Raw genomic sequence first — 72,089 nt, 5'->3', positions numbered from 1 at the left:
TCACCTGACCAAGGAGCAGTCCTCCAAAACCTTGTGATTTCAAATAAACCCTGTTGAACTATAACCTAGCACCATGTGACTTCCAACCTTGTCCACCCCAGTCCACCTCCACATCATATAAAGACTGGAGTTTAGAAGATTGAGGGAGAAATCTTATCGAAAGCTATAAAAGTATAACAGGATTAGGCAGGGTAAATTAAACAAGATGGTTTGAATGACTGGAGAATCCAGGATATGGAATAAGCCATTTAGTAGTGAGTTGAGGAGAAGCGAGTGGTGAGCCTATGGAAATCTCTGATGGAAAGTGGTTGAGGCCAGAACATTGAATATTTTCAGGGAGTTAGATATAGTTCTGATGGCTAAACAATATAGGGAGAAAGTGGTACAGGGTACTAAATTGAATGATTGGTCGTGACCATAGTGAATCGTTCAAAGGGCTGATTGGCCTACTCCCATTCCTATTTTGTATGTTTCTATGTTTCAATGTCGAGTCAATAGCAGAGGCGAGACAGCAAGCACTGTCAATCCAGCAATGTCAACAGTTTAATGGATGTCTGGGCACTCAAACAAGAGTGCTTAATGAGGTTTGGCTGACCCAGCCTGTACCCTTAAAAGGTCCTGGTGTAAATCACAATGCCTAGGAATGGAGACAATACCTGCCCACAATTTGTAAGTATCTTTCAAGTCATTCCAAAATTCCAGTCCATTTTGTTTATAGATAAATAGACTAATAGGGGCAAAACATTACCTTCTCCCTTTTTCAGTGGTGAAGGCAATATCATGAGATTATGTTAAAGAGATCGATATATTTTACACATATATATTATATATATATATAAAGTACAGCCATTGCGTGAATTGCCAGAGTCTTATCATGAAAACTGGAAGAATATAACACTTTTTCACTATTTTATTTGTAAGAATGGAAGTTTGCTTACAATTGGTCACTATTTAAAGAAAAGGCCATACTGATATGGTTAGAGATAATTTCCATAGTGTTAATTTGTACTATGTACACACTTCCAATTACCATCTCCATGGTAGCAATAAAACTCAATTCATAGTGCATAATGCATGGAATTGGGCATTTCATGTCAATATGTACCAATATTCTTCCCATTCCATTCACATTAAATTGTCCTATTTTTAAAAAAATCTATAGAGGTGTAAATGATTAATTGTTTTCCTGCTTCTATTGAATGTTTATTTCCTAGAAAAATGACCAACTTGCTGGCTATATTATTCGTTTCTCTGGTAACACAAATATTTGCAATATGTTATTCAACACTGAATTATGTCAGCAAGAGAGATGCAACCATTCTCTCTGGCCATTTCATTTGATGACTTTATTAGGTGTGGAATTTCATAATTGCCTTTGAAAAGGAAAAGTGTCAAGCATTTTTGTTCACCATTGCTGAAACTGTAAGCTCAACTTAGGCTCAATTTAAGATTGATCTGCTGTTGTTATTGTAGGATTACTGCTCTTAAAGTTATTAGAACATTAACATTAGAGCACAAGAAATTGTGGTATGAGTAAGTCAATATTATCACACAAGTCTATTCACCATTCAATAAGGTCATTGCTGAGTTTCAGGTGTGTGGCCACGCCCAAAGTTCAGGCAAAATAGATGGGTGTCCACTGGGAGAGGTAGGCTGGCAGTGCAGGAGACCCCTGTGGTTATTCATCTCTCAAGCAAATATACCATTTTGAGGTATTGTTGGGGGAGGTGGCCTATCAGGGGGTGACCACAGCAGTACTGCAACAGTGGCACTACAGCTGGCTCTGTTGTACAACGTGGAGGATAAAAGCACTAGTAATTGGGACTTTACAGTCAGGGGCACAGATAGACATTTCAGTAGCTGCAAATGAGACTACAGGATGCTGTGTTGCCTCCCTGGTTGCAGGATCAAGGATATTGCTGAACAGCACAGGACATTCTGAAAGGAGAAGGTGAATAGCTAGTGGCCATGGTTCCTAATGTACTAATAACATAGACAGGAAGGATGATGAAGTCCTGCAAACGGAATTTACAGAGTTAGGCAGAAAGTTATAAAGCTTTTCCATATGACTATTAAGTCTATTCCAAATGACTGGTGATACGGGATTTTCTAGAAACAAAGTTAACCTGTTGTGTAATTGCTGGGGAGAACTTCATATCTTTTTTGAAGGACATAATATTTGCAATTCTCCAATCTATCAGCACTACCTGTAAATCCAGAGAAGATTAGATAATTGCTCGTGTCAGTACAATTTTCACTCTAACTTCATTCAATATCCTTGCAACTTATTCAGTTCTCGTGCCTTATCAATTTTAAGCATTAACAGCTTATATCCAATAACTCCTCCTTATCAATTTTAAACCCTTCTCAAGTTTTCTCATTTGTCACCGAGGCCTGAGCAGCAACTACTTTGAAGGTAAAGACAGATCAAAGTATTTATTGAACACAGCTCCCTCCAACTATAAATTTCCTTTTTGGTCCCTAATTAACCCTACTCTTTTTACAAGCCCTCTTACTATTGACCTGCATTGAGAAGTCTTTGGCAATGGCTTTTATGTTAACTGCCATTCTTTTTTTTTGCAGAATCTGTCTCCTCTTCCCACATTTGTTTTTTCACCTCCCTACATATTCAGCTCGCATTGTAACTCTACTACTAGCACTTGTCAAAATAATGCATTTTCTTCTTTAACTTAATTTCATCACTCTGATTTATTTGTCCTACCTTTCCCTTTTGAGTGAATATATCTTGTATGTACCCAAGCCATCCCTCTTTAAAGTAACATTTTCAAGATTCACCTTAGTTTTTCTCACTGTCGTTGGTACTAATTTATTCAGCCCAGATCTGTTCTTGTCTCACTGAAGTCTGCTTTCTGCTGGTTGATTATTCATCATCCTAAACCTTTTGATACCATTATCACTGTTCCCTAAATGTTTCCGCACTGTCATTTTATCTATTTGGCCCCACTCATTCCCAAGCACAAGGCAGAGTTGTGCTTCCTTTTCTGTTGGACTGAACACTAATGCTGTTGAAAATCTCCTAAACACAACCGAGGAATGCTTATTTTTCCTTACACTACCACTATCCCAGTCAAGCATTCGTAGAGAGAAAATAGAGTTAATGGTTCGGATCCGGTGACCCTTCTTCAGAATTGACAATGATGATGATAGAAGTTATGATGCTATCTGTAATTCCCTTGCAGTTTTGTTCTCTAAACACTTCCTATTAGATGGTGGTCCAAATATTATCTTGAGTAAAGCAATTTCACTCTTCTTATTCCTTCACTCTAGCCAAATTGATTCTGTCCTTGAACTCTCAAATATTGCAATGTTCTGCTTCACTAAAAGTTCCAAACCTTCTCCTTTTTCTCTTCTAAACATCATGTAACCAGGAACATTTACCATCTATATTACCCATTCCTTCAGCCAGATCCCATTACCCCTACAAAATTGTAATCTCACAAGGCAATCTGTGCCTGTAAATCCTCAATCTTATTAATTACAAGCTAGACATTCACATGCATGCAGTCGTAGTTGTGAGTATGTCCACCAAGCTGGGAAGTGGATTTAGAGATGTTTCGTCCCCTGTCTAGGTGACATCTTTAGTGCTTTGTGAAGCACTGATATACTGTCTCTTCTGGAATTTATTTGGTTTCATTCCTGCTGCTTCCAGTTGCTGATTACGGTTGTTCATTGTAGTGACCGGTATATTGGGTCTAGGTCTATGCTCTTGTTGATGGAATCTGTGGATGAGTGCCATGCTTCTAGAAATTCTCTGGCTTCCCTCTGCTTGGCTTGTTCTAGATCATTGTGTTGTCCCAGTCAAATTTGTGATGCTTGTCATCTGAGTGTGTGGCTACTAGGGACAGCTGGTCATGACGTTTAGTGGCTTGTTGATGTTCGTAGAGGCGGATTGCTAGTTGTCTGCCTGTTTGTCCTATATAGTGTTGCATGCAGTCTTTGCATGGAATCAAGGAAATTATGTTAGACTTGCACACCATGGGTATTGGGTCTTTTGTCCTGGTGAGTTGTTGTTTGAGCGTGCCTGTCAGTTTATGGGCTCATGGATTCCAGTAGTCTGAGAAGTCTGGGTGTTAGTTCTGAGACATTTTTATACAAGGTAGCGTGCCTATTGAGTTAGCTCATAACATGTCCTCATCGCATTGTTTGTTAGGCATTTGTGGATAAAGTTGCGGGGATATCCATTCTTGGCGAATACTCTGTAGAGGTGCTCTTCTTCCCTTCACAGGTCAGCAGTGCTGTAGTGTGTTGTAGCCCTTTCGAACAGGGTCTGAACGTAGATTCTCTTGTGTGTGTTCGGGTGGTTGCTGCTATAGTTCAGGACCTGGTCGGTGTGTATGGCTTTCCTGTACACTTTTGCGGTGCATTCACCATTCTGTATTCTTTCTACCATCACATCCAGGAATGGAGTTGATTGTTGGATTCCTCCTCTCTCGTAAATCTGATCCCTGTGAGTATGGTGTTGATAATCCAGTGTGTGTTCTCAATTTCTGTTCTCTTAATAATAATAAAAGTGTCGTCCACATATCTGATCTAGTGTTTGGGTTGGATTTGTGGGAGGGCTGTTTGTTCCAGTCTTTGCATCACTGCTTGTACTATAAGCCTAGAGATGGGTGAGCCCATAATTATTCCATTGATCTGTTTATATATTTGGTTGTTGAATGTGAAGTGTGTCGTCAAGCACATGTCTTGGAGTTTGAGTATGCAGTCCTTATTGATAGGCTCCCCGTCGTGATGTCTGTTCTGCTTGTCCAGGACGTCGGCTATTGTCTCTCTGGCTAAAGTTTTGTCAATTGAAGTGAACAGTGCTGTTACATCAAATGAAAGCATTGCTTCGTCCTTGTCTATGTTTATGTTCTTGATGTTGCCTAGACCCATCATGTCCAAGCCAAACATAATTTATAAGATTCCATGTAAAGACTGCACATAAGGACAACCTTAATGCACTCTACACTCATGTGAGGAACAAGAGTATGGCCTGAGTGAGGGTAGGGCCAATCAGGGATAGTGGAGGGTACTTGTGCCTGGATTTGGAGGAGGCAGGGGAGGTCCTAAATGAATACTTTGCTTCAGTATTCACTACTCAGAGGGACCTTGACATTTGTGAGGACAACGTGAAACAGGCTGTTATGCTCGAACAGGTTGATGTTAAGAAGGAGGATGTGCTGAAAATATTGAATAGATAAATCCCCTGGGCCGAATGAGATATACCCAAAGGTTACTACAAGTAGTGAGGAAAGAGATTGCTGAGCCTTTGCGACCTCACTGCCCACTGGAGTAGTGTCAGATGATTGCAGGGTGGAAAATTTTATTCCCTTGTTCAACAAAGGAAATAGGGATAATCCTGGGAATTACACACCAGCCAGTCTTACGTCTGTGGTGGGCAAAGTATTGGAGAAGATTCTGAGAGACAGGATTTATGATTACTTGGAAAACCTTGGCTGATTAGCGATAGTCAGCATGGCTTTATGAGGGGCAGGTCATGCCTCACAAGCCTTGTTGAATTCTTTGAGGGTGTGACAAAACACATTGATGAAGGTAGGGCAGTGGATGTGATCGACATGGATTTTAGCAAGCTGTTTGATAAGGTTCCCCATGGTAGGCTCATTCAGAAAGTAAATAGGCATGGGATACCGGCAAATTTGACTGTCTGGAGACAGAATTAGTTGACCCATAAAGGACAGAGGGTGGTAGTAGATGGAAAATATTCAGCCTGGAGCTCAGTGACCAGTGGTGTTCTACAGGGATCTGATTGAGGACCTCTGCTCTTTGTGATTTTTATAAATGACTAGGATGAGGAAGTGAATAGAATAGGTGGGTCAGTAAATTTGCCGGTGAATAGTGTAGAGGGCTGTTGTAGGTTGCAACGGGACATCAACAGGATGCAGAACAGGGCTGAGAAATGGCAGATGGAGTTCAACCTGAACCTCAACCTCAAACAGATCTTTGTTTGTAGCAAACTGCCGGGCTTTCAGGACAACTCCATACAACCCTGTCATGGTAGGCACTGCAAGACATGTCAGAATGTGGACATGGATACCACCATTACGCGTGGGACACCTCCCATCATGTGGCAGGTACTCATGCGACTCAGCCAACGTTGTCTATCTCATACGCTGCAGGCAAGGATGACCAGAGGCATGGTACATTTCTGAAACCGAGCAGAGGCTACGACAACGGATGAATGGGCACTGCACAACGATCAACAGACAGGAGTGTTCCCTCCCAGTTGGAGAACACTTCAGTGGTCCAAGACATTTGACCTTGCACCTTCGGGTGACCATCCTCCAAGGTGGACTTCGGAACCGGCAGCAGCGAAAAGTGGCCGAGCAGAGGCTGATAGCCAAGTTTGGTACCCATAGGGAGGGCCTCAACCGGGACCTTGGGTTCATGTCACACTACAGGTGACCACCATTGCACTATATACACACACACAGACACTCCTACACACACTCACACACTTAATACACACAGAGACACACACACACACACACGTTTGTGGGGTGAATTTGTACTTGCAGAGTTACATTGTACTTTGCTCAAAAACTTTATGGCACAGACAACAGCACACAGACTAACACCTTCAACGCATTATCTGGGCTGATACCAATTGTTAAAGTTAACCTGAGAATGTAACTTTTTAAAAAGGTTTTGTGATTTACATATGACAGAAGTGAAACTAACATGGTCATTCTAACAGATGAGAGAATTAGCAAACAATCAAGGTACTTTTCAATGTATAATTTCAGTTACATCACACTGTAAACTTTTGCTATAAATTCTGTGTCTTACAATTGTGTACTCCACAACCACCTGATGAAGGAGCAACGCTCCGAAAACTAGTGTTTCCAATTAAACCTTTTGGACTATAACCTGGTGTTGTGTGATTTTTAACCTGAAAAAGTGTGAAGTGATTCATTTTGGAAGCTCAAATTTGAATGAAGAATATAGGGTTAAAGGCAGGATTCTTGGTAGTATGGAGGAACAGGGGGATCTTGGAGTCTATGTCCATAGATTCCTCAAAGTTGCCACCCAAGTTGATAGAGTTGTTAATAGGGTATATGGTGTGTTGGCTTTCATTAGCAGGGGGATTAAGTTCAAGAGCCGTGAGGTTATGCTGCAGCTCTATAATATGCCGGTAAGACCACACTTGGAATATTGTGTTCAGTTCTAGTTGCCTTATTATAGGAAGGATGTGGAAGCTTTAGGGAGGGTGCAGAGGAGATTTACCAGGATGCTGCCTGGACTGGAAGATATGTCTAATGAAGAAAGGTTGAGGGAGCTAAGGCTTTCCTCGTGGGAGCAAAGAAGGGTGAGAGGCAACTTGATGGTGTACAAGATGATAAGAGTCAAGGATGTGGCGCTGGAAAAGCACAACATGTCAGGCAGCATCCAAGAAGCAGGAGAATCAACGTTTCAGGATTCTCTGGCTTCTTGGATGCTGCCTGACCTGCTGTGCTTTTCCAGCATTACACTCTCGACTATGATCTCCAGCATCTGCAGTCCTCACTTTCTCCTCCAAGATGATGAGAGGCATAGATAGAATAAATAATCAGAGACTTTTTCCCAGAGCAGAAATGACTATCACAAGGGGGCATAATTTTAAGGTGATTGGAGAAAGGTTTAGGGGAGATGTCAGAGGTCGTTTCTTTACACAGAGTGTGGTTGGTGTGTGGAATGCACTGCCAATGGGGGTCGTAGAGTCAAATACATTAGGGACATTTAAGAGACTCTGAGATAGGCACATGGATGATAGTAAAATGAAGGGTATGTTGGTTAGTTTGATCTTAGAGAAGGATAAAAGGTTGACACAACATTGAGGGCCGAAGGATGTGTAGTGTGCTGTACTGTTCAATGTTCTAACACCATATAGGACAAACAGGCACATAACTAGCAATCTGCATCTACGAACACTAACTAGCCACTAAACATCTCGACCAGCTGTCCCTAGTAGCCACACATTCAGATGACAAGGACCACAAATTCAACTGGCACAACACAACAATCATAGGACAAGCCAAACAGAGGACAGCAAGAGAATTACTAGAAGCATGGCACTCATCCACGGACTCCATCAACAAGCACATAGGCCTAGACCCAATATATTGGCTACTGCAACGAACAACCGGAACCAGCAACCGGAAACAGCAGGAACATAACCAAATAAATTCCAGAAGACACGGTACAACACCACTTCACAGGAGACTCCAAAGCACTGAAGATGTCGCCTAGACAGGGGACGAAATGTCAGTAAATCAACGTGCAAACCTGGCGAATATACCCACAACTTCGACAACCGGCACTCGAGCTACAAATCTTTATGCAAATCTTGAATACATGCAATGTATCCATAATTTAGACTTCATAACTTTCTCCCCTAGTCCAACTCAACTAATATTCTCTATTTTAGCACTATCTCCTCTCCCAGGATTTTGTACACCCTGGTATTACTTTCTAATATTTCTCCTGATTCCCATACCCAACTGAGTTAGTTTAAAACCTCTCCCATAAGCATGAGAAAAATGCCTTGCAAGGAATTGAGTCCCAGTTCAGATGCAACCCATCTGGCTTTAAAGGTACCATCTTCCTCAGACCCAGTCCCAATGACTCAGAAATCTAAAGCCCTTCCCTCCAGCAGCATTTCTCCCGTGGCTTTGGGTTTTGTAGTCACCATCCTTGTTGCTCATCACATGACTTGTTCTGTGCGGGCATTCCTTACCCCCAGTTCAAAGGTACCGATAAATAAAACATTCATTTTTGGAGTGAATAATTGAGGCTGACTCTACCGTGAGTATAATATTGTTGTGATTGAGAAATCACAAATTATACACTGATTATACGTAAAACACAATTCTGGAGGCTAGATTAAAGGGGTCATTTTACACACTGGAACAACTGTTATATCATAATCTGTGGGAGTGATTTATTGCTGTGGTTTCCAATTTGTTCGAAAATTGCAAAGGCAAAAACAACCAGTTATGCTCATTGCTTCAGTTGCAGAATTCTCACCACTTAAATCAGCAGCGTTGGTTTCCATTCCAGACACTGAAATAAGCTGAAATACTAATGGGTATTGTATTTGTCAGAAATACTGCTCTTCAGATGAGAAGTCAAATTAATTTCCTACCTACCCTTTCAGCAAGCTATATGAAGGAAAGATGTGGTAATGGATCATGACAGTGTTGGAGCACAAGTCCTATTGGGAGGTGGGCACAATAGTTGAGGGAGTATTGGTAGTAAAGATGGTGGCACTTACTGTGGCAGGGCATAAAATGTCACTGATCTTCTTCCAACATGGCTGGGTGTTCCTCCAAGTGGCTGAGGCTACGCTAACCCAGTGACAAACTCAGACCAGTTGACAGGGTCTGATGTCATGGCCTCACTACTGGCCCTGTGGGAAGTGGGCAGCCCCCACCACCCCGCTGCACCACCCTGTCCACCAGGACATCCAGGTTCCTATCTGCAAAGTGGGGTGACAATTTTCCATTCTCTGCTAAGTCCAGGGCAAATGTCAAAAATTTTGCAGGGTGGTTCTGGACTGCCAATGCTTACCCTGGCAAATAAAAGCTTTTTAAATATGGCGCCAGCACCAAGGATGCTTGTCTTTACCAGATATCCCAATAGTGATGAGTACTTCCTGCTAAGTTGAGTGGGAAATCCAGCTGGGATTGGATAAAAAGGATGCCATGGGGCACAGTAGGTAATTAATGAAGGGGGTATGGGATGATACTGCAAATTCTTGTTGGGATTTGAGGAGAGAAACCCTCCTTGAAATTCAGTGAAAATGACAATTAGCCAAACTGTGGCAAGATTTAGCCTGATCACACTACATATACAGCAGATTAATTCGTCACATTATGATGTCTGCTAATTATTATAATTATTAATAAGTCAGGTGTCTTTTAGAAAAGAAACTTAACTTTTTTTCCTGTAATTAACTATAACTTTCCAATCTACAGCTCTCATTGTACAAGACTAGTTAAATCAGAGGTGGGTTCCCTCATTTTTGAGGTCTGCCATCCCCTTAATTTCCAGATGATCCCTGTATTTACTTACCTACCATATAGATTGACAGCAAGGTGACAAACAGGGCAAAGCAACAATGCATAAAGGGCTTTTGCTAATATTAACATGTAGTGGACCACTTTTGCCTAATAACTTGAAGAGTGTTGTTATTCTAGGAGATGAATGTATAGTGCCCTGAAAACATTGTATGTTGAACTCAGTGGGAGAAAATGTCAGTGCTTTCCAGATGAACTGTTAGAGATATTGCATCAAAAGGTGCAGCAAAAGCAAAGACTCCTTCTTGGAGTTGAAAACTACCTGTTAAAATATTCTGTTAAATCACAGATCCAAATTATAGAAGTGAGGTTTTCAAAATGAGTTGATACGACCAGCCACAGTGATTGGGTCCAAAGATATGTGGTAATATAATTATATCCACCTTTAAGTACACTAATATTGTGCAATAGAAGTTGAACAAGTTAAATGTTTAGCTGCCACTCCCTCAGTAAGATAACGTACAAAGCCTAGTGATAGACGTGTTCATTGCACCATAAAAAAAACGCAGAGAACATCAAAACCTCTGTATAGCAGTTGGAAGTTCATCATGTAAAATGCTTTGTAATATCTTAATACTGGAAGGAATATGAATTCCACACAGAATAGCCAAGGCAACATATGATATGGAGATAAAACAAATGAGTGAACAAATCATGAACAAGTGATCACAACTTGAGGTGATAGTTTTAAATATGAATTAATAGTGAGTGTTAACAACAGTGTATTTTTATATGTGATACTAACATCATGATATATATCAGGTAGAGATGTATTGGATTATGACGAGCATGGACAGGATGAATAGAAAACCACTGCCCCCCTGAGTTGAGGGGTTAATAACAAAGTCACATAATTTTAAAGTGGAATGTAGGAGGTTTAGAGGGCATTTGAGGAAAAGTGTGTTCACTCAGAGGGTGATGGGGTCTGGAATGCACTGTCTGGTAGCGTAGTTGAGGCAGGACACCTCAATGTTTAAAAAGTACTTGGATGGACACTTGACATGTCATAATATCTAAAGTTATGTGTCTATTGTGAAAAAGTGGGACTAGTGCAGGTCATATATATTTTTGACAGTACAGACTTGAGGGTTGAAGAGTCTCTTCTGTACTGTATGTTTCAATGTTCAGCAAGTATTCACGAACAATATCCTAACTACAAGTATTCATTTTCTCAATCTTGATTGAAAAGCCATTCTTGACAAATGCATCACACCCACATGGGCCTAGAAATTAAATGGTGCCTATATTTGGAAGTGGTTGGAGCGGAAAACATTTGGCTATGTTACCTTAATAGGATGCAGGCAGTATTAACATTTGTATTGCCTAGTATCAAATACTCCCCAACTGTAATTAATGTTTCCTACACTACCTAATCGTTGTGTCCCCATTGGAAGGCAAAAATTGGGCACCCACAGCATCACTTAAATGTAGCTTGCATTTCTGAAAATTGACCTGGTCAAACTACAGCCAGATGGAGTTTTCAAACCATCTTACAGCAATATCAGAAAAACTACACAAGGCGCAATGGTGAACACAAAGAGTTGAGTGCACACACAGCTTTTAGTGATGCTAATTAGCTGCGAAAGTAAAATGCAGATCCTGGAGAGCTTAAGGATATACTTCAAGACCAATGGAAGTATTTGCAAATAACTTAAATTAGAGGACACATGCCAGATTTTCTTGGCCAGTACGTCCGCCATTTTACAGGAGGCAAGTATATGTGGTGTAGGGAAAGTAACACTTTGTGCATGCACATCCAAGTTTACTTGTAAGACTGCTGTAGTTTTGATTGCTTTATGTTTTGCAAGTGCATACACTGAAACTTCAAATTTTTATTTCATGTTATAATTTTTTGAAGTAAGTGACAGTCATTCACTGTTTCATTTTTCAGAAAAATGCCCTGACCAATAAGAGTCAACCTGCTGATTTAAAAATTTAAACAAAGCCGGGCGGTTAACTCTCATTGAGCAGTAAATCTGCACTCTCTGTGGCAACTCTCCTTTCATGAAAAAGCTTTGTGTCTTTCTTCAAAAATCCTCCACCCATAGATTAATAAACTAAGGATTAAACCATTTTTGGTTTGCTGCAAATTAATTATGAAAGTTGTTATACAAGGCAATGGTCCTGAAAGGGTTAATCTTGAAAACTGCATATGGCTGCACCCAGTCTGATAATGTCATGCCTCTTAGATGGAGCATGAGTTGCCTATGACTGTATGATTCTATATTATTTGTAGCTGCTGATAGTTTTAGAAGTTAAGCCTAGCCAACATAATTTGTACTTGTTGTTTTAATGCAAACTATATCTTGTTGTTATGACTCACTAGTGAATATCCTCTATCATTGATAACCAAACAGGTCCTTGAACACAGTGTAGAAAGGATTCCCATGTAGAAGACTGTAGTAACTAACTGTCTGCCTCTTCCACAGTACGTCCGTGCATGGGTGTCCATTAAAAAGGTGCATATTGTGATAGTGTAAACTTTAGATCTTTATAACTGTTCATGGATTGAAAGAATCAGCAATAACTCTGTCTGGAATAAACTGTTAAGGGACAAGGACAAACTGTTACATAGCAATTGAGAGCAATTAACCCTGCCTGTGAGAAGGAGGAGTCAAAGCCACATAAACAAAACTGTTTTAACAACTGCTTGATAAATAGCTGCCTTATGCCACAGAACAAATGACTGCCCTGAAGAATAATTTAAAGGAGTTAACTGCAGGAAAGCAGCATCTTCAAACAGACAGTCAATGCCAAACATAGCAGGGAATAGGGAAATTACTTCTGATAAGGCGGCAAGCTGCAGACTTGATGGTTCCAGAGGAGTAGTCAATATTGCGGATGAATGAATCTAAAGGATCATCAATAATGTTACACCATAAACTTGAAAGAGAGAATACTGTATAAGAATTTAACTGCAAAATTCCTCAGCAGCAGAACTTCAAAAAACAACACCACACAATGATCAAATCCTGGATACATCCAGAGACAGGCACTGTGGTTGGAAACATAGCTAAATTCCACCATTAGTGGTTAATAGTCAAGCTGGGTTGTGAAGCTTAAATTGTTTACTTGAAGGGTCATATTGTGATTGCCAGAATAAAGTTTAAATAATTGTTTCAATTGTGAAATGTCTTAATAAGTAGTCAAATTAAAGGTAGCTTGTGGTAATTTACCCACAACAATACATTGTCCACTGGCACAATAGAGGCCTTAAGAAACAGAGGATACCAAAGGGCTAGGGTGAATCATCATGATATTTTGATTTAATTTTAATAAGATTCTATTCTCGTTTTGCAATTTTTTATTGACCATTTTGTTTTTGTTACAGTGCCCCACTAAGATTTGTCTAACTTAACATTCTGTTTTAAAAGAGTACAAAGGAGGATGGCAGCACTCGATCCCAACCATTAACTGGTACATATTGACTCCATAGCACATACAAACTAGTGATCACTGTAAAAGTAACAGAATACATTTATTGTCAGGGTCTAACCTGCCTTCAAAATGTAGCCTTATGAGAGGTCAATCTCATAATACATAGTGTCAAGTTAATAGGCACAATACTAATGTAATTATATAAAAATAAGCCAGAGGTTGATTCACAATTGTACATTACACTACAGGTCCTTTGGGGGTTGCATTCTTCTCTTCTGCTGCTACTAGCCTTGGACTAACAATACAATATAACTGCAGTCTTATTTAATAACAAACAGTTCTGACCTGTTAAAAACAAGTCAGTGATGTTTTGGCTACAAAAAAAAAATTCCTTTGTCAAATTTCCTGAATAAAGTTTCATTATTCATGTATATATCATGAAACATTATACATCATACTCTTCTATCTTTTTTGGAAATAAAGCTTAAATACTTCATATTACAATAATTACAGTGAGAAGTCAATTATATTGTTCAACTCATTATTTTGTGTCATAAAACCATCTCTGCTCATGAATGTTTAAAGATATGTATTGTGCACTCTATTATCTTTCAACCTTTCTAATGAATGGGAGGATTTAAATCACCATAAACCTTTTAGTTACAAGAACTACACGAGTATGTAAACCAGTTTGTAACATTTATCGTTCAAGGATTTTTGGAAACCACGCTTCTCCCATGACAGTTAATAAGTAAATCTTAACTTTTCACAGTTGGGTTGAAAAACATTTAGTCATATCAAAAAATTACAATAGCGGCATATCTCATTTCAACAGTAATGGAGTGAAATGATGCATAACCATCTCTTTGAAACCACTCAGAATCTATGCCAATGCACATGCATAGCAGTGACATAACTATTTGTCATAAATCCAATAGTTCCGTGTGTTATTCAAATAATTAAAAGACTAAAAGTTTAGCATTTGTTTAGCTTGACATCAATACAATAATTACCCTAAATACAACAATTTGTCTGAACATAGCTCCTGTTATTGTTATATAAATAAAATTGCTTCACCAGCACTTTTTCAAGCATATAATTTCATATTTTTAAAAAGAATTACTTTTTCTTGGAATGGAAGAATATAGAGGTTACAGTACAAGATATGGTCATATGTTTGTGCCAGCTCAATGCAAGAGCAATCCAAAACTAATCTCACAATTTGCCCTCTTCACACAGTCTTTTTCTGCTCCAAATACTTAACAGTTGTCCCTGGAGAAGTACAATGGTGTTTCTGCTTTAGCCATTTTTAGTGGGAACACAGTTTACGCCAACAGGATAAAAATAACTAATCTCTTTGTGATGATTTTGAACCGATGGCTCTTTGTTATTGAAATCTCGACAAGGGGTGAGAAGTTTTCCACTCTCAAATCAAAACACTTCATATTTTTTAAAAGTTCTATTTAATCTTTTTTCCTTCTCTGCTAAAGCATACTATTCCTAGCACTATCATTTTAATAAATCTATACCTCTGTGATTATGCTGTCTTTTTAATAATGAAGAACTCAAAACTATGGTTGAACAGATGTTTATGTAAAGTTATATTTTCACTGTATGCTCTATTTCCAAAAGCCAGTCTGCTTTTTGTTGATTTTTTTTAACAGCTTCAGAAAATATCATCTACAGACTTCAATATTTTTCTATGGAAAGGTACACTCTCAAGATTTTACTCTTTGAAAAATGAACTCTCGTACATATTAAATTGCATCTCTAACTCCTTATCCATACCTTTGTCTCTATTTTATAAACCCTCTACTTTTCTGTTAACAGCAAACTTCAAGATTCTGTTTGCTATCTTGTCATAACTCAGGACGTCTGACTGGTAAGGAACATTATTTATTGTTGAATGCAAAACAGAGCCAATACTCGCGGCATACATAGGCTTGACCCAGCCCTGGACAGACAGTTCTAAGATCCATCTCTGGGTCTGCTTCATAGTGGGCACAGTTACACATGGCACTGCCTGTTACCAGGCAATTTATACTCAACATGCTCAGTGGGGAGATAATTCAGTGATTTCCCCCTGGGCCTTGTAGGGGTTATCACATCCAATTCCCTCTCAGTCTGATGGTACCCCCTTGTTCCTGTGATGATTGGATCTCCTACCATGGTCTTATTCTTGTTGCTTTCCAGGTGTCATCAAAGGACGCATAATATGTAGGCAAACATATGTTCTGTGAAAACCAAAGAGTAACTGGAGGGGGCTCATCCTGGGTGGCATTCCCTTCAAACAATAACCTTTATGAAGGTGGTCAACTTTTTTTTGAGATCCTCTCCCCAGTTTTGACCATGTATGAAAATGGTCCCTTTTTTAAAAGAAGGATAACCCCCCGGATCCTTGAAACCTGTCACCAAAGTTCCATATACGGACCATAACTCCCCCATGTAATTCTTTAGACCTAGGCAAAAGTTTGACTCCAGTGTGTTTCTTGGATGACTTTTTATGACTTTCCCAATACTTCGGGATACTTCCCAATGATTTCCTAAAGGTTGCTGGTATCGATTTTAAAAATCTGTTGCTAATCCTGGCAGATATTCTGCAGCCAATCTCTTCCCAAAAGGTTGGGAAATAGACTTTGTACCACCATTATGGGGAGTCAGACTATCTATTGACCATGCATAACTGGAGTTACAGTTGTCCCAATAATATGTAGAATCTCCGCAGTGCCTCTGGCCACTCTAGCCTTGGTGTCTCACATACAGAAAGGCAAGATGCCCCATCAGAGTATCCTGAAGATTTTCTCCCCAACAATAGATATAGGTGCCTGTGTTTACTTGGAGAAAGTGAGGACTGCAGATGCTGGAGATCAGAGCTGAAAATGTGTTGCTGGAAAAGCGCAGCAGGTCAGGCAGCATCCAAGGAGCAGAAGAATCGACGTTTTGGGCATGAGGAGAGTGTGCCAAGCAGGCTAATATAAAAGGTAGGGAGGAGGGACTTGGGGGAGGGGCATTGAAAATGCAATAGGTGGAAGGAGGTTAAGGTGAGGGTGATAGGCCGGAGTGGGGGTGGGGATGGAGAGGTTAGGAAGAAGATTGCAGGTTAGGAAGGTGGTGCTGAGTTTGAGGGTTGGGACTGAGACAAGGTGGGGGAGGGGAAATGAGGAAACTGGAGAAATCTGAGTTCATCCCTTGTGGTTGGAGGGTTCCTAGGAGGAAGATGAGGTGCTCTTCCTCCAGCCGTCGTGTTGCTATGGTCTGGCGATGGAGGAGTCCAAGGACCTGCATGTCCTTGGTGGAGTGGGAGGGGGAGTTGAAGTGTTGAGTCCCAGAACAGAACCCCACTGGTCCTCACCTACCACCCCACCAACCTCCATATACATCATATCATCCCTCGTCATTTCCGCCACCTCCAAACGGACCCCACCATCAGGGATATATTTCCCTCCCCTCCCCTATCAGCGTTCCAAAAAGACCACTCACTCCGTGACTCCCTTGTCAGGTCCACACCCCCCACCAACCCAACCTCCACTCCCAGCACCTTCCCCAGCAACCGCAAAAAATGCAAAACTTGCGCCCACACATCCCCCCTTACTTCCCTCCAAGGCCCTAAGGGATCCTTCCACATCCGCCACAAATTCACCTGCACCTCCACACACATCATTTACTGCATCCGCTGCACCAGATGTAGCCTCCTCTATATTGGGGAGACAGGCCGCCTATTTGCGTTTCAGAGAATACCTCTGGGACACCCAGACCAACCAACCCAACCACCCCGTGGCTCAACACTTCAACTCCCCCTCCCACTCCACCAAGGACATGCAGGTCCTTGGACTTCTCCATCGCCAGACCATAGCAACACGACGGCTGGAGGAAGAGCACCTCATCTTCCTCCTAGGAACGCTTTAACCACAAGGGATGAACTCAGATTTCTCCAGTTTCCTCATTTCCCCTCCCCCCACCTTGTCTCAGTCCCAACCTTCAAACTCAGCACCACCTTCCTAACCTGCAATCTTCTTCCTGACTTCTCCGCCCCCACCCCCACTCCGGCCTATCACCCTCACCTTAACCTCCTTCCACTTATCGCATTTCCAATGCCCCTCCCCCCTACCTTTTATCTTAGCCTGCTTGGCACACTCTCCTCATTCCTGAAGAAGGGCTCATGCCCGAAACGTCAATTCTCCTGTGTCTGTGTTTACTGCCATGTCCACTCCAAGGGGTGGCCATTTACCTGGAGTTTTATCCTAATTGGGGCCACTTTGGGAGCAATATTGTAATTAGCAGTATCAATTCCTCATCCTCTTATTTGAAAATTATTTATTCACCTGTTCTGAGGTGACTTCAGCCTTTGTTTCGGCCAGTTTGTTTTTTTGCCAGTTTTTGGTAGACTTTTTAAGGTTGGAACTATGGCTACAAGTGTGGCATGGACATTCTTGCTTGTCACTGTATTGTAGAGAAACTTCCTATCCACTTCTGAAACTCTACGATCTCTAACTCCAATTGCCCTTCCTTGGAAGGAGCCATGAGTATTGTCAGTTGAGGCCTTGGCTCTGCAGTATAAGGATAGCCCATGGCTGGGGACAGTACTGTCTATAGACCCCTGAAGCTCCTGAGCTCTTTTTCCCACACTTCGTGAGAAAGAACGAATTCTATGACTTTCTTGATATCCAGAGCTGGTTCAGTCAGTAGCTTCCTTTGGGTCACAACATTATTAAATCCACAACCTAAGCAATCTCTTAACATTTCCCAAAGTGCTGACTCATATTCACAGTGTTCCACCAATGTCCACATTCTTGTCAAGAATTCAGCAACTGATTCTCAAAGAAGTCTATTAGCCATGTTAAACTTGTAATGTTGAAATATGATAGATGGTTTGTGCTCATAGTGGTCTGCTACCATATCTATCATTTTGTTAAAAGAGTTTGATTCTGGGGCTGCCAGCTAAGTTAATTTTTTTATGATGCTGAAAATCAGGGCCTGACAAGCAGTCAGGATAATAACTATAAATAATCCCCTTTTATCTATTTCATTTGAAAAAGAAATCTCATTCTTTTGGCTTACTGAGGTCAATCCTCCACACCCACATGATAAGGTTCCATTGCCCAAATATCAGTATTTCAGAGTTTTCACCGTCACTGGGTTTGTTAATAAGTAAGACTGTTTGAAATGTTTCCTTACTCTTATCACCAATGTAATAATTCAGGAAGCCCGAATGGAAAGGAATGTTATAATTGTTAAACACCAAAATAGAGCCATTACTCATTGCATACACAGGCTAGTCCCAGCCCAGGACCCAGTTCTCCCATCTCTGGATCTGCTTTTCTTTAAATACATATATTTGCTTATCAACCTGTTCAGAGATGTTATGACACAATTCAGGAGCAGTTGGGATATGAATCCCGGTCTCCTGTTTCAGAGGTAGGGATACCAATACTGTGTCATGGGAACCCCTTCTGGGTCTTTTTTTAAAATAATTGGTTCAGCCTTGATCCTGGGCCTCCTAACTTGGAAATAAAGGCATTATTACTGCATCTCAAGAGCCTTCTGGAGTTTGCTTTATTTGGTTTTAGAAGTGCTAACACACACAACTGTGTGACTTTCCCACTTTCAAAATCACTGCCGTTTTTTGTAAATTACTAACGACTGCCAGTATTCATACATGTAGTTAATTGAATATTTACAAGCAAAATCCGTTATAAAAAATGAACCTGGAAGAAGTTGAATCTATAACCACCTAATCTGTTATCAAACACATTATCCCATTCCTCATGGGCGTGGTTGGGATTATCACATATACCAAAATCGAAATTATTTTACATATACTAGGAGCAGAAGTGAGTCCAGCATTGATGCTTGACGGCCACCATTTGTGGCCTTCACTAATTGTGCACTGCCTTGTGTTTTAAATAATTTTAGCATGCAGAATACCTGAGCAGGAGGTCAATATCTTAAGTGACTGCTTCTTTTTATTTGGCCCAGAAGAAACAAAAAAAAATGCAAAAATAGCAAAAGCCAAGAATTAAAAGGGGAGGGCTAATTTAAGACAATCACACTCACGAGAGAAACTGTACAGCAAAAACTATTAGAACTGAAGGCTGTAATACTTGCTGGACCTAATGACTTGCATCCTAGGGACTTAAAAGAAATGGCTACAGAGATGTAGATACATTGGCTGTGACCTTCCAAGATTGTTTAGATTCTGGAAAGATCCCATGGTTTGGAAAATCAACATGTACCACCTCTATAAGAAAAAGAGGAAGACAGAAAGCAGAACACAATGAGTCAGTTAGCCTAACATTTCATAGGGAAAACGCTAGAATCTGTTATTAAGAAACTAAATAGCAGAGCTGGAGGATTTGAGCTAAAGGGGGAGGCATGATAGGCTGGGCTACTTTCTCTGAAGCGTCAGAGGCTAGGGGAATGATCTTATAGAGGTTTATAAAATCATGCGGGGCATGGATAGGAATGAATAGCCAAGGTGTTTTCGCCAGGGTAGGGGAGTCCAAAACTAGAGGGCATAAGTTTAAGATGAGAGGTTAAAAATATTAAAGGGAGCTATGGGCAACTTTTTCATGCAGAGAGTGGTGCATGTATGGAATGAGCTGCCAGAGGAAGTGGTGAAAGCTGGTACCATTACAATATTCAAAAGGCATCTGGAGATTTATATGAATAGGCTGAGATGCATATGGGCCAAATGCTGGCAAATGAGACTAGATTTATTTAAGATATCTGGTAGGCATAAATGAGTTCTATGACTATGATTTTGTAAAGGGAAATCATGTTTAACTAATTTAACACAGGACTTTGAGGAAGTAATTAGTAGGGTGGATAAAAGAGAACCTGGAGATATTGTGCATTTTGATTTCCAAAATGCTTTCAATCAGATTCTGCATCAACGATTACAAAATAAGAGCTCATAATATTGGCATTAGCATATTAGCAAAGAAAGTAGATTAATTAGCTAACAGGATGCGGACAGTAGGGATAAATGGGCCATTTTCAGGTAAGCTAGTGTTGTGACACAGGGATCAGCTGGAGCCTGAACTATTTATTTAACGACTTGGATAAAGGTACCAAATGTATCGCGATTAAGCTTGCTGATGACAAATATAGGTAGGAAACTAAATTGTCCAGGGAATATATAGAATCAGAAAACGATTTAGATAAATGAGAAGGCAAATACTTGAAAGATGGAGTACAGACATGGAAAAATATGAACTTGTTCACTTTGCAAGGAAGAATAGAAGAATATTACTTAAATGGAATAAGACTATAGAACTTGAAGGTACAGAGGTATCTGAATTTTCTGGTACATGAATCACAAAAAGATTGTACAGCAAATGATTTGGAATCAAGTGTAAATGTATATTGCTACAACTGTACAGGGCCTTGGTGAGACCACTTCTGGAGTAATATGTACAGTTTAGTCTTCTCATTTAATAAAGGATATAACTGCATTCGAAGCTGGTCAGAAGAGCTTCACTTGACTGATTCCTGGCATGGAGAAAGTGAGGTCTGCAGACGCTGGAGATCAAAGCTGAAACTTTATTGCTGGAGCAGCACAGCAGGTCAGGCAGCATCTAGGGAACAGAAGATTCGACGTTTCGGCACATGCCCTTCTTCATGCTGATTCCTGGCATGAAAGTATAAGTTTATGAGGAAAGGTGAGCAGGATATACCCATCAGAGTTTGGAAGACTTGGGGGTGAGAAGTTGGGGGGGGGGGGGGGGCGGTTATCTTACTGAAACATATAAAATCCTGAGGGGATATGACAAGGTTGGATGCTGAATGGATGTTTCCCCTTTGAGGGGAGTTTAGAATTAGAAGATATAATTTAAAAATCAGCCCATGATTGTTTTCCTCAGTGGCTCATTAATCTGAAAAAGTTTCTTCACAGAAAGCTGTGGAAGCTGTGTAATTGAATACAAACAAGAGTTAGATAAAAAAAATTTTTATCAGCAGGAGAGTCAGAGTTATGGGGCATACAGGAATGTAGAGTTCAGGCAACAATCAGATCAGCACAATCTTATTCATTGAAAAGATGGTCAAGGTGCCAAATGGCACCTGTTGCTCCTGATTTTTTTGACCAATAACAGATATTTTTAATTTCACCAATAAACTGCAATTTAAAAAAATCAAAAGGAAATTCTTAACAGATCGAACTGGTTCGAGATCTTATGATACATTTTGCCTCTCCAGTGCCCACTAGTTATTGTAGGTACCCAGCATTTAGATGGCATCATATGCTCCCTACCAGAGACATTGATCATGAATGGCAAGCTTAAAATAAAGGGTTTAAGTCTGACATTGTGATGTGCTAAAGAGACACAGCATACATCATCACAGGAAGCACAACAAGACCAAGAATATTGTAGTTTGCAACCAGGTTTAACTGGTGTTAAGTGGTCAAGGCTGGAGACTAAATATCTCTTCTAAAAGTTGTCTCCTGGAGTAAACAAAATAGAAAAGGATTAGAAAAACATAATAGAGAGAAAGAATCAAATCTCAGAAATTTGGAATTAGAATACATTTGAGGGAGGTAAGAAACAGCAAAGGGGCAGTAAACATTGGTGATAGTTGATGGATTAAGCATAACTAGCATAGCTCACTATACAGCATGAAGGCATCATGACTTCTCCCAAGATACTAGGAATTGACCTCTCTGTCCCTTAATGGTCATAAGCTAGATGATGGTGAAGGACTAAAACTTTTTTCATTTATCAAATTTGTTACTTCTTTAATAACCCTTGTAAACTTGTCACTTGTGATGGTACATGATAGCTGGAAACTTTTGATTGGATCCTATTGGCTCTACTCGTGAACCTTGTTCCTCTGCAGCTTCTCTTCCATTCTCTTTTAACTTACAAGGAAGCTCCAACTCATTCTTTTAATTTCCTTCTCATTCATATACCATCATTATCTCCATCCTCCTCAAAAAAATGACCTCCCAACACTCTGTTTGTCCTCGCCAACCACCATCCAAGCTGTAAAAATTTTCCTCACCAATATCTTTGAATATGATGTCACAGCAAATTGTTTATCTCTCCTGAAATTCCATGCTCAATTTCATATGGGTTGACTCTATCAGCCGTTCAGCTTCATTGAAATAGTCATAGAGTGTACAGCATGGAAACAGACCCTTCAATCCAACTTGTCTATTCCAACCAGATATCTTAAATTAATCTAGTCCCATTTGCCGGCATTTGGCCTATATCTCTCTAAACCCTTTCTATTCATGTACTCATCCAGATGCTTTTTAAATGTTGTAATTGCACCAGCCTCCACCACTTCCTCTGGCAGTTCATTCCATATACTTACCACCATCTGTGTGAAACAATTGCCTCTTAGGCCCCTTTTAAATCTGTATCTTGTCACCTTAAACCTATGTACTCTAGTTTTAAACTTATCTACCCAGGAAAAACACCTGAGCTATTCACCCTCCATGTCCCTCATGACTTTATAAACTTCTGCCCTTCAGCCTCTGATGCTCCAAGGAAAATAGCCTCAGCCTCTTCCCTATAGCTCAACCCCTCCAATCCTGACATCTTTGTAAATCTTTCCTGAACCTTTTCAAACTTCAAAACATCTTTCCTACAGCAACAAGACCAGTATTGTTCTATATGTCTCTCTTCCTAATCATCTAAATGTGTTGTTGTCTCTCAGTATCCTAAGGATTTTTGCCCCCTTTTCCAACCATCTGTTGCCATTTGGCAACATGATTGACAGAAACAGGATTAGTGAAATATCAAAGTTCCTGTCTTCAGTCAAATTCTGGATTGGCAATATTATCTCTGTCACTGACCACAGTCCATTCAGTGTCATTATTAATCTCGCTCAACTCCAAGCTAAGCGTCATCTAATTTTCTCCAATCCAAATACCATGTGCTTTAAGCTCTAATTATTAAGCAGTACTTCTCTCCACTTTGGAACACAAAACACAGGTAATTTTCCTATAGTGTGTGTTTATTAAACACAATTTGTTTGTAACGCTATTTGTGATTTGGTGACTTTTTTTTAAAACTAAATCGAACTCGCTTCTCTGTTACGTGATTTTCATCCCGCCCTAGGTGTCGTGGTGCGTGGCATCACGTGATCAGTCGGCTTGTGTGCTTTCTCAAGCAGAGCTTCAGGAAAGGTATTGTAAAAGGTTTGTGCTAGTGGACTTGGAAAAGCATTGTGAAAATGCCTCTGCAGCCTGAGGACTAGAAGCTGGGAGAAATCTGTTGATTTAAAAACTTAATGAGTTAAGGTAAGAGTGAAATTTCACTGGAATTGACTAACATTAAAAGGACAGTGGTGAGGAGCAGTTTAAAACTTGGCTTTGTTGTTTGTAATGAGCATTTTCACTCTCTGTATAATTTTAAAAAAAAACACGTTTAGGTGTGAAAGAGTATCTGCAGAGTATTTCAGTGACTATTCACTGTGGTAAGCAACTGCAAAAAGATGCCAGAACAAAGGCTTGGACATGGTCAGTCAGCTGTTCACGCTGATCAGAGTCAGGAAACTGCACATAGTGAGTGAGGGATAGAAAAATGGGTGGCACACTGTTACCTTTGGTGCATGAGGCAATGAGTAGGCTGTGCAAGAAGAGATTCATGGTTAGTCAGGGTCAGGTGTTGGCGTGGATGTGAGTGAATAAGGAAGATGTTGCAGGAAATGGTGGGTATAGTAGCAGAGATAATGTGAGCTTAAGGTGTCAATGAAAATATGGTGGCACTTTCACTGGCAGAGTGGAGAAGATCATTGATCTGTGCATTCCATCAGATGTTTGAGATGGCACTGGCCTGGATGGTAACCCTGCTTCAGGTAGGCATGGTTCTAGTAGAATGGTGTCTTCTGTTGGCCTAGGAGAAAAGGACATCCTGCCTCTGCATCACCTCATCCCCATCAGCAGCATTTCCATGCCCATGCCCACAAAGTGAGGCACCAATTTTCCATTGTCTGCCACATCAAAGGCCAATGTCAGGAACCATGTACGACAGGTGCAGACTGACAGCTCTTGTCGAGGTGACAATATCTTTCAAGATATTGCGGCACCACGGATGTTAGCCAATTCTGGAATATCCAGGAAGTGGTGAGCTGTTTGGAAATGGCACATGGTATGATGGTGCTAGAATATGTGAGAGGGGCACCAAAGGGTGGGGTAGATAATAAATCAGATGGGCTTTGTAAGATAAGATCATAGACGTCCCCAAGCATCACTAATGTGAAACCCTCTGAAAAACTTGACAAAGCTGACACTTAGTCCTTGATCTATCAACGCAAGTTTCATTCTGGGATCTGACTTGTGCAGTGTTATCAGTGGATGGGAACAGAAAGACTGGCTAGAATATTGTGTTACCAGCAGGTACAGATGCCAATTGAGAGTAATCAGTTGAAGATTCTGATGAATTGCACTCCATTGTACCATAAAACAGGTCAGTTACAACAGGTCAAAATTTACTCAGACCGTGCTTTTGTTTGTGTTAGGCTATCTACTATTTTTGTTTCGATTTTTACCGGTATTTTTGGTGGTTTGTCCCAACCCTATTTTTCCCATAGTCCCTATTATTTCTATTGCATGATTTTCTGTAACATGACATCACACAGGAATGCAATTACGGTGTTATAAGAGAACTACCTGCACAAGGCTCCAGATTCATCTGCTCCAATGCTTTTTTGCTGGTCTCCTTTTGTCCCTAATCCAGATATCCTCAATTTGGCTGGATAAGATTCTGACAATTTATTTTATGCATTTTGCACTAGTTTCATTTTTTATTATTGCTTGCCAATACTTTTTCATAGTTGAATAAGCAATGATTTCCTAGAAATTCTCCAAGATGCTGACAGATTTTCTTGCACTTTTAAACAACATATTTGGTTGCAACCAGGAGATTATCCAACAATCTCTACTAGTTAAATGGAGTAAACATTCAATCTATGCAAATTTCAGTCATTACAAGAATTGTGTAAAGATCTGTAACCTCTTTGATTTTCTTCATTCCTTTCAAAACTTCAATGGGCAGCCACTATTTCTGTTAGTTCAGATCTGTCCCTGAAATTATCTTAGTCATCATAAAGCTTCGAAGCACTCCTTCATTTTGAGAAACAACTTTCAGCTTACTGGGTTCTATGCTTCCATCCTTTTCTCATGAAGTACACTCTGCTTTTTCAAGTTCTTCTACTTCTTCCAGTTGTTTGCCAGCCATGGCAACTTGGTATTTAAGCCAACATTTCTCTCTGACAGAACTGACAAACAATAACGCAGTCATAACAATTTGTGCAGTTACCCAAGTTAACAATTTTCCCATATACTACGAGGCCTCTTTTTAAACTGTGTGGTCTCAGTTTTCTGCCAGCACCCAAACAGAGCCATAAAACACACCCAGGAGTTGCACCCTAGGATTATTTTTTTTTAAAAATCAGTAACACACATGAATCTTTAAGTTGATTGAAGTTTGGATTGAGTGAAATTCAAGTAGGTTGGGGAATTACTTGTTATAAGCGAATGCAAAACAACTCAGTACAAACCACTCCATTAATCCATATACTAGCCTAATTGAAAATTGACAGATAGAAAGCAGAGTGCAGAAATAAATGGATCATTCTTGGGATGATTATTATTGGTGTACAGCAAGGTTCAAGCTACACAGGTTACCTGCCCTTAGTCGGAATGCTAAGATGACCAGAATAGCCTAACCTCTTTCCATCGTCATGTGGGGCCATAACATTTAGAAGGTCTGCAAATGGTTGAAAATTGTCATTTTTCTTCAATAATCACAAAAATGAAGGCAAACAAAAGCTACATTTGCTTCTGAAAACAAACAGGGACTACTTGCCTTTCAAACAGCAACAGATGTACAGTCAGTGAACACTGCATCCAGTTCACATCTATTGAAATCAAGCCAATTAAGCTTGCTGCACCTGATGCTGTACCACTCCCTCATGATGCGGATGATGTTCCTCTTGTTCAATAACTGCATCTTCCACCTGGAGGCTTTCTATTCTCCCAGCTTTTCAGAGTCCATCACACCCCTTCTTTGACTGCTCTAGTTTTGCAGAGCACAACATGCAAACATTATGCAACACAGTCTGTCTGAACTGTACAACAAGGACCCCCAGACTAATCTGAGACTTCAAACTTCACTTTCAGCAGCTTATCATCTGCTCTATGATGACCTTAGTGGAAGATTACACTTGGCTTCCATTAGAAGTAACAAGAGTCGTCAGCCGTAGTTGCAGAGTAGCTCGTCAACCGATAATCATTTTTGAAAGGTATCTGACCTTTGACGGTTTATCATACTGCTCCATATATGAAGGCCCAAGTAATGCTCGTAGATTGATCTTTGACATAGGGATCCTATTCTGATGAATGCACACTGAGCCATCTCGCATAAGTTGTTTGTGCTGCATGGTTACTGATACCTTGACCCTGCTAACAAAGAAAGACACCATTATTATAACAGCATGTTAGTGAATATTTACATTTGAACCTAACAGTAAATCAGCTCCAAGCCCCTGTGTAATCTAAGAGATCTTGAATTGTCTTTGTGCAATGTGGCCTGTAGGTACCACTTTTAAGATTGTGTGTGATTAAGTCTTATCATATGACAAGTGGATCCTCCACATTCCTTTGTTTCTTACTCTCCCTGTTAAGCCCATGAGCTTACACACGTTCCCACACAACTTTATAAATTATGACTTCATCTCCTAACATTACCCAAGTCCTGGCCGTAGAGCTTAGTCAAGCCAATCATCGTGTTGCATCATTGTGCACCACCAACATCATCACACCCATGTGGCCACAGAGGTTGTGACCAATGACCTCCTTAACCCCCATCTCCCCAACCTCCACAGTAGCACTTGTCCTCCAATGTATGATCAGGTCCCGGTTATGTTGAAATTTCTAGACTGGTAGCTGTGCAACTCCCCAACTGACTTACTTTTAGTTCTCTGACTGGTGGCAGTAGACCTGCAGGACTGACTATGGTACACTCCCTGGACTATTGCAATATGGACTCCTTGACCCTGACCACCCCAAAACAACTGATTGCTCCAGTCCAAGGTCCTGGGCTACTTTCAGATGATGCACATGCTGCTGGCAATGAGCGTAGGTATGTGATTTGTGCAGCATGGTGCCATACAGCAACATGCCCACCCCCCTTGAGTAAGCACAGTGAACAACCATGACAAACTGCCTGGCTGTGTGTCTGGGCGAAAAGGAAAAGGTAAGTCAGAAATACTGTGAGCCTTTAAACTTTTGTTGAGGGGAGAAATCACAAAAAGGCAAGACAAGGCTATGCAAAGATGATGCAAGCACTGAAGTAAGCATAAAATACATGATTATAACTGAGCAAGTAAGGAGCCTAGGATTGCTTTCTTGACCAATCTGAGTTCAACCACATTCCTGCACAAAAAGTATTTTGTCACTAGTGTTGCAATTAAAGTATGTACTCCATAGCGCAACAGTGAAGTACAGATCTGTGTTATTGGTAGCGATGCTAGTAGATCTCTGATACCAACATCTATGCATGGTGGGGGGGGGGGGTTGTATACACGGTTGCTACACATGGAGCATGCTCTGAGATGTTAGTGAATACTGTCCAAGATAGAGGCCTCAAAAAGGAAGGGACAAATTAGAGTTGCCAGGTACACACTTTAACCTTCAAGTTGAGAATAGTTGTTATCTAGTTTAATATCCAGTGGGTGTACATTAACGAATGGAGATTTGGTAATAATAGTATGCTAATACACACAAATGGCTACAAATATCCTCTCACCGCTCACTAGTGAGATTTTCATTTCACTATTTTAAACATGGCTTGAGAGTCAGACTCTCAGCTAATGTCAATGCCCACATCATCAGGGATGGAGAAGATTGCACCAAATGTTTCCCAGGTTATTAAGAGTAAACCCAGGGATATAGCCTACCCTTTGTCCTGAAGTTATTTTAGATTGAGGTAAGGACAATTCACTTGAAGCATGGTGAATCTTTGAAATATTCTACCCTAGAGAGCTATGTAAGCTCAATCGTAGATCATGTTTAAGATTGAAATAGATAAGTTTCTGGAGAATAATGACACCAAGGGATATGTATACAGCATTGGAAAATGGCTTATTGCCTACCTCAGTTCCCTTTCCTTCGGCAGTCCCTCAAGACCATGGATGACTTTCTTCCATTCTAATGTCCTGGGTCCTGAGGTACTAAACACTTCAATCCTGGATCTGCAAACCCATCCACAGGTGGGGAAGGTGGTATTTGAAGAGGAGCGAGGGTTGGATGCTTCAACTTTCACATGCTGTTTCTGCTTGGCCTCTACTTGGGCTTATTGGAGATGCTCAAAATGTTTGCGGATGCTTCTTCTCCAGTTGAACCTTCTTCAGTAAGAGAGTTTACCATGGGCCAGTGGAGATGTTGCACTTTCACACGGAGGCTTTGAAGATGTCCCTGAAACCTTTTCCTCAGGCTTCCTCATAACTGCATGTCAAAGCTTGGAGTAAGATGTTTGTGTCTTGCAGATGATTTAGCCTGCCCAACTCAGCACCTCGAAGCTGGGAATGTTGATCTAAAAGAGGATACTGATATTGGAGTGGCTATCTTGCCATTGGGTTTTCAAGATTTTGAGGAGGCAATGTTGACTATATTTTCCTTGAGATTGGAGGTGGCTGTAGGGCATTGTCCATGTCTCCAAATGTACACTCAAGGACAGATAACGCTATTGCCCTGCAGATCATGAGTATGCTTCTGGGTTTGAGGTTTTCTTTCATCAAACACTCTGTTCCTCAGAAAGCCAAAAAAGGCTGCACTGGCACACTGGAGGCAATGTTGAATTATCATCATCAGGAGAAAGTGAGGGCTGCAGATGCTGAAGAAGGGCTCATGCCCGAAACGTCGATTCTCCTGCTCCTTGGATGCTGCCAGTGGCACATGCAAGTCTTCATAATCAGGGGACAGCGTTGCATGGTTGTAGCTGGTTAATAGAGGTGTTTAGCTTTTTGAATATTGAGACTAAAGCCCCTTGTCATGCTTCTGTGATTGCATAGACAATGGCTTGGGATGTGGTCTCTGAATGTGTACAAATACAACATTGAGCTGAAGGACAAAGACAATGGCAGAGATTGGAATGTCCTTAGTTTGAACTGAAGGTGATACTATGTTGAATAATATGGATCCAGTAGTGAGGATCACAGCTTGCATATTGTTGTTCATTGGATGAGCAATGGTGATGATTTCTGCACGCAATTGAATTTTAGGACAACTCCTGGTTGATGGAGTCAAAGACCATTGTGAAATCAAAGAAGGTCATGTGCAAAAGTTGTTGCTTCTCTCAGGAGTTTTCTTGAGCATGTCACCCACTGTGCCTTTTAATCAACGGAATCCTCATCGTGACCTCAGTGGAAGCTCTTCAGCCACTGGGAGGAACTGAATGAGACTGTTTGCAATTATGTTTCCTGTGATGGTCAACAGGGTAGTTACCACAAATTGTTTTAATCTTCTTTCTTAAAGCATAGTTGCATACCATCTCAGAACTCCACTGGCGTGCTCTCCTTTTTCTTTGAGTGAGATGAGGTCACATTTTTGCCAAGAGTGTTTCTCATCTGGTTTTTGAATAATCTCAGTGGATATTCTATCTGTGCCAGTGGGCTTGTTGATTCTCATCTGTGGTATGGATTTTTCAACTTCCTGTCAGGTTGGGGTTGTAGTGAGATGTTGTCAAGAGGATTTAGTCCAAAATGCTCCTTCTGAGTGAGTGCTAACTGGCTCTGTCATTGACCAGCAATACTTTGTTCTTGTACCTCCATGGTGTAGGTGCTGGAGTGCGTTGACTTTAGGTTGTCTTGTCAGTATTGAAGAATCCAATTACATCTTAGCTATCAACAAATTGTTGGTTTTACTACACTGGTTCCAGCCATCATCAGTTCTTTAGGTTTTGGTGTTTTGTTGAAATTTGGCTTCAATTTGACTGGAGTCCGGCTTTCTTTCCTTTGGCTTCAGTAATGATTTCAGCTCAGGATCACTTTGTGCCTGTGATTTAGTAGCTCCAGATCACCTGGCCATTCTCTTCAATCAGTCTTCATATTTCCTCGTAGCAAAGCCAAGTGTTTCTTGGAAATATGATAAAACCATCCTATATAACCATCGTATTGTGGACATTCTATGGCTCCTGTCCATTTTGAGCGAAACCAGGTTGGCTTTATTCACTGGCTAAGTAAATCTTTATTTGTGAAGTCCTCATGTTAATTGACAATTAATTTTTTATGTCAGCATTTCTAGTGGTACCACTGCCATTTTCGTACCAGCCTGATTGCTAATGCAGACCAGATCAGGCCATGGTTGGTCCAGGAGTTGTCAGCTCCAGTCATGACACAGTTGGCATAAGCATCCTTGTGGTACCTCACACAGATTACGAAATGGTCATGTAGATATGCAGTGAAAGTGTTACCATGAGATTCTGTATTTGTCTTTGATGAAATAAAAAGTGTTTGTTAAGACCTGACGTAGACATCATGTTGACTCTATTGTTGATTACCTTCTCTATACCTATGAGGTAAAAACAATGACTGCAGATGCTGGAAACCAGATTCTGGATCAGTGGTGCTGGAAGAGCACAGCAATTCAGGCAGCATCCGAGTACAGGCAAAATCGACGTTTCGGGCAAAAGTCCTTGATGAAGGGCTTTTGCCCGAAACGTCGATTTTGCCTGTCCTCGGATGCTGCCTAAATTGCTGTGCTCTTCCAGCACCACTGATCCATTCTCTATACCTATGCCTGACACACCTTTCCAGAGATATATGTCCCTCCTAACTCTTAGCATTTAAGTCACAAAGAATAAGTTGAGTCTGGGCTCCAATCATCTCAGCTACCCTTGTCATTGGACAGATCTTACTACACAGTAATCAGAATGCAGAGTACAACAACCAACCCACGGTAAAAGAATCACATGCAAATTTCTTCCACCCTCTCTCAAAATTAAGTTTGGGACCTGGAACATCAGGATCTTCACAAACATTATCAGTAAAGAAACACCTGAACTCTCCACCACTATCAAAGCTAAGAACTCTAGTATTATGACATTTACATTGCTACTCTAAGTGACACATGGCAGACAGGTGAAGGCCAGGTCAAAGGAGGTGATAAATACACCTTAGTCTGGGAAGGGTTAATCTGAAGAAGAATACAGACTCAATGAGATTGATTCCACAATTAAAACCAGGAGCTATTTTACAGTGAGGCAAATGACCATGCTTTTTGTTTCCCCATAATTGAATGCATGACCTTCCAATTCACCATAACAAGTACATCAGTCATCAGTGCTTAAGCTTACTCCTAAAAGCCACATTTTAGGCTTAAGGGGGATTCAACATCAGCCTCAGTTAGTCATTGCTCCAAGTCCTAAAGGGAGACAGGATGGTTAGCACTGATCTAACTGAATGGCAGGGCAGATTCACTCAATGCGCTGAATGGCCTATTCTTAATCCTATATGAAGTACAATAGAGTAATTTATTAAGAATGTAGAAAACCACAAACTAAGATCCAGATTTTTGTTCAAGCAGAGACATTAAAAGAACTGTGACCAAACACATTTTGGAAAAATGAGTACACTATTATTTGAAAAGAATTTGTCAGAAACCAACATTCTTGGCAGCTTTACCAAATGATACGTAAATAGTATAACAAATATTACATTAGGGAGGCCTAGGTCTTTCAGGGTCAGTCATGTGTGTAATATTTTACTCATGCCTATCACGTGATAGAAAATTTCCAAAAAATAAGCTACATTAAATTTATTGGCAAATTCATTACCTAACAACAATGAATATCATAAACTATACTTTTGATTCTGACTTCCTATGAATTACACTATTGAACTATTGCATTTGTATGGAGCAGCTTGCTTGGCTACTTCAGAGGGAGGTTCACAATTCACCATATTTCCATGCAGGCCAGACTAGATGAGGTTGACAGTTTTTTTTTAAAAAGCGAAAGAACATGTTTGAACTAGGTTGTTTTTTTCAAAAAATATGCAGTATCTTCAATGGTACCATTGAGGTTAGTTTTATATTCCAGATATATTATTCAAATCAGCTGTTCTGGAATTATTTAATACTACATTCACAAGTTTAAAAACATTTTAAAACAGAAATAGTATGTGTATAGAATAACTTTAACTATACTGAGCTTAAATTTTATAGATATATATACACACAAATGACATGTATCACTGGTGTTTCTTTTAATGACAAACATTTGATACTCTTTTGTTTTAGGATGGAAATTCATGCTATAATCTCTTCCATCAATTGTTTCTTGTTCAAGTGCTCAGTCACTTTCAATGCCTTCAGCCAAACCTAGCTTGGTCAACTCCAAGCTGCATAGGGCTAAGGCAGATTTGCATGAGACATGTCAGATATTTCTTGGTATTTCAGATTATTACACTCTTAACAGGAGCAAACATAGGATTGACTGAAATTTACTTCCCAAAATATTTACAGAAGTAACTGGCACACAGAACCATAGACATTATCTACAGCAGACCCAGTTTTATAAATATAACAATTTAAAACAGATTGTATACAATGTATCGTTTCACTCCAAATCTTACTGAATTATATTGAGATGTAACAGTAAGGAAACAAAACGTTATTGATGTAAATTTCCAAATTACTTCCGAATTCTGAAAATCTTTAAAAACGATAAGAACTATGAATTAGATAAGGTCCACCCACTCGAGGATTTTTTAAAAAATATATTAAGGCTTTGAAGTAAAACGCCATTGTACTGTATCAGCAAATCTTGCAAAAGGAAATACAGGTGCAATAACAGTCAACTATCCAACTAGTAACAGACCGGCATCCCTTCGGCTCTCCCAACTTCTAACAGAAGTCTGAGGCAACCGCAGGAAGGTGGCAGAGCTATCCCAGGTCTTTCTGCATCACAGATTTCGACCAGCACTCAGGCGCCTCCTCCGATTAACATATCACCAGCTCAGGGGAGGAAAATAACTTGGAAAATAAATAAGCTACTCTGTATTTGCAACACCTTTCCGCATTTTTAACTCTAAAGAGCCCTCCTCCGACTCCTCCCAGAAACCGCCAGGATCACAAACTCATAGCACGACGTGACCGAACGTCAGGCTCAGGCGGAAGGGTGCCCTGTCAATTATGTCTCTATTCCACCCACACACAGGCAGATCTTCCAATAACCTGCTCGCGCTGATCTTTCCGGGCACTGACGATTCTGCTTTTAATAGCAACTGTTTGCGTCAGTCGCTCGTTCGAAAAAAAAGTCAGGAATTTCAAAAATAACGACCATCCCCTCAGCCCGGGCACCATGGCGCGCCTGCGCATTTCGCCTCGCTCGTGCCCGGTCATGTGGTTTGGGCTGTCCGCATTACGTCAGCGGGAAGTGGTGAATGTAGCGAAGCAGCAGTCGCGGGAGGACACGACAGGTGGAGTGGAGACAAAGCGGAACGCACAGGTAAGCTCTGGCTGGTAGCGCCCTTGGCCAACACTGGCCGCTCTAGTGTTCACAAAAGCCTGATTGTTGGTTTAGAATTAGAGCTTTTTGTCTCTCGTGAAAAGTGCGAACTCATTCGAGTGCAGTATTTAATTTATTCGTTTTATCTACTCCTTCGGGATGTTTCAAGCAGCTTCTTATTCTGCTGGTACTGTTTTTTTATTTTTCCCTTCGGAATTGCTGAATTGTTTGTTTTTCTCGCAACCAGCTCATCTATTGAATTTTTAATTTATCGACTTTCTAATCTATCCGTTGAGTTTGTTTGCTCACGCTGAGTTTAAAAATCGCTATGGCGTAAATCCGTTTGATTCTGATGTTTGCTCTCGCTCTCAGTTCTGTTAATTGGACATATGGATTAAAGGAGGCTATTGTTTTTGTAATAGTGCCGGAACGATTAGCAAAAAGCCTTTTCAGAATAATCCCTTTGAATCGAGTAGGGAGTCTGACCTTCTGCACCCTGGGATACAAATGTGCAATTGTTTTGTTTATTTTTAAAAACTCTAAATTAATGTTTACCTGGCCGGGAGTAATTGTATAAAATTGAAGCGGGGGGGGGGGGTCCATTCTGCCTTTAGCTAGTTGTCTTGTTCGTTCCATCGGTTTGGAGGTCTTAATATGTTTGCCTCGACTTTACTGCCTGCTGATTTACTTCGAATTTTTCTTATCTATAAGGACTTAGTGTTTTTGGTGGGTTTTATTTTGCACTTCCGCTTTCACCTTCCTCTTCTTTCTCGGCTTATGTTTTATCATACTCGTTAATGATTGCACTTCAAAACTGCAATTGTTTAACAGACCGAAAGCCAGTTGTATACAGTAATTACAAAAAGATTAAGAATCTTTGAAACCTTTAGCCACTCCGTTTCTCCTTTCCATTAACGGATAGAAAACGAAGTAGATCCATAGGATATTTTCCAGTTGCCCTGAAAGTAAATTATATCCCTGTGTCGTATACTTAAATTGTATGCCGTGTTTCTTTGATTCTGCATAATGGTGAGCTTTATCAGACGCTTCCATTTAGTCAGGCACCCACCGTGTACTATGGACTATGGTCCTGTATGGACTAATGACTGGCCTTGACCAGTTTGCCTCTAACTGGAAAATACCTAGGAATTTAGGCACAGAATTCAGCTACGATAATGATTTGAAGGCAAAATACTGCAGCTGATGAAAATTTGAAACAAAAAAAACGAGTTTGCAGATCAGCCAGGTTCTCTGGTAATTTCAGGGAGTCTCTGGTAATTTTAAGTGCTGGTCCTTTAACATGGGAATTAACATTGAAGCAGATTCCAATCTTGACTGTTTTCTTCTAGCTGTTGTATAAGTAACCATAGTTTATAACTAGTTGAAAACTAGGCTTTGTGAATTTTTTTCTTTGATTTCAAGTCACACAGGTGCTTCAGTTTAGCATCATTCATGAACGAGAACCCGCCACCTTATCCTGGGCCAGGCCCAGCTGGTGCATACCCAGCTTATCCACAACAGTATGGTCCAGGACCTAATGCTGCTTACCCTGGTTATCCACCACCACCAGGAGGGCAACCTGTATATCAAGGATATCCACAGTATGGTTGGCAGAATGCACCACCTCAACCAGGGATGGTTTACGCAGATGCTCCAAAAAACACAGGTATGATTGCCAAGCTGAAAAGATCTTTTTTAAATGAAATCAATAACATTAAAGTTTTAATGGGTTATTCAGTTAAATTCTTCTTAAATCTTATTCTAGTTGACCAAGTTTTAAGTTTCTAGCTGAAAATTTAAAGATTTGTTTAAAGATTGTTAATTTTAATGTTAAGAATTTTAAAATTATGTACTTATGTCACATTCCATAACTTTTTGTGACATGTGAGACAACCTTAAAATGTGGTAAAGTGTATATTTTGATTCTGGGATACCTTGAATAATTTGTTTGAAATTCTGTTTGAATTGCTGGTTTAATTTCCCTAACACATGGTTAATTTTCTTAATTTAAATAAGCAGCAATGTTTCAGTGTGAGAAAATGCTTGTTTAGGGTATGGAATACATTGCCTGGAAATGTGAAGGCACATTCACTTTGAGGCATTCTGGAGGACATTGAATAATTTTGGATAGAAATTGTGCAGGCTTATGAGAAAAAGGCAGGAGGTCAGCACTAAATAATAGAATTGATGTCGATGTGATGGGCTAAATGGCCTCCTCTGCTCTATAACAATTCTGATATGGCACCTATCAAACACCTTTTTTAAAATCCAAGTAACCACTTACAGCAATTCTCCTTCATCTCCTTGAGTGTTACTTTAAGAAGCTCTAATAGATTAATTAAACACTCTTTAAAATTTTGAACAAGGCTTTCTACTTGATCACTTTTTTTAAGGATCGTGTTACAATCTCCTTTTATAATAATGTTAACACCTCCTCTCCAACAGAAGTTTGATCTGAGTTAACTTGTTACACTTGCTATTTTGTGATCTGCTTGGACTGTTCCAGGATCTAAGAAATTTTGGAAGATTACAACCAATTCTTTTGTAATCTGTCATGCCAACTGTCTTAAGACTGTAAAATGCACGTCCCTGAGATTTTTCAGTCTGTAGGTCCAATAATTTCCCAGTATACATTTTTTCCTTTTGTTATGGTGATTATTTGCATTCATCCATCTCTTATACTTGGTTTTCAATTATCTTTGGAAAAATTTCTGCTGTGAAGACAGATGCAAAACAGCTGTTCAAAGTCTCGCCATTTTGTTTTCCATCATCGCTTCTCCAAAAACACTTTAGTTGTGCCCTTCCTAGGTATATACACTTGAAACTTAGGGTGTAGGTTTGCTCACTGAGCTGTAGGTTTGATATCCAGACGTTTCATTACCTGACTAGGTAACATCATCAGTGGTGACCTCCAAGTGAAGCAAAGCTGTTGTCTCCTGTTTTCTATTTATATCTTTCTCCTGGATGGGGAAGGATATAAATAGTAAGCAGGAGACAACAGCTTCGCTTCACTTGGAGGTCGCCACTGATGTTACCTAGCCAGGTAATGAAACGTCTGGATATCAAACCTACAGCTCAGCGAGCAAACCTATACTCTAAATCTCAACCTGAGCTACAAACCTTGCAAAAACACTTAACTTCTAATTGTGGCGATACTATGGCTTTAAGATGTATATTTTGTCTTGTTTCTTTTTATGAAGAATAGTTGAGGTGATTAGCAGTCTGTTGAGAACCAGTGAAGTAAATAGTTGGTGAGGCTGTGGTTTTTAAAGTTGGAACAAAAGAAGCAGCCTGAATGGGTGGGGTCAAGCTCTCTCAGAACCAGAATTTTTATAGTTTTCAGTAGTAGTTGTGCTGGGCCATTGAAGCTGGATGTGGAAATTGTTTTCCCCTTGCTGTTACAGCTAAAAGCTGGGAGGTATTCTTTCTGCTGCGAGAATTGCATGTGAGAATTTACTGAATTTGCCTTTGCCTTGGGGACGTTTATGGCAATGTAACTATATTGGAACAATTACTGTTTAGTAGTTAAATAATCTATTAGTCGATTAAATTTTCAAACAGAATAACAACTGTTTTGCTTCAAGATTGGTAGTTTGACTAATCAAATTGCATCAGTTCAAGAAGGCAGTGCTGCATTGGAGGGTTGGATCTGGGGTGAGGTGGGGGGGTAGGGGAGATAAGGAAACTGGTAAAGTCTACGTTGATGCCATGTGGTTGAAGGGTCCCAAGACAAGATGAGGCATTTTTCCTCCAGTCACCGCGTGGTTTGGATTTGGCAGTGGACACACCCCAGAACTTGCATGTCCTTCCCCCACCTGCATATACCTATCATCTTTCCAGCTATCTTCTCTCCCACCCCCACCTTCCTATTTATCTCTTAATCTCTCAACTCACCCTGCATTCCTGATGAAGGGCTTATGTCTAAAACATCGATTCTCCTGCTCCTTGGATGCTGCCTGATCTGTGCTTTTCCAATGCCATGCTTTTCAAATCTGCCCCTTACTCTTTTTAATCCTTTCATTTTAATGCTATCTGTAGTTTTGTTTTATTTATCTCCAAGAGAATTTCTTTGTGGCTCTTTGGCAATGTTTTGCTTATCCTGCAACCTTCAGTTCTGTTATCTTAATTGTGCCTCAAATTAATGAGTTTCTTCTACTCCAAAAGCTTTATGAATATTAAATTTAAATGTCAATGAAACCCTAAATTATTAAAAGCTTCCTGGACTTTAAAAGTTGTGAGCTAAATTTGTGAGATTCACAGAACCAAACTCCTGACTCCTGCCCATCTTGAGTAACTTTTCAACTCCCATACAAGTTACAAAAAGGAGAAATTCCTCTCCTCATCAAACTCTCTCATTCACCAAGTGCTGTCAAAGGATGTCCAAAGAAATGTGGGTGTCCTTGTAAGTTGTGAAAGCTAAAATGCAGGTGTAGCAAGCAAAGCAAACTGTATGATCTTTATTGAGAGGTGTTGAGTGGAAGGGTAAAGGTGCCTTGCTTAAATCTCTCCAAACTGTGAATGAGTGTGCATCTGGAGTGTTGTGTGCAACTTTGCTCCCTTTACTTCTGTGAGGGTAGCTATCCTTTGCATAGTGGGAGGGCAGTTGATCACCAGACTAATCCTTGAAATAGCAAGATAGCAGGGAGATATTTTGCATTTAGAATGCAAGGCGATCTCATTGAAACAACACAAATTCTTTCAGCGGCTAGGTGTAGATGAGGCTCATCGGGAGTGTGTCTGGAAATGGCCTCAAAATAAGTGGTAAACTATTTGGGACTAAAATGAGGAATTTCTTCACTCTGGGTAGTGAACCTTTTGAAATTCTTTACACCAGAGGGGTCTGAAGTCTGTCATTGAATATGTTTAAGGCCAGAATCAATAACTGTCTAGCTATTAATGACATCAAGGAATATAAGGATAGTGTAGATTTGACATTTAGATGATCAGGTGTGATCTGGAATGTAGGTTCGAAGATTGAATAGACTCTTCCTATTTCTCTCTTCCAATAACAATGAAATCACTAGTCAAATAATAGAGATTAAAAAAAAAGTTAGGTTATAAAATTGCAGAGTAAATTAGCAGCAGTAGTTGAATATTAGAATTTCAAGAAGCTTGTTAAAAAATGACAATGATTTTTGTAAAATTGCGGGATTATTAGACACAGTGGCTCAGTGGTTAGCACTGCTGCCTCACAGCACCAGAGTCCCAGGTTCGATTCCAGCCTCTGGCAGACTGTGTGCAAATTCCACACAGACATTCTCCCCATGTCTGCGTGGGTTTCCTCCAGGTGCTCCAGTTTCCTCCCACAGTCGAAAGATTTGCAGATCGGGTGAATTGGCCATGCTAAATTGCCCATTGTATTAGGTCAGAGGGAAATGGGTCTGGGTGGGTTACTCTTTGAAGGGTCGGTGTGGACTAGTTGGGCCGAAGGGCCTGTTTCCACACTGTAGAGAATCTAATCTAAAAAACTGTTCTTGTTGTTTTTTGTCTTGAGACATGATTTTAGAAGAAGTAAAAGTTCATCCATTGTTAGAGAATGGTCACAATGGTAGAGAAGTTCCATAATTTCATTGTATTACTGAGAAACTATTAGTTGCAGTGTTTTCTGATGTAATGAAGTTCTGGTATGATTTAACTGCAGAATGAACCACTTGATGGATGAGTGAAAAGTTGATATCATTTACTGTTCTTATTTAAGGTAATATTGTTCAGTGACAAAACTGAACTAATTTAACTTTTCCCACCAGTTACAGGAAATATATTGGAAATGCTAATTTATGTTATAGCTCTTTACTTAACATTAAATTCTGGGAGAATTGAAAAGATGATACTAGTTATCAAACTGTGATGCTCCCTGTGGCTTATCATGAAATTGAAATAAAAGCAGAGCAAAAATTAGTTATCATAAAGTCCCTACAGTGGAAGCAAGCCATTCAACCCATCAGGCCCATATTTATCCTTCGAGCACTCACCCAGACACAATCCCTTATCTTATCCCAGCATCTCCCATGGCCAATTCATGTAACCTGCACATCTTTGGACTGAGGAAGCCAGAGCACCAAGAGGAAGCGGAGGTAGACGGGAAGAATGTCTAAAGCTGTGCAGGTTAAGTGGATTGGCCATGCTAAATTGCCTATAAAGTCTAGGGATGTGTAGATTAGGTGTATTAACCATGGGAAATGCAGGATATTAAGGATCGGGCAGAGGAGTGAATTAGGGTGGGATACTCTTCAGTGACCTGTTGGGCTGAATGGCCACACTGTAGGGATTTTATGATTGTGGAAACTCAATACAGTCACTGATGTTGTAATTGAACCTCTGTCTCTGGCACTATGTGGCAACATTGCTAACCATTAAGTCAGTGTAGCACCCTAAGCAGCTGATTGGGTGGATTGGTCCTGAAATTATGTAGTTATTTATGTCTTTAGGATAGTCCAAGGTATGACGCACTAATTACTTTGACACACAATCACAGACAGGTCAATAGGATAACCAATTATAACACACAGTAAGGATCCAGAAACACAATTGACTAGCTAATTAGTTTGTTACTGAAGGGAGTAATGTTGTGCAGGGTGCTGGAGAATGCCATGTCTTAATATAATTCCATGACATCATTTGCATGTTTTGGAATCACCAGAAGATGTGAAATGAGGTGATTTTAGTGCAGAGGGATACCTCCCCTGGCTGAACAGTGTAGAATTGAGGGGCGCCATCTCAAAATAAAGAACAATCCATTTTTGCTATTAAATAATGAGGAATTTCATTAGAGGGTAGTGAATCTCTGGAATTCTGTAACCCAGATTGTTGTGAAGGCTCAGTCATTGAGTTTAAGATCAATAGATTTCCTAGATGTTAATTATATCAAATATGGGGATAGTGTAGGAAAATTTATTGGGTATCAGCTACAGTTTTGAATTGCAGACTATGATCAAGGGGCTGAATGGCTTACTCCTGTTGTGTTTGTATTTTGCTTTGATTTTTTTTGTCTCATGTACCTAAATACAGTGAAAAGTTTCATGAACATCAGTCAGATCATAGCAAACAAGGATATACAGATTATAGGGTGCTTAGAGCAAGGCATACAAGGTTACAACTGCACAGGAGGTATACAGAAGGTCAATATTAGATTTGAAATTAAAGTTCTGTTCAGTCTGGAACACATCAGATTTTTCAACTTAGAGTAGAACAGCAGCCTGCATTTATTCAGCATAATAAAATATTTCAAGGTGCTCCTCAGAAACAATATCAAGTACTGAACCACAAGGAAACATCAGAACAAATGATTAGAGGTAGGATTTTGAAGAAGAGATGGAGATTCAGGGATGAAATTCCCAGGTTTTCTGAGCTGGAGAGCTAAATGTATAGCCTACAATAGCAGAACAAGTAAAAGCTTGTGTATCGGTGCAGAGATCTTGGCGGTTTCTGGTTGGGGAAGGTTGAAGATAAGAATTGGTGGTGCTGTGGAGGAATTTCAAAGCAAGGACAACAATTTCAAAATCAGTGGTTTTTTTTGGTTACTAAGTACTTGGATGAGCAGAGAAATGATGTCAATGGGACTTTGGTGTTAGGTTTTGCAATGGAGTTCTTGAATTTTACATAGGATGGCAGGTAGACAGGCAGGAGAGTAATGGAGTGTTTGAGATAACCAAGGCACAGATTAAGGTTTCAGCGGCAGATGAACTGAGGCAGAAGTAGAGTTAGACACTAACTGTTGTGAATAGGTAGATTTGTGAATGGATTGAATGTGTGGTTGGAGGTTTATCTGTCAATAGGGTGGCAGGCCTGTTTTGTTCAGCCTTGAAGTGCCAGGGTGGTGCCTGTGGCTTAAGAATTAAGTTTGTAGTGAGGATTGAAGACAATGGATTGTCATCCTTCCCCATAGTTGAAATAAACTAACAGGATCCAATTTTTAACTTGAGGCGGTGCAGTTTTGTATTAAAGATTGGGCCATATTACATTTTATAGTAATCAATTGTGTACTGGAGTTTGCCGTAATCAGTTAGCCTACATTTTTAAGTTCAGAACTTGGCTTTGGAATTATCACTAAGGTATAGTACTGTTAAATGTCTGCGTTCAGTGAAGCTTAATCATGAACACAATGATTTGCTTATAAACATAAGAGGTATAGTTAAGTTTGCAGATGACACCAAAATTGGAGGTGTAGTGGACAGCGAAGAAGGTTACCTCAGGTTACAACAGGATGTTGATTCAGGTGGGCCAGTGGGCTGAGAAGTGGCAAATGGAGTTTAATTCAGATAAATGTGAGGTGCTGCATTTTGGGAAAGCAAATCTTAGCAGGACTGAACGGTAAGGTCCTGGGGAGTGTTGCTAAACAGAGACCTTGGAATGCAGGTTCGTAGTTCCTTGAAAGTAGAGTCGCAGGTAATAGGATTGTAGAGATGGTGCTTGGTATGCTTTCCTTTATTGGTCAGCGTATTGAGTATGAGTTAGGAGGTCGTGTTGCAGCTGTACAGGACATTGGTTAGGTCACTTTTTTGGAATATTGTGTGCAATTCTGGTCTCCTTCCTATCAGAAGGATGTTATGAAACTTGAAAGGATTCAAAAAATAATTTACAAGGATGTTGCCAGGGTTGGAGGATCTGAGCTATATGGGGAGGTTGAATAGGCTAGGGTTGTTTTCCCTGTAGCATCGGAGGCTGAGGGGTGACCTTAGAGAGGTTTACAAAATCATGAGGGGCATGGACAAGGTAAATAGATAAGGTCTTTTCCCTGGAGTGGAGGAGACCAGAACTAGAGGGCATAGGTTTAAGGTGAGGGGGTAAGATATGAGACCTAAGGGGCAACTTTTTCATGCAGGAGTTGGTACGTGGATGGAATGAGCTGTCAGAAGCAGTGGTAGAGGCTAGTACAATTGCAACATTTAAGTCATCTGGATGGGTATATGAACAGAAGATTTGGAGGAGTATGGGCTGGGTGCTAGCAGGTGGGACTAGATTTGGGTTGGGATATCTGGACGAGTTAGACAAAGGCTCTTGTTTCCATGCTGTACATTTGACTCTATATTCCTACTTTGTCTCCATCGCCCTTAATACCATTATCTACAAATGTATTAATCAATCTTGAACATACTCAACAGCCCAGTCTCCACAGCCTTCTGTGGTAGAGAATTCCACAGGTTAACCACCTTGCGTAAAGTAAGTTTCCTCCTCTTAATCCCAAATAGTGTAAACCATGTCCTAAGATTGTGACCCTGGATTGAGACTGTACAATCAGGGCTACATCTAGTCCTGTTGGACCCCCCCCCATCATTGCTGTTAACTCTAGTGGATATACACTCTATCAAACTAATTTATCCTTGTACAACAGTCCTGTCGTCCCTGATCTCAGCCTCTTGAGCCTTGCTCCATTTGCTCCATAGCAAATACTTCCTTAAGCTGGGAAACACTGTGCAGTGATCCAGGCCTGGTCTCATCAAGATTCTGCATAACTGCAGTAAAAGAAAACCCTACTTCTGAACCCTAATCTTTTTTTAAAGACCAACATACTATTGCTTGCAGCATCTGCCTGTTCACTTTCATTGGCTGGGTTGCACTGATACCCAGATCTCTTTCTACAACTGTTTCCAGTGTATCACAACTGAAATAATACTCTACCTTTTTTGGTTTTCACACCAAAACATTCACGTTCATCCACATCCTGCATCTGTGTTTACACCCACACACTCAGTCTGCCTAGATTGACCTGAAGCTACTTTGCGTGCTCCTTACAAATCTCAATCCCAACTAGTTCTGTATTATCAGCAAACTTAGATATGTTCCATTTCGTTCCCTTATCCATGTCATTTGTATACAGAGGAGCCTTGATTATCTGAACGAGATGGGCAGGCACTATTTCGTTCGAATAATTGATTACTCAGTTAATTGATTCAATGCCTATCCTCTGGGGTTTGGAGTTTTCTATTAAGTCTGCTCCCCATTCAGGAGACTAGCAGCAGCACACCACACGCAAGCCCTTGCCTGCCCCCAACACCGTCCACCACCCGTCCCCGAACCAAACCCTGTCCAACACTGCCCGTCAACTGTCTGCTGCCTCCCCCCCCCCCCCCCCCCCCGCTCTGCGGCAGCTGGATTGGACACCAACAAGGCTGCTGCTACTGGCTTTTGTCTCTAAATAGCGCACATGCACACGTTTTACTGTAACTTTTTGACAGGTTCCACCTTTGTCCTGTACAGGACAATGTTGGAGAGATTATCTGGGGAAAAGGTGGGGGGATGAGGAGAGTTAGGGCACGTGCCTGTGTAGAACTCCCGGGAAAGTGTGAGGAGGGAGGAGGTGGGTGGGAGGTTGGTCATTTAGAGACAGTGCCTGCACTCCCATCAGTCCAGGACTATTCTCTGCAGCACTGTTAATCAGTGTAAACAAAAGACACAATCAGTGTTTACCCTTGTTAACTTATGGTGAACATGGAATATAAGTTTTCAAAAACATTTTTCGCCACCAATGGAATCTCCCACTATACAATATATTTTTGTTTTGTTCGGGATTCCATTGTTTCCATTTATAAATGTTCTGGCAGTAATCATTTTACAGAACTAAAAAAGCCATTGCATTAACGAAATCGAGCTGCGTTTTATACTGTGATACATTGCAACAGATTAAGAGTACAATTATATCTGGTAAGTTCATCAACTTTTAAACTCTGAAATAGCAAAGGACTAACAAAGTAACATTTACAAAATGTACAATATTTAGTTTTCACAGAATCAATTCAATCATTTACCAGTTTATATGGTGCAAGGAAAATAGTGTAGCCAAATGATACACAGCTAGATGTGCAATATTAAGGAACAGCTAGTCGCTCTGAACAGATAATTTGAAGAAAATATGAACCAAAGTGTGATAGTTTATTATCTTGATTATTTAGAAAATCCATCTCCAGAACTGTTCGGCTTTTAAACTCTTGACTTGTTTGGTTCTGAATTCAATTGTAGGCTTGGCAATTTAAATAATTATTTCACAATCCACTGAAATGACTAAGACTTGAACTATTTGTGCACCGTTGTAATGAACCTCTACTTGCTTTTGAGACTTAATATTTTGTGTACTGTAACCAGTAATTGATCCTCATGTTAGGATTCATGTGATAGTTGTAAACTACTCAAACATTGCTCTTGTGATTGTTGGCTAACCATGTTGCTGGGGAGGTACAATTTGGAAATCTCATTCACTATCCTATGTTTATAGTGCAATCTCATGATCTAATGTACAATTTACTGAATATACTTGAAAAGGTAGCCCAACTGAAAAGCACGGATGTAAGACCATTATTTTATGGTAGCCAGAATCCTCCAATAAGTCATGAAGTGACTTTTCAAGTCTGTGATCTGACGAAGTATTTTTTTAACCCTGATTTGTTATTAAATATCTGATATTTACTTACCCCAAGTCTGTACATTTCCAATTCTATATCAGATCACTGGATACTGATCAAAGTTAGAACAGTATGTTGAGCCAACAAGGGAACAGACTGTTGTAAACTGAGTTTTGTATAATAGTTCAGGGTTAATTAATAATCTTATAATAAACAATCTGGGAAAGCAAGAACATAATACAACAGGATCACGTCACTCCAGGGTATTGGGATTGAGCAATGAATGCTGGCCTTGTCAGTAATGCACACGTACTGAAAATGAATTTTTTTTTAAAGTTTGAGACTGAAACTAAATTTTTAAGCAAAGTATTGAGATAGGAGGCAGGTTACGTAAAAATGGTTTGGGGAAATTAGATCAGTGAATAAGATGAATACTGAGAATTTGCCTTGGGGACTTTTACTTAATGCAGTACTGCTTATCTTAATTGCCCTAAGAAACTGGACATGGTTGTGGTATTGAAAAATCCAGCAAGCTTTTATTACTGGGACCTATTATATTTGCATTGCACTTGTCAGGCACCTAGGTGTCTCAATGTTGAGCTAATAGTTTGTAACAGGCACATGCTTCTAGTAGCATGTCCTGCTTTGTGATCCTGGATGGGATAGAGGATTGGACCTCCTTATACCCTGGGATCATGTGCAATTTATAGTGATGTCCTTTTGAGATATGCTCAAGATACCATACTGATTCAAATATAATAAACATGCCATTTTATTTATAAAAAATATCCCAAGCAGACGTGCCTAAGCATATGTTGACACATGTCAATTTTGTAATTGTACAAATAGGTAAAACTGATCTTGAGTGAATTTCTGGCACGTAATGCATTTTGCACCAGGATTTCCGATTAGAAGGTATTGGAATGGAATTTTTTGGTTTGGAACAAACACCCATGTAAAAGTCATTGTTTTTGCAGAAGTCTTGGCTGAAACTAGATTGGAACAGTTATTCCTAAAGATGGAAGATATTTAACGTTCTAGAGTTGAATTCTAATGTTCCAGACCTCAAGTGTTTGGTTAAAAGTCTGAAGGGGTTCCTTAAAGCTGAGAAAATCTGTGCTCCGTTGTATGGAGACTTGAGGAAGAGTCCATCAGATTCTTTAGAACTGGGAACTAATGCATTTAAGCCGAACCACATGTGTGATAGGGAATTTTCTCTGGTGTGAGTACTGTAAAGCAGTGCTGTTCAGATTAGGGCGCCTGTATTTTACCTTGTATTTCAAGAACATTAAAATGTGGTGTTTTGTGTAAATGATTTTGCTTAATTGATTTTATTCTCTACTTTTGTGTATTTTTGTTAAAATCAAATAAACATGCTTGTTTCAATGAAAGGCCATCTTATTAAAACCAAAAAAGATATAACAAGACAGGAAGATGGAGTGGAATATTATTTAAACAGGATACAGATCCGTGATTTGGGATTCCTCATCCATGATTCACAAGCTAGCGTCCAAGTTAAGCAGGTAATAGAAGATTAATGAAATATTGCCCTTTTAAAGGGAATAATGTGAAAATCGGGAGGTTTAGCTAAAACTATACAAGGCACTAGTTAGTCCTCAATTGGAATACTGTGAACAGTTTTGAGCCTCTATCAAAGGAAAGATAAACTGGCATTGGAGGTAGTCTTGCAAAGGCATACTATGCTAATGACACACATAGAGGGACTGTCTTGCGGAAAGGTTCAGTAATTTGGACCTGTAATTGTTGCCCCTCATTCTTCTATATTCCTACACTTTTATTGAAATAGTTTTGGGGGACTTGACAAAGTAGTTATGGGATGGCTGTTTCTCTCTTGAGGGAAGGCTAGGACAGTGAGTGTAAATTCAAAATGAGTCGCAGATTGAGGAATTGACTACTTGTAAAAAATAAATCTTCGCTACCGGTCTGTTCAGGGTGGATAACTAAGTATAATCAAGGCTGATGTAGACAGATTTTTAGCAAATGAATTCATCCAGCCGCTGTTCCATCCCAGGGAAAATCTTGATGAATCTCCTCTGTATCCCCTTCAGTGCAATCATTTACTTCCAGTGACCAGAACTGCATTCACTTTTCCAAAAGGAAAAGTGAGGATTGCTGGTGCTGGAGAGTGAGGGTCAAAAGGTTTGGCACTAGAAAAGCATAGCAGATTAGGCAGCTTCCAAGGAGCAGGAGAATTGGCGTTTCGGGCATAAGCCCTTCATCAAGGCTTCGGTCTGAGGTGCAACTAGACTGTTCACAACCTTAGTTGCATATTTTGATCCTGGGGTAAACTTCTGACCCCACAGATGCTGTGTGCACCTCTACCATCAGGATATCACCCAGTTTGGTTTCTGCTGAGTGATGCTGAAGCCCCCCTCCAGGTTTTTGCTACTATTAGATTTGACTATGCCAATGCTTTGCAAATTGACCACCCATCTTCCAACCTACATAAATCTGAGCTCGTGCAAAACCTCCTTGCTGTATCCCAGCTTTCAGCAAATCCATTCAACCATCCTACATTCACCTGCAGTTCAGCAACTTTTTTTCCCAGATTCTCATTCTCTATTTCAAATCCCTCATAGCCTTGTCACTAGCTCTGTAACTTCCTCCAGTTCACAACACTCCAATCTCTGCACTTCTTAAATTCTGGCCGCCTCAGCATTTCTTATTTTGCTGTACCATTTTGGGCATGTCTTAAGCCATCTAAGGTCTTGATCTACTGATTTACTAATATTTAATCAATATACAAATAAATTGAGGATGTGGTTGTCTTTGGCAGAGGTAACCTTTCACTGGTAATGTAGAGTTGCCCTTAATTGATTTCCCCTTAATGGCCCTATAGGTCTGTGCCTAGAATTTTACATAAACCAGGTCAGGTAATGACCGGTTTGGCTTGCCTAAAAATTGAGAAAATCAGCAAACGTTTTTAATTTTTGTATTTTTGCTTGGTCACTTTCAAATTCTTTTTTATTCCTAGATATTTTGACCAAATTCAAATCACATTTGCATATTCAGCAATAAACCATTATGTTCCTATAGCCACAATTTTATGATCCAAAAATAAGTTGAGCACAAGGTAACTAAACATTTAAGTATTAAGTGTATGAACTAACAAGCATGTTCAAAAATCTATTGTTCAGAGTCAAATCCTTTGTATGAAACCTGTTAATTTGTCTATTCAGGACAACTATCTGTTTCTGGAATGAAGAGAACTTGCAGCAAAATTTGATCTAACTTTTTTTCTAGTTGTGGGATTTTGAATCTGTCTGTTTTGACTCTTTAAAAAGTAGTAGATTTTAGTCAGTTGTGTTCTTGGAATACTGAATTTATATTTCCTATTCCTGCAAGAATCTCATCTATTACTAAACATTCCAATCATGGATTAATGGAGTGTTTTGGGACATGCTACGTTTGGACTACAGAACTAGTCACTCCATAATTGCACGTGTTCTGAGTTTGATCAAAGATCTTGGAAAGTATGAATTATTTACATGTTTCTATTACTACACCTATAGTTAAAGAAAGGATTATCCACTCCTTTAAACAATAAAGGACATTCCACCAAGATCCAAAGGTCTTTTTCAATTTTAAATGACTGAGTAATTTTGTAGGCAGCACAATTATGTTTGTACTGTATCAAAAGCAGATATCATTCATTGAATTACAGCCCAACAACCTGAGTTGATGCATATCCTTTAACTTGCATGGTACCTTTTAATACGAAATTATTGATTACATTTACACACCTTATTTGCTTAACCTTTACACCTTTTCTTTCTCCTCCACCTAAGTATTCAATCTAATCTTCAATGTTGACATGACTTCCACACCAATCACTCAACCTGGGAATGAACTCCACAGTTTCACGACTGTGTAATAGTATTTTTTTTCTTGTGTTCTAAAGCACTTTGTCGTCTCTCTTTCTAGATTTTCCAATTACCCCATCCATTTTAAATTTTTTTTCCCCTTCCTTCTATTTCCCAGAAGGTTAGATCCCAGGTATTAAAGGTAGAGTTACTGGCTTGGGTAGACAATTGGCTGGCTGACAGAAATCAGACGGTCCTTCTCTAAGTGGTGAGCTGTAACCAGTGGGATGCTGCAGGCTTCAGTTCTCGGACCTCGACTGTTTACAATCTGTATAAACGATCTGCAAGCAGGGACAGTATAATGTAGCAATATTTGCGGATGTTGCTAAAATAAGTTGGTAAGCTCTGTGATGAGAAGATAGTTTATAGAGAGGCTTGGGGAATTGGCCACAACTTGGCAGGTGGAGTTTAATGTGGAAAATTGAGAGATTGTCAATTCTGGCTGATTGGGCAAATTGCTTAAACTGGAAGCAGATTCAAAGTGCATCAGTGCAGGAGGGTCTGGGCATCTTTGTGTATGAATCACAAAGTAGGTCTACAGGTATAGCATGCAAAGGCAAATGGAATCCTGGCATTTATTGCAAAAAGGATTGGATTATAAAAGTGAAGAGATGTCACAATTATATAAGGCATCGGAAAGATCACACCTGGAATATTGTGTCCAGTTTTTGCCTCCTTACGTGAGGAAGGATGTGGTGGAACTGGAGGCAGTTCAGAGGAGGTTCACCAGATTGATTCCAGGATGAAAGGGCTGCTGTATGAGGAGGGGTTGAATAGCTTGGGCTTGTCCTCGCTACAGCTCGAGTTGGGGGGGGTGGAATCTGAGATCCCCCTCATTGTGGGACAATCTTGAATAAGAGCTCATATATGGAGTGAGATGAGACCGGTTCAAACTGAAGAGAAACTGCTTCTGAGGGTTGTGAATCTGTGGAACACACTGCCGCAAAGTGCAGTGAAAGAAGATTTAATCAACAGATTCAGAAAATAAATGTTTTCTGAAGAACAGGATAAAGCCCTGTGGGGACAAGGCAGGAAAGTGGAGTTGAGACCAGGATAAGATCAGCCTTGATCGTGTTAAATGTGGAGCAGGTGCAAAGGCTCGTTTGTCTGCTCCAGCTCCTAATTGCTACCTTCCCCATATTGTGCCAGGCTGTACCATAGTAAATTTGAATCTCAAACCTCAATTTCCTTTCCGTAGTTTGAAGTCTGCAAATCTCTCAATCTAACAGATGTTAAGTTTTCTCTTGGCTTGTCATTTATCATTTGGCTTTTATGTGCTTTACCTCTGAAGATAAAAATTTCAGTAGTCTTTTTTTCTTGAACAGCCTGCCATGCAGCTTTTAATTTTCAGTGAATCTTATACTGTTGTTCCACACCACACAGCTAACCTTTTGAGTATAATTTTATCAAGCTGTTTTGGATCAAATTACTGCAGCTATTGAATTCAGTTTCCAAATAATGAATATCCCATCGTAGCTTTGCATGGTTTCTGAATAATTAATTATACCATTTTTTAATTGTGCAGATTTTTGACATTTGTATCAAATGTTCCACTTTATCTAAGTGGAGGTCGGGGAAGAAAATTTAGATGTGCTGAGCTTGTATGTGTGCAACACAGTCTGTCACTACGTTGATATTGAGCAGAGGTCTAAACTCTGATCATTAAAACTGAAACACCCCAGAGAACCTTGCCTTGCCACGTAATCTGATAAAAGAAACGTGAAAAGTGGTATAACCGTCTCTTACCATCAGTTTGAGTGGTTAAATGAAATGGAATCCTTTCATTCATTCTATAATTAACAAGTAACAACTTATTTATCTAACTCCAACCATGAACAAATTAACAGAATTACTTACAAACCAAACAATCCCTCTAACTAATCCCTTCCTGTCTAAATTTTAATAGGATGCTGTTCGAACAAGTACAAGTCCCTCTTTTATAAATTAAAACATAATGTCTTCCAAAATTATCCTCTGCCTCTCCAGTCTGTCTTCTGATTCTGCTGTCAGGGATGTTTCTTCTATAATTTCTTCTGTTCTGAACACCCCCCTCCACTGAATTCTGGTGTCAGGACGATTGTCTAAGAGTGTTGGGTACATTTTTATGAATAATGCCTTTTTTTCCTGAGAACTGGCAAGTTCTTATCTCTTCAGATGGCAGTTGGCATGCTCCCAATTTTCAAAATGCTCACATCTCTTATCCTTGATGACCAATTAATTTCTTTAAAATCAGATTGGTTTCAGGTTGTCAATGCCATCTGATTTAAATTCAAATTGCTTTTAGTATCTAGGGTCTGGTTTAAATTAACTGGCTAAATTCAAGTTAGTGACAAAAACATCAAAACAAACTTAAGACCTAGCCAATTGATACATATTTCCATTTTTGAACTCTCTGCATCTACAACTACTTGCAAACACCATTATATTTGAACATTTCCAAGCTTTGAAAAGCACATTCTCTTAAAAGGACCAAGCATTTTTTCCTATCGTTATTGCCAACAAGTCCTAGCCTACCACCTTTCACTTCACAAGTACTCTACACAACTTTGTGACAATTGTATAATTCAAGTGAGTGCAAGAAAAGTCAGGTTTTCAACCATCCTTGCTTGAGTTTCTCATCTTTCTGCCCTGGTAGCAGGGATGAAGTTTTGGCTGTAATGTTTTATTTCAAATTTTGTTTTAAATAATGTCTCACATTTACATAGCTGATGCATTTTTTGACAAGTGCCAGTAGCTACCTTTTTAAATGTTAAAGTGCCAGCTAACTAGTTTAGCTTTTCTGGTGATATTGCTTGGAGAACATTTGGATAAATTTCTACACTTGAAATAGTACCATGGAAGTTTTAATGTCATGAACTGATGGAAGAGATCGTGAGACAACTTAATATTGTCATTCAGATGGTGTATTTCTCAGAATGCATGACTAAGTTAATGCATAAGGTTCATCCTGAGCAGCTCTCCTTCTAGTATGCACTATGAATGAGACGTTTTGACCGAGAGGGAGAATGTTAGCAATTGAGCTGATATGTACTTGGCATGTCTTATTATTATAAGATCCATCAAGATGTGTCACAGGCCTCCCCTCCCTGCATGCTAATGTTTGTTTCATGCATAAGAATACCCAGACCCCTCTCTTGTAATGTTTCCATTTAAATCTACATTTTTGCTTTTGCTGACAAGTTCATGACTTCATACTTTCCTACATTAAACTTCATGTGCTTTTATTTTTGCCCACTCGTTCAACCTTTCTATATCCCATGCACAACTCAACTGGCCTCATTCCCCTGCTCTTTGTCCATAGCCCTGCAATTATTTTTCTCTTCAGGAGCTTTTCCAAATTTCATGTAGAAAGCCACAAGTCTGCCTCCAGAGCACTCAGGCAAGACATTGCCTACACAAGTGGTGTGAATTTGAAAAAAAAATCTGTTGCTATTTTCCTCTAATCACCTTTAAAGGTGTCAGCTGGTTCTCAGCATTCTTCTCCTGCCACCCACTCCAAAATTCATTCTGCCGTTTGAATGGCCATGGCTGATCATTCAACTCAACACCTTGTTACCACTTTCTTGTTCCCTTAGCTCTAAGAATGGTATTTGACAGCCTCTTGAAAACATTTTTGCTTCAACAACTTTCTATGGCTTCCCCACTTGCTGAAGGCCTTTCTCCTCAACTCAGTCCTAAATTACCTATCCTATACCTTTTTTTTTTAAAAGCAATAACCCCTTCTTCTGGATTTACCCAGCATAGTTCTCCTAGAGACTTATAGTTGTATAAAATTTCTGCCCCCTGCAACCCTTCTCCCCCCCACCCCCCTCCCCCCCCCCGGCCATGGTCTTTCTAAAACCCAATGAGTTTAGTCCTACCTAATCCAGTTTCTCTTCATATGCCAGTCCTGCTAACCCAGGAATCCGTCTGGTAAACCTTCATTGCGCACTCACGAATAGCTAGAACATCCAAGCTCCACTAAGGCAACTATCAAATCTCCTTGGCCAACCTTTTGGAGAAGCTGCAGCTGTTTTCCTCAATCAATCCAAATAACTGCAGTGCTTTTGTAAATCTTTTGAACCTTCCCTAATCATTTAGTAATTTTTAACTGGAACTGCATAGATGGCAGCTTTATTTGCAGCCCTGTGAGGTTCTTTTCCCGCGGTTTCACACGTGAGATGCAATTCACACACCTCCAACTTCTGCAGACAGTTAAAGTTTATTAAAGCTTGTACAAGCTAGGTGACCCCATTGACCCTCTTCACAGGCATGCAAAGTCAAGTCAGAGGCCCTGAACAAAGAAAACACATCCCCTTTATACAGGTCAGTTAGTCATGTTCACATATACTCTGGTCACTCCCCCACAGTCACATGCCAGTTGAGACAACCCCCAGTCACTCCCTCAGTCACATGTTAGCTCAGGTACAATGATAGGATGAGATCCTCCTCCAAGATAATGCAAATACTAATGCCCTAATTATGGGGAATCATTAGATTAGATTACTTAGTGTGGAAACAGGCCCTTCGGCCCAACAAGTCCACACCGACCCGCCGAAGCGCAACCCACCCATACCCCTAACATGTAGCCCATTTTACCTAACACTATGGGCAATTTAGCATGGCCAATTCACCTGACCTGCACATCTTTGGACTGTGGGAGGAAACCGGAGCACCCGGAGGAAACCCACGCAGACACGGGGAGAATGTGCAAACTCCACACAGTCAGTCACCTGAGTCGGGAATTGAACCCGGGTCTCTGGCGCTGTGAGGCAGCAGTGCTAGCCACTGTGCCATACAGATGATTTCCTGACTTAGTGATTCCCCAAGAAAATGTAGGTGTTATACCTAGCTTCGGAGGATGGCTATGAAATAGTTTCTGAATGGAAGAGATTGAATGATAGTTTAATTTGATAATAGAGTAGTAGCAAATGACTGTCTAAATGGAGTGGGAGTAATCCATGTTCCTGAATGAATGCCATCCCCACCCACTTCCAGAATGTTCAGTCAGTGCAGTTTAACCCCTTAATATTGCAATAATGTCCAGAGAGACAGAGCCATTTAATCTTAATATTACATGTTGAGATACAATTGATTTAGTATAAATATCATAACTGACTTCCTTACATTCCAAGAAACTAAGCCACAAACCCCCACCCCTGTCATTTCTCCAACCACACAATTCTATAGATGGTTTTACACCAGACGTATTCTGAAGATTCCAACTTTGAGTTCCCGTCTGTAGTTTCTTTCCTAGTTCACCAGAAACTGGCATAAGCTCCTGTGTTCTGCAGCTGCACAGATGTCACTAGATGTGCTGAATATCTTTAGGCATTTCTCTTTCTGTTTCAGATCTCAAGCATATGCTGTACTTGGTTTTTATTTTATCCTTGAATAATGTGCCCAAAGCATCACCTGTCTGTTTGCCTTTATATCATGTAGCATGTGATCCACTTGGGACTCCTGCACTACCTCTTTGGTCCTGCAGTCTGTCTAGAGGTCACGCATTCCCTCACTGCTGGCACACTAAGTGCTGGATGATAATCTCCTGAAATGAGCTAACACTATATTTTCAACTGACTGACACATGCTGCAATAACATGAACTGTTGCTTGAGCTGCTCCTCCAGCTGCTAACCAGGAGCGTAATCTTAATCTTAAACTTAGAATTGAAGTTGGGAAAGACTTCATCACAAAGGGATGATGAAAAGCTAGTATTTGCCTCCCTGAAAAGCTATGTACGATTGTTTACATTTTTGAGAGGTTGATAAACATTTGTCGGTAGGGAAATAGAGAGCTAGGGAGTACAGGTGAGTAAATCAATTTGAGGTACAGATCAGGTTTGATCTAATTGAATGGCAGAATAGACTTAGTCATAGAGATGTGCAGCATGGAAACAGATCCTTCGGTCTAACTCATTCATGCCGACCAGATATCCCAACCCAATCTAGTCCTACCTGCCAACACCTGGCCCATATCGCTCCCAACCCTTCCTATTCATATACCCATCCAAATGCATTTTTAAATGTTGCAATTGTACCAGCCTCCACCACTTCACTTCCTCTGGCAGCTCATTCCATCCACATACCACCCTCTGTGTGAAAAAGTTGCCCCGTAGGTCTTTTTTTAATCTCTTCCCCCTCTCATCTAAACCTATGCCCTCTAGGTGTGGAATGCCAACCCAGGGATAAGACTTTGTCTATTTAGCCTATCCATGCCCCTCATAATTTTGTAAACCTCTATAAAGTCACCCCTCAGCCTCTGACGCTCCAGGGAAGACAGTCCCTGTCTGTTCAGCCTCTCCCTATACCTCAAATCCTCCAAACCTGGCAACATCCTTGTAAATCTTTTCTGAACCCTTTCAAGTTTCACAATGCTTGTTTTTCTGAATTGACTGAATTTCCAATCCTGTGATTGAAGCAGGATTAATTTCATGCTACTGTAGCTTGATGCGGTGAATAAATTACTTGAGCACTTATACATCCTCAGAGAAAATATGGATATAAAGCTGTTAGTGATCCATTTGCCTGCGTCAATGAACAGTGACCATTCAAACATTTGCACTCTATCTTATCAGGAATGACAAAGTTGTACAATCCCTCAAGCCCATGACTAATGTTACGTTAAATTACAATTGATTTGTATTTCCACTCCAGTTCTTTGTTCAGCATTTTGATATTCTGACTTGGTTATGAAAGCACTTTCATTAAAAACTGACATTCATGCCAATATTTGTATATGGAAGGAAAACTTCTTGGATTAGCTTCCTCTAATTGATGGAATGCAAATATAAAAGTGGATTTTCCCCCAGATATTTTGATATTGGTTTGATGAAAATGTTAAGTGGATAACAATAGAAAAATGCTTAACGAGCTCTTCAGAGTGATAGAGCAAACTTAATAGTCTGGAGGGGCATAGTTGAAACTCATTAAGTGAGCATCCGTTCCCTATGAAGAAATCTTAATGCTCATAAACCAACCATTGGATAAAGCTTGTTGTTCTTCTCTGATTTTAAAAATTTGACAAGGCTAACACTTCTGCCACCCTTAGTCACTTATTTGCATCAACAGACTAAAACTCATGTGATTCCACTTCTTGTCCCACCTCTTGAAGGACTCTGTTTTATGAACTCTATATCCCTAGCTCATTCTGACTATCTCCTTTAGCAGCCTATTAACTAGATTTTTTTCTCTTTATGCCTTAATTCAGTTTCTTAACTTCAATGTAGCAAAGAGTGCAAGTTTACATGGCACTAATTCACAATCTGGTTATCAGCTCTTCATATTTTAATGAAGTGTTTTCCTCTAAGACAGTACATCAATTTTTATTAATCTCACTGAATTATCATTGCAAATTTAACATATGCTTTTTCTGTTGAATATGGCAAAACTAAGTAAAAGCAACTTGGTTCATATTACTTGCATGATATTTTTGAGCCAATAAGTTAATAGACAGTTGTATGGATAAAATTGGCACTTCGCATTTTGCTGTCTTTTGGCAATGTGCACTCTTCTATCCAGTCTCATGGCCAAATGAGACCAAGCTACTTTAATTTCATCAAAAGTTAAATGCCACCTAGTGAAATATTACATACAAATGCTGTTTACCAGATTATTTGCATTCACAATCAATTTATAATCATTTGGGAGTCTTTGCTAATATTTATGGAGAGCACCTCTGAATTTTTAAAGAAATGTATACATGAGAACAGTAACTCAAGGTGTAGAATGTTCAATTTGCTCAAAACTGATCTGACTTCATGGACTCTGTGAAAATGTGATATCAGTAAAGACATAGGAAATGTATTAATTGCTAAATTGCATTTTGGTTATGTGAACAAACTACTTAATTTCAGGTTTGTGTCCTTGTAAGTTTCTTTAACACTAATGTCCATGAGGACCTAAGATTATAGGATAATAGACACTTTAGCCTCTTGTGCCTGTGTCCTCTTTTTGAAAGCTCTATCCATTTTTTTCACTTTTTCCCCATAACACTCAATGCTTTCTTTTCAAGCATATATCTAATTCCTATCATTGTTGAAATATAAATATTGTATTCGTCTTCCACTGTCCCAGCTTAGTTAACTAAATTCAGTTTGACTTATTTCCTCCTTTGATTTTCTTGAATGTCATTTTCTGTAGTGAATTTGTAACAACTTTCCACTTTCAAAACAACTTTGAAAAGAAGGCAAGATCAGTAGCTGTGGTAATGGTTGCAGAGGAGGAAAATCCTGCAGTTCTAGAAAAGTTTTTTTACATTTCAATTATACACATCTTTTTCTAAAAAAAAAGACCTGCAACTGCTGTAAATCAAACAAACAAGTTGCTGCAAAAGCTCAGCAGGTCTGACAACATCTGTGGAGAGAAATCCATGTTTCAGGTCTGGTGACCCTTCCTCAAAAAACTTCTGTTTTTGTCAATTCTATTTTTTTCCTAGAACAACAAACTAGCAGTAAGTGTTAAGCAACTGGTAAAAACAAATATTGAAGCTCTGTGATTTCTTTTAACAGCTAAACATGTTTGTTACATCAGTAGTACAGAGTCCAAAGTAGTGTGATTGTTTGTTTAGTCAAAATGCCAAGATAGTCAATTGACACTCTTTTAACATTTCTGTTTTGTTTACAAGATTAATTCACTTGGGACAAGATCAATGTTTTATTCTAAATTATTCATGTTGAATCTTTTGTTTACTAAAACCTTGTTGCTAGGCAAAAGATTTTGCCAACACTTGAGGTATTTGAAGACTTCTATTCTTCAATGTACAGGTGAATGGAAAATGTACTCCTTGAGGAAACTGGTAGTACCATCTTGCTGCCAAATGCACTTGTATTTCATTAAGTGCCTCACTTATTAAAATGTCATATTGAGCTTTCCAACTTGGGCATTTTGCCTGATATGCCGAAGGATGTTGCTTTCCAGTCTGACCCACTCAATCACTATCCTCCTATCAAATCTGTTTACAAGGTTTCTTCCTCCCATTTTCTGTTTAAAACCCAAGGTCACTATATAAACACTTCTCATTTACAGATTATAAAAATTAAATGTAAAGATGAATGATTATCTGGTTTTTATTCTTTGTGATATCCAAGGAAACATTTTTCTAGTGCTCTGCCACTATTTATCCAATGTTCAGGTTTTACCTCTGTTCTACTGAATACCACCTTCACCATGGGTGATGTTTTTGAAATGTTATCTCAGGGTGTGGATAGCACTGATTAGGCTATTTCTGGTTAACCAGCATCTTGTATAATCAGCAAACATAAATTGTTGTTAATATTGGTTTGATTAGCTAGAATAAGTAACATTGTCCTCATAGAAATTATTGAACTGTTTCCATACATTCTAGAACTGAAAAAACCTTCAGTCTGAAGATTCAAATCCTACATGAATGATGTGAAAGTTATTTTTAAAAACTAATTTAACTACTTACAGCAGTAGATTTCTTCTCTTTAGCTTTGTGGTTTCTCTAACTAGCTGCATGCAATGTAACATGGTTCATCTAAAGTATGAATTATCGGAAAGGTTTTGAAAATCTCGGAAATGGCATTAAATGGGCCATGTAAATTTCTTTTCCAACAATTGAAAACAGGCAGAGATTGCAATGTGGATGAGTTTTTTTTAGATTATAACTTCAACATTCTGATTTATAATGACACTTGGTATGTATAATATGTTCTCTGAATCTCTGGCTTAAAGAATTTGAATGATGAATTGGAATGAAATTTAAGTGACAGCTAGTAGCGAATGGGTAGAATTGAAAACATTTTGTTTTAAAACTCCTGTTGTTACTCCAGTTCATGCCTGCAGTGTTCATCACCTTTGAGGAATATTCTTCAATAATATTATATACTGAGAGATTTTGTTTCAATTCTGGGTATACATTTGTGGCTTTTTTCTAATCCTTGTTACTTTTGGAGACTTGTGCACAAATCAGGGATATTTGGTAAAATCATTGTCAAGTTGTGCTTCACTTGAGATTTTGCTGTTTGTTCACTTTTTTAAATTCAAACAGATTCTGCTTTTTCCAGGAAAATGCATAATACTTTGAGATTTAATGTATGCCAAGGCATCATAGGTATCACTTCAGAAGTTTTGTAATGACATCAAATAACTTTTGTCACAAATGCCATCAGTGGAAATTCCACTTTTAGTGGATAAGGCATATTTTATGTTGCGTGTAGAAATGAATAATTGGAATTCTAAATCTAATCTAAAGGATAGAAATGTTAAGCTTTGCCTCTAAGATTTGTCCTTTTAACCCAGAGATGAGATAATGGTCCTTTTCTTCTACCAGACAATCATAAAACTGTGGCCAATTTTAATTATTATTGTTTTAAAATTACAACTGTAGTTCAAAGCATGAAGTATTCTTCAACTATCTTACATATAATTGAACAGCCATCTATAAGTGTTCAGAAGTGATCCAGAAGAAATAAAAGTAATCCAATTTTAAGGATTTTCAAAATTGAACAGCATACTATACTTCTGCCTCTAACAGACTAATTAATTTACTACCATTCCATTGTGCTTTCCCCATACAGTGTAACTTTGTCAAATAGCTTTTGACAGGAAAGTAAATTCACTCAAAAACAAAAGGAAACTTTAAATGTATACTCACTAGCTGGTATCTCTTTCACTGGAAATATTTTTTACTAGTTGTCACACCAATTTCTTCAAATTCAGCCAGCTTTATCCTATCTCTGATTTTAACCATCTAAGAATATTTGTTTGATTTAAAGTAGTGGCTTCTCAATCCTAACGTGAGATTCTATATTGAACGTATTTCAAATCTACTAAGTATCTGTTTTCCCAAAAACTATTATCCTCTTTGTGGTTAACCATCCTTACTTTCCACCAACAAATTTTAATTTTGGCATAGGGAAACAACATTTTAAGATTTATTGTAAATGATACTTAGTGTTCTGTAGTGAGTTGAGTTAAATCTAATCTATATTAAATTGGGACCACAACACCCATAATAGTTAGACTTTGAAATTATGACCTAATACTAAAGTCTGTTTGCAGCTGGCACAAACTCAATAAACAATAAGTGAAATGATAACATACTTCAAGAGGGTGTAGACTTAGGTGGTCCAGTAGAGGGTAGATGTAATTTGACAGAAGTATGAAGTGTTTTGTTATGGTAGAAAGAATGAGGGAGGGAACTTAAATTTATTCATTTAATTGTGTGCAGGGCTAGTTATGATCCAGCTTAAAAACTGTTCACTTTTTAAGAAAATAAACTCCCAGTGGCCATCATGTAGAACCACACAAGTTGTCAAGTTTTAAGACCATTTTAGTTTACTACAAGCATCAAACATGTATTAATACACAACTAATACAATAAATTACAAACATGTTTCCTACTGATGACTTAACATTGAAAAGCATCTACCACATTTGTAGATATTCTGCAGAAATGTCTTTTTTTGAAATCCCAAGTTCTTTGTAGCTCTAACAAGATCTCTTGCCCTACCCAATGAGGGTGAAGTTTCCATTGTCCTCTTTATTTTCAAAAAAAACATGTTCCTTCACTAGGTTTAATCTTTTATCCAGTTAAGTTCCCACAAGGATTTTAATGGGAATAGATAATCCAAAGTGCTTCACCACTTAGTATGGTTATGACCAATCAAACACTCCATTGCCTTTTACTCACCCCATTCCCATAACACTCTTTAAAATATCTATATTTTAAATATGCTCAATGACTCAGCTTCCACAACCCTGTGTCGTAGAGAATTCCAAAGATTCACAAGAAAAGCAAAGTTTCATCTTTGTCCTACTGGCATCCCCTTTGTTAAATTGTGCTCCCTGGTTTTAGATTTCTCATTTTGCCTGCATTTATCTGTCTATCTCTTTAAGCATTTTTAATGAGAAAATCACATTTCATTCTTTTCAAACTTCAAAATATAGGCGAGGTTTGTCTAATCTCTCTTCAGAGGAAAGTCCCACCATCCAGGAACAAACCTGAACCATTCTTGCATTACCTCTATAGCAATAATATCTTTCCTGAGTTAGAGACCAAAACTGCACAGAGTACTTCAGGTGCAGTCTAACTAAACTCCTACACATGAATCCCAACTCCTTTTCTTGATTCCTCTTGCAATAAAGGTTAACATTCGCCTTCCTAATACCTTGTCTTAGCTACATATTAGCCTTCAGTTATCTAATGATAAGGATATCCAGGTGTCTTTGCACATCCAGACTTTCCAACCTCATACCCTTTTAAGGAATACTCTGAATATCTGTCCTTCCTACCGAAGTGGATAACCACCTATTTTTCTGCATTGTATTCCACCTGCTATATTCATGCCCAGTCATTAAGCCTAAATAAATCCTCATGAAAGTTTACATCTTCCCACAGTGCACTTCCCTTCTTGGCTTTATATCATCTGTCAATTTGGAAATAGTACATGTAGTGCCTGCATTCAAATCATTGATATGTATGGTGAACAGCTGGGGCCCAAGTGCTGATCCTTGCTGTATCCTCTGGTTACAGGGGAGCACTTTGGGGCCAGCGACCATAATTCTGTTAGTTTTAAAATAGTGATGGAAAAGGATAGACCAGATCTAAAAGTTGGAGTTCTAAATTGGAAGAAGGCCAATTTTGACGGTATTAGGCAAGAACTTTTAAAAGCTGATTGGGTGCAGATATTTGCAGGTAAATGGCTGGAAAATGGGAAGCCTTCAGAAATGAACGAAAGTTCAGAAAGTATATTTCTATTAGGGTAAAAGGGAGCGCTGGTAGGTATAGAGAATACTGGATGACTAAAGAAATTGAGTGTTTGATTAAGAAAAAAAAAAGCCTATGTAAGGTATAGACAGGATTGATCGAGTGAATCCTTAGAGTATAAAGGAAGTAGGAGTATACTTAGGGAAATCAGAAGGGCAAAAAGGAGACATAACTTTGGCCAATAGAGTTTAGAATCCAAAGAGTTCTTACAAATACATTTAAGGACAAAAGGATAACTAGGGAGAGAATAGGGCCCCTTAGAGATCAGCAACATGGCCTGTGTGTGGAGTTGCAGGAGATGGAGGAGATACTAAATGAGCATTTTGCATCAGTATTTACTGTGGAAAAGGGCATGGAAGATATAGTGTAGAGAAATAGATGGTGACATCTTGAAAAATGTCCATATTAGAGGAGGAATTATTGGATGTCTTGAAATGCATAAAAGTGGATAAATCCCCAGGACCTGATCTGGTTTACCCTAGAATGCTGTGGGAAGCTAGGGACGTAATTGCTGGGCCTCTCGGCAATAATTGTCGGCATTTCCAATGACACCCATATCTCTCAAGCAAAATTACCATGTGCAAACTTGCATATATTTAACAATGGCTCTGTCAATGAATCTTGGATTGCCACTGACTAAATCCCTCCAGTCCTAACAGAGGGCAAAACTTGCATAGAAAGTTCCTTTCATGCTCTGGGCACATCCCACAATGTTTTACCAATTAATTTTGAACTATGTTCATTTATAGGCAAATGTAACCAAATTGTGCTGATCAGAATCTCCTAAGTGAGCAGCTTCGTGGCCCTGGTGATGGTGGTGGATGAGGATAAACATTAACCAGCACATAAAGTTTCATCTGTAATACTTGAAATTTCCTGAATAGGCTGGTGTCTTAATTGAACATCTGATCCAAACAATGACATTTGCGACAGTACACCATTCATTCAAACATAAACAAATTGCTGGAGAAACTCAGCAGGTCTGGCAGCATCTGAGGAGAGAAAGCAGAGTTAATGTTTCAGGTCCACTGACCTACCTTCACCATTTCCTGAATTCTGTATGATGTGAGGCTAGCTTGTGTTGAGGTTCTGTACAGTTGCATTGATTTGAGCACTGTTTGCTTATACTGTACCTGCAATTCATTTTCAACAAAAAACAATCAAAATTGAAAGGCTAGATGTGCAAACACAAATTTGGCACAGAGATAGTTGGTTAGCTGGCTGAGCTGCTGGGTTATTGTGCAGAAGTTTCATTACCATGCTGGGTAACATCAGTGTGGCTTTGTTCTGTCCTGCTTGGTTTTTGTGATCTGGTCTGTTGAGGTGAGTGTCACTTCTGGGTTTTCACTGCAGCGGTTTGTACACTGAATTGATTTCTGTTTTTGTTGATGGCTTTTTTGGTTGAAAACTAGACTTCCAAGAACTATTGCCTGTCACTGGTCTGACCTAGGATAGTTGCTTTGCTATTATTGAATTGATGGCCCTCTTGGTCTGTGTACAGAGATGAGGGAGAGTGGATAATATAGTTTAGCAGCTAGTTGGTGTTTGTGAAGTCAGGTTGCTAGTTTTGTCCAATGTAGTGCTTGCAGTTGCAAGGGACTTGTATACCACATTGGTCCTTAGTCCTAGTTAGTTGCTGGTGTAGTATGGGTATTGGTTTGTGTGTGACCATATGACCGAGTGGTTGTAACAGCCTGGTAGTTCTGATATGTTCTTTCACATAGGGTGGCCAGTGTGTTGGTAGGTAGTGTCTGTTGAATGAGCATTAGTGGATGAAGCTGATGGGGGTGTCCATTGTTAGTAAAGACTTTACATGTTCTTTGTAGTGCAGATCTGGTGTGTTGCAGTGTCACTATTCTTTTGAATAGTGTCTTGACACAGCTCCATTTGTGGACATCTTGACGTGGTTGTTATTGTAATTGAGGATCTGGGTGGGTGGGTTTCCTGTACAATTTAGTTGTAAATCCTCCATTGGTCATCCATTCTATGACATCTAGGAATGGGAGTTGGTTGTTCTCTGGCACAATTCATAAACCCTCGCTAATCAATTAATCCTTGTCTTCTGTTACTTTAAAACTAAAAACTATAGTCAAACTGGTTGCTGCTTGGTTGCCAGACTTAGTTGTTTTATCTTTGTGATTCTTCATATTTATTGCAATGCTCCCCTCGAATCACATTATTGATGAGATTGGTTTTTAAATGGCACATGCAATACTCAGTTGTGCAGAACAGGTACAAATGTTGAAACAGACACCCCACAGATAGGAGGAGGCCATTTGGCCCTTCGAGTCGACTCTGCCATTCATCACAATCATGGCTGATAGTCCAACTCCAATCTTAATCCTGATTTCTACCCGTGACCTTTTGGTCCCACTTGTCCCAAGTGCTATATCTAGTTGCCTCTTGAATACATTGTGTTTTGGCATCAACATTGTGTTTTGGGTGAAGAAATGTCTCCTCATCTCCATCCTAAATGTTCTACCCAAATGCTCAGTTTGACTCCTGGTTTTGGATGTACCTACCATCTGGAACCTTCCCCCTGCATCTATCCTGTGTATCCTGTCAGAATTGTTAAGTACAAGAACCACTCTCCTCTTTCTCTTTTCTCCCCGCCCCCTCCCCCCAACACTCATCTGAACTCCAGCAATAACTATCCTAGTCTCATCAATCTCCTCAAATGTTAGTCCTGCCATCCCCAGAATCAGTGGTAAACCTTCACTGCACTCTCTTGGGAGCAGGAGCATCCTTCCTCAGAAAAACAGACCAAAACTGCACATGGTATTCTAGGTGTGGCCTCACTGAAGCCCTTTTTAACTACAACAACACATCCCTGCTCCTGAACTCTCAACCTCTCGCAATGATGGCCATCATACCATTTGCTGCCTTTACTGTCTGCTGCACCTGCATATCCACTTTGTGACTGGTGCATAAGGACACCCAGATCCTGCTGCTCACTCCCCTCTCCCATTTTACAGCCATTCAGGTAGTAATCTGCCTTGTTTTTGCTTCCAAAGTGAATAACTTTGCATTTATCCAAAATATTCTGCATCTATCATTGATTCACCCAACCATGATCATGCTGAAGAATCTCTGCATCCTTGTCACCCTCCCACTCAACTTGGTACTATCTGCAAACTTGGATATGTTGCATTTTGTTCCCACATACACAATATATAAACTAAATGATTTGTATTGTTGGGGTCATAGCACCAATTGCTGTGGCACCCCACGAGTTACTGCTTGCCAATTTGAAAAGGACCCATTAATTCCTTCTTTGTTTCCTCTCTGCCAACCAGTTTTCTATCCATCTCAATACACTTCCCCCTAATCCCATGCACTTTAATCTTGCACAATAATCTGTTACGTGGGACTTTGGACTTTCAGAAAGCGTTTGCCAAATATACCACATCAACTGGGTTAATCTTGTCAACTCTACCGACTTACATCCTCATAGAATTCGAACAGATTTGTCATGCATGATTTCCCCTTCATAAATCCTGTCCGTCCGTCCGTCCCTGCCACTGCTTTCTAAATGCTCTGCTGTAAAGTCCTTGATAACGGATTTGAGATTTCTCCCCACTATCAATGTTAGACTTACTGGTCTGTAATTCCCTGGTTTCTCTCTACCTCCCTTTCTGAATATTCAAGTAACATTGGCTTCCCTTCAATCTGCAGGGACTCCTCCAGAGTCTATAGAATCCTGGAAGATGACCACCAATGCATCTACTATGAGCTACTTTCTTAAATACTAGTTTCAAACATATATACTGTGTATGCATAAACTACTTCCCCACTTAATTCAACTTGCTCAATCAGTATACTTTTCAATTCCTGTCTCCCTCTACTTATTTACCTAAAGTAAAATCTATGCTATTAATCACTCAATCCAGATGGGAATTGATTCACCATACTGAGTAAAGAAGGTCCAGATCTTGAATTCTTTATTGGACTTTTTTTAGCAATTACATTGCATTAAATGTCATTTTGTTATGGAACTTCCTTTAAAACTTGTTCTCCATACTGCATTCCTTAATTTTGAAGATCTGTATCAGATCCAGCTCTGCCTTTATGATAAGACTTTCAGTATGAGCTTAGTCTTTACTGATGACTTGAACTTATCAACATTGTATAGTATGGATACCTAACTCTGCATATACCAGGTGATCCAACCAAAATTATTATGCATGTTATTGTATAGGTGTTGATATTCATTCAATTCCTCCAGAAATGGAAAAAAAAACAATATCACACCCTGCCAATAAGGCAGCTTCTGTGGAGAAAGAAATGGTTTGTGGTTCAAGTCAATGAAATTTGATTTTCATTTTGGATTTCCACAACTTTTCACCCATTTTCACTTTTTTCAGCTACATTTTTGATGTCTGAGAAGGTACAAGGTTCAGCCTAGGCTTATTTTCATCTAAACTATTTGTCATTGCAGTTTACGTTGTAGAAGATCGCAGAAGGGATGACACTGGAGATACATGCTTGACAGCATGTTGGACTGCCCTCTGCTGCTGTTGCCTTTGGGATATGTTGACCTAAAATCACAAACTGCATGGAAATTCCCCACATGCCAGATTTTTGCTGCTCGACCTTCAAATCGAAGCTCAAATACCAACTGCTATTTTTCCCAAAAGATGCCTGTTAAAGATTTCTGTTTGGTCACAATGCCACTAGCTTAGCAATTAAATGACTGGATGGCAAGTTCTGTAAGTGTGGTGCAATGTTTTATGATGGCCTGCCCAAATAATGAGCAAATGTTAATTTATGCAGAACCTTTTTTAAACGAGCTAAAATGTTCCAAAGGATTCACTTTGATACTGATGAAAATAAGTGTAACAACTTCTGTTTCTGACATATGTAAAATGGATCCTATATTGTGGAACTTGGAATTGCTAGAAATGGAAAGTAAAAATTGCTGATTTTAGTTATTCTATTGAAACTGTATATTCCACATTAAAGAGAACTTTTAAATGACTACTTATTGAATAAAGTGAATTTATGCATCAGTACTGTGTCTCTTGCTAGTTATGTGAATAAAGAATAACAATAAACATGAGCTAAACAAAGGCCATGAGAAATTGGAGCAGAACTGGCCATTGGCACTTGAGGCTGCTGTATCATTGAGTATGATTGTGGCTGACAGTCTTAGTTTATTCAAGACAGATTGCCACTCTGAAATGGATCATTCTAATTTACAACCCTTAAGCCCGTCTGTTTCTTCATTTTAGTCATAAATGGCCTTTCTGAAACTATATAAATCCATAGATCCAATCAGAAGAATTATCCACCAACATCCACTTCATGGAGCATCACCTGCATTTTTGCTCCAAGCCACTCACCATCTTGACATAAATATATTGCTATTCCTTCAGTGTTGTTGGTTCAAAATCCTGCAATTTCCACTTTAAAAGGTTTGTGTCTACCTATGGCACATGGACTGCAGCATTTCAAGAGGGCAGTTTGCTATTGCCATCCAGGGCAATAAATGCTGTTACAACCAGTGATGTCTCCATCCTTTACTCAAATTTTTATGAATTCATTGCAATACGCTGACCAATCAGAACCATCCTACTAGTTCCAATTGAGACTGACAAGTAACTGTTCCTGCTGCATCTCAATGACTGGTCAACCAATCATTATCCCCTCCTTATGGTGTCACTTTTATTAAAGTTTTTTTTGTCCTCATTCTGATGAGTGCAAGATGAAAATCTCCAACTTCTAACCTCTGAGCAATGTGAAAGACCAGTGTCTTTATAAACAGTATTTGTTTTTCAAACTGCATGTTGACTTTGTGGTTTTATATATGAAGACCGTCTTGAAAAATCAATATTTTCTCAATTTCTAATGCTTTTCTGTTTTTCCACATCATGGATGACCTTTATTCTTCTCACATCTCTCACTCTAGATAACTTGCTCAACCTTTCAATATCCCTTTGCATTCACTTTATCTTCCATACAACTTATGGTCTCGTTATATTAATCTTTTTTTTTTAAAGCAACCTTCAGGAATGTTGACAGTTGAAGTAGCTAAGACTTTACCCCTCCGCAACGTCTGGATTAGAGTACTACTACTGTGCCATTAGAACCCTTCCACTAGCTTTTAGTTCAGCTGCAAAACTTGGAAATATTACACACAGCTTCCTCATTTAAGTGATCATGCAGACTGAATAATTAAGATCCATTGCAGCACTCCAAATATGACAATCTGCTAACCTTATTGACCTTATTATCCTATTTTCTAACCATGATCAAATCTTCCATTCATGCTCATTACTCAGTTCCATGAGCATTCTTATGCACAACTGGATATTACACAAGATTTGAGCTCATGGAAGGTGTGCACAAGTTCAACATGGAAATTTTAGTGGCTGTGAAATCTGAGTGATTTTTTTTTTTGCCTGAAAGCATATAGTTACTGCTAATTAATGCTGTTCAGTGGCTGTTTGTGTAGTAAATGGATTCAAAACTAAGGCCAGTATATGTTCAATGTAGTCTGTACCTCTTAAAGGAGGTTTGGCTGGAATATTTGTTGAAAGTAATTGAAGTGAGGGTAATAAAGTCACAAGAATGGCAGAAAGTGGGCTCCACAATTTTGACATTGCACTGGGGGCCTTTGTGCAGGAGATGGAGATTGAGAGCTGTCATCTATCCACCTGGCTAGGAAATGAAATTGAGGGTATGAGATGTCCATGTGGAGTGATGGTCAATCATAAGGATTTAGTGCTGGGAATTTGGGCAAAGTGCCACAAAGAGTTCAATGACCTGAAATAATCTAGGTCAGTGAATTAAATGTAAACTATATCTTATTAACTGCATTTTATTTTCAGCCAATAATAGATGCACCACACTCCTATCATTCACCTATAAACCATCTCAAACATGACTCAAGTATATGATCTACAGCTACACCTCGCCCTTAATATTTAGCATTTCTACGAATTTTATGTTCACATCTTTCAGCTTGGATACATTGGCCATTCAGCCCAACTACAGATGTTTTGCATTTTCCTCCCTCTCCCTTACAGGACAAGGTGATATGTAACCAAAAACAGCAAATGGGGGGGGGGGGAAATCAGACAAGATTGCATATCTTTTTCCCTCAAAGAAATTGAGCCTGTCACCTGTGAAATGACTGTGGCCAGTGATAGAATGATCTTGATCAACTTATTCAGTAGGCTGATGAGTAGCAAATGGAGTTTAATGCAGACAAATGCAAGGTATTACATTTTGGCAAGACAAACCAGGAGTTACTTGCTAAGGCCCTGGCGACTGTTGTTGAACAGAGAGACCAAGGGGTGCAGGTACATAGTTCCTTGGAAGTGGTGTCCAAGTACACAAGTTGGCGAAGAAGAGTTTTTAAAGCATGTCCAAGAACAAATTCTATATCAGTATGTACAATGAGGGAGGAGATATTGCTGGATCAGATTCTGGAAATTAACTGGGTCAAGTTAATTATTGTGTCACCATAGACTTACCAGACCATGGGGTGGGGCTGCTCTGATATTAGAAAGAAGCAACTGGTGGTGATTTAACCTGAAGGCCACCAGACCTCATGCAAGGGAAGAGGCTGAGAAGGACAATCTTTCATGATAACCTCAAACCAGTGATGAGAAATCAATCCATGCTGTTGGCGTCACACTGCTCTGTAAACTAATGATCCAGCCTATCTAATCCTCTTATATGTCTCAATTAAGTTGCCATTCAACCTTCTTCTCTCTAATGAAAACAGCCTCAAGTCCCTCAAGCCTTTCCTCATAAGACCTTCCTTCTGTACCAGGTAACATCCTAGTAAATCTCCTTGGAACCCTTTCCAAAGCTTCCACATCCTTCCTACAATGTGGTGACCAGAACTGTACACAATACTCCAAATGTAGCTGCATCAGAGTTTTGTACAGCTGCAGCATAATCTCATGGTTCCGAAACTTAATCCCTCTACCAATTAAAGCTAACACATGGTGTGCCTTCTTAACAGCCCTATCAAACCTGGGTGGCAACTTGCAAGAATCCATGTACCTGGACACCGAGATGTCTCTGCTCGTTTGCACTACCAAGAACTTTACCATTGGCCCAGTACTCTGCATTCCTGTTCCTCCTTCCAAAGTGAATCACCTCCACATTAAACTTCATTTGCCACCTATCAGGCCAACTCTGCAGCTTATCGATGTCTCTCTGTAATCTACAACATCCTTCATCACTATCCACAACTCTACCAACCTTAGTGTCATCTGCAAATTTACTAACCCATCCTTCTATGCCCTCATCCAAGTCATTTATATAAATGACATAAATAACAGTGGACCCAAAACAGATCCTTGTGGTACCCCACGAGTAACTGAACTCCAGGATGAATATTTCGCATCAACCACCACTCTCTGTCTTCTTTCAGCCAGTGAATTTCTGATCCAAACCGCTAAATCACCCTCAATCCCGTGCCTCCATATTTTGTGCAAAAGTCTACCATGGGGAACCTTATCAAACACTTTACTAAAATCCATACACATCAATCACTTCACTCTCATCCACCTGTTTGGTCACCTTCTCAAAGAACTCAATAAGGTTTATGAGGCACAACCTACCCTTTACAAAACTCTGTTGACTATCCCTAATCAATTTATTAATCTCTAGATGATTATAAATCCTACCTCCTATAACCCTTTCCAACACTTCAGCCGAAGTAAGGCTCACAGATCTATAATTTCTGGAGTTGTCTCTATTCCCCTTCTTAAACAACATTTGCTATCCTCCAGTCTTCTGGTACTATTCCTATCGACAATGACGACATAAAGATCAAAGCCAAAGACTCTGCAATCTCCTCCCTGGCTTCCCAGAGAATCCTAGGATAAATCCCATCCAGCCCAGAGGACTTATCTATTTTTTACACTTTCCAGATTTGCTAACACCTCCTCCCTATGCACTTCAATCCCATCTAGTCCAGTAGCCTGTATCTTAGTATTCTCCTTGACCACATTGTCTTTTTCTAGTGTGAATACTGATGAGAAGTATTCATTTAGCACCCCCCCCCCATCTCTGACTCCACGCACAACTTCTCACTACTATGCTTGATTGACCCTAATCTTACTCTAGTCATTCTTTTATTCCTGATATAGCTATAGAAAGCCTTAGGGTTTTCCTTCATACTATCCACCAATGACTTGTCATGTCCCCTCCTCACTCTTTTTAGCTCTCTCTTTAGGTCTTTCCAATGAGTTGATGGTTTCCGCCTTAACTATAAACTGGACAGCAGATTCCAGACCCCACCACTCTCTGGGTGAAATCTTTCCCTTATAACCCCTTTAATCCTTTTATCAATCAATTAAAATCTGTGCTCCCTGATAATTGACTTCTCCACGAGAGGAAACGGTTTTTCCAGTCCACCATATCCAAGACCTATTGATAAAGAACTTTGGAATTTTCTTCTTGAGAGGATGGTGAATGAATCCAGAACCCAGCTTTGAAGAGGAAATAAATTTGTATCATGATTTTCAAAGGGATAGCTCTTAATTAATGTGCAAATGGATTTGTTACTTAATTGGAGCCTGTGAGGAAAGGCAAGTAAGAAAAATACAGACAAGTGTGGACGTGATGTAAATTCACTGCAGCAGCAATTGCTGAGGCCCTCCTTGTTGCTGAAGCAAATTAGGTGGTTGCTGGTTGCCTTGATAGCCACAATGGTACATCAATAATGACTTGCCCCGAGGTAATTCAATGATAATGGTGAAATTCTTGCCCCACTCTACCTGTAAAACAATCTCTATCATGAACTGAATGGATTGTCTAATTATGAACATACAAGAAACAGTAGTATGCAACTTTTCATTAGAACATGAACTGACATCTGCAGCAGATCTTTGCAAGGAGTCAGAAATGAAACATGGTCACAGAGACATTTTTGACCATACTGAAAATGGAGACCCAGTGCTATGAGATATTCAACAATGAGGATTCTAATGTATATGAAGATCTGCCTGGAGAGTATGTCTCTGTCATCTCCAGGTAGCTGTATCTTAGTATATTCTTTTTTAATACACTGTATAGGTGATTTTCCTCTGCTCTGCGTAGTTCCATACAGTTCGCCGATTTCTCAGGAACAAACCCAAACAAGCAGACAAAATGCATCCAAACACCCTAGCCACTCTCCCCTACATCAAAGACATCTCGGAAGTGACTGCCAGACCACTCATGGTAGTCTTGGCATCACGGTGGCCCACAAACCCACCAATACACTAAAATAGCAGCTAATGAA

The 72,089-nt window shown here is 39.6% G+C and overlaps 1 protein-coding gene across 1 annotated transcript; it reads left to right on the top strand.

Annotated features, from left to right (window-relative positions):
* Positions 1-33,751: 33,751 nt before the first annotated feature.
* Positions 33,752-66,852, top strand: LOC122556657 (cysteine-rich transmembrane module-containing protein 1-like). Its single transcript, XM_043703651.2, has 3 exons — positions 33,752-33,913; positions 35,336-35,579; positions 66,282-66,852. The coding sequence occupies exons 1-3, from the start codon at positions 33,767-33,769 to the stop codon at positions 66,383-66,385; spliced, it is 495 nt and encodes a 164-aa protein (XP_043559586.1). The 5' UTR covers positions 33,752-33,766; the 3' UTR covers positions 66,386-66,852.
* The last annotated feature ends 5,237 nt before the right edge of the window (positions 66,853-72,089 follow it).

This window comes from Chiloscyllium plagiosum, unplaced genomic scaffold (assembly GCF_037043375.1).
Source record: "Chiloscyllium plagiosum isolate Xiang-an unplaced genomic scaffold, Cpla_swu_hap1 HiC_scaffold_16, whole genome shotgun sequence".
NCBI lineage: Eukaryota > Metazoa > Chordata > Chondrichthyes > Orectolobiformes > Hemiscylliidae > Chiloscyllium > Chiloscyllium plagiosum.
The sequence above is the reverse complement of the archived record's forward strand: the minus strand, read 5'-3'. Positions and strand labels throughout refer to the sequence as shown.

What these genes read in the sequence shown, in the direction of transcription:
- LOC122556657 (XM_043703651.2), top strand. Translation starts at nt 33,767, where the DNA reads ATGGCGCGCCTGCGCATTTCGCCTCGCTCGTGCCCGGTCATGTGGTTT. An exon ending in AGACAAAGCGGAACGCACAG is followed by an intron (nt 33,914 to 35,335) that starts GTAAGCTCTGGC and finishes TTTGATTTCAAG; the next exon opens with TCACACAGGTGCTTCAGTTT. An exon ending in AGATGCTCCAAAAAACACAG is followed by an intron (nt 35,580 to 66,281) that starts GTATGATTGCCA and finishes TTGTCATTGCAG; the next exon opens with TTTACGTTGTAGAAGATCGC.